This window comes from Saccostrea echinata, unplaced genomic scaffold (assembly GCF_033153115.1).
Source record: "Saccostrea echinata isolate AGI-Se365-2 ecotype Australia unplaced genomic scaffold, CSIRO_AGI_Sech_v1 ptg000001l, whole genome shotgun sequence".
NCBI lineage: Eukaryota > Metazoa > Mollusca > Bivalvia > Ostreida > Ostreidae > Saccostrea > Saccostrea echinata.
The window spans coordinates 21,846,591-21,897,421 of NW_026889750.1; the positions used below are offsets into that span (position 1 = coordinate 21,846,591).

Here is a 50,831-nt window from a genome sequence, read left to right on the forward strand (position 1 = left end):
TTTAAAAAAAAGATAATGAAAAATAACTTAGTAGATAACATGAGGAAAAACACAATTTATTCTGTGCTAAATATAAAATCAACAATACATGTTACATTAATCGAAAATAATTTATGAGTACTTAAATTGAAAAAATTGAATTTCAATACTAATTATAAATGTCCTTGAAAAAGTTACCTCATTATAAAAATCTGATGCGTGAATGCTTTAAACTCGGCACACACCTAGACATGCGCATTCAGGTCACTGCCACAATTTGTGACGTGGTTCATAAATGTATCTTCCTTTGGATTTCCATAAAAATTGGCTATCCTGTCCATTTCATCCTTTAAAATTAGAAAATCTTGTATGATTGAAATATTAATAGAACTAAATTAATTATTTTCACACTTATACAGGAAAAAAATAACTTTAGCACATCAAATGCTTACATCTCCAAATCCAGGGATTTCTTGTATATTCTCTGGTAAATTCCTAGGGTCTAGTACTACTAGTGCTTGAAGAACTGGTGTGTATATAAAGGCATCTTCCACTGCAGCAATCAATGAATAAATGAGACATCTGTAGCAAAATGAAAGGTAGATTAAGAAAGAATGGCACAGTGACTTAAATTTAACATACTAATTCACCACTCATTGTATTAGTACCATCAAATGCTGTGAATCTAACTTTGTCCAGATCTACAACTTTTGCGAAAAAGAATTGTTGAATTGCCTCTAAAAGACTCTGAGCATCTGTTTTGCTGTTTTTTTTCACTTTGATGAGACCTAGGTAGCGATCTTCAAACTTCCCTTCAGAGGGCCATTTGCCCAAGAGGGCAAACTGGGTTCGATTTCCCTCGTCGATGCTTTCATCTGCTAGTAAAGCAAAAGAAGGAGCATTCCTCAATAATTCCAACTCTTCCACTACATCACTTAAAGCCCTCTAAATCTTTGACACTGATTTTGATGACAGATAAGTGATTTTTGGGTAATTTTCTAGATATTTTTCTGCGGATTTCTTGGCACACAACCTGACCAACAAAACGCACAAAAGCTCACTTCTTCCGATCCCGATCGAATTTTAAACGGAAATAATTTGAGGGGAAAAATTGGGTAGAATTTTGGAGGAGAAGGGAGGGTTTTGGGAATGGGGCCGAAATTCGGCCCTACACGGGGCAGTGGAAAATCCCTGATTGATATTCAATACATATGAATTAATAAATTTGCAAAAAACAAAACAAAACGGAAACGCCCGAACCAGAGTTCACACTTACTCCTCTAGGAATACACTAGGTATAAGGTGGTGTCTGTAAAGTTAACCATATTCAGATTTCATTTGCGAAGTAATTATTGCAAATAACAGTCTACTTTCATTTTCAATAAAAAGCCCTGAAATAGCAAAAAAAAGAGAGTACGATGGTGGTTAAGTTTGGCGGATCTAAGTTACTGACATTTTTAATGAAACTGACTGAAATGAAAAGTAAGTTGTGCTTATAGATTTACAATTAAATTGTGCATATTTACAATTGAAAACCTCATGGCAGCAAAGTAAAAATTTTATATAGTAACAAACTTGCTATAATGGAAAATGTTAATTAATGATTATAGTTATTTGTTTAAATATATAAAGTAAGAGTGGTGCGTTTTAATTTTTCACACTTAGTAAAGCTTTTAAAAATGGGTGCCTTGATCAATACATAGTCTTTTGTATTAAGTACCTATAGCTATTAGGTATGCACGTATGTATACATATGGATTGAAAAGCTAATTTTTATTTTTTAAACAAAAAATGTTGACAAATTTAGTTAAATGTGCACATTTGCTTCCTTTATCCTTGATGTAAATGGAAACAGAGCATCCAAAGTATTATAGGTAATAATAAATACTATATAAAGAAAGTTTCTAATATGTAAGGTTTCAAAAATTGAGGGAGGGGGGGCAACTTTCCAGTTTTGTCCGTCTTCTGTACATTTTCATGTATTCTTTTCGCTTCCGCTTTATCTCTTTTTTTTCTCGTGCTATTTCTTGTTCTTTTTTTCTGTCATAATATGCCGTTGTTTTTATAAGCACTTGCAGTCTTAATATAGATTTTCGTAGATTTGGTGTTCTTTCTGTATTAATGTTACTTTTATCTTCTAAGTTTTTGTTCTCTCCTTTTTTCATGTATTTTAATTAATTTTTAATTGTGTCGATGACGGGGTTGTATTCGTTTCATTGAAATGGCAAGTGCGCAAAAAGTTATTTTTGACATTACATTATACTTTAAGGGCCAAAAAACGTTTTAAAATGAATGACTTACAAATCGGACTAGACATCGATTTTTTTGTCCCTTTTCTGCACAAAGATCCATTTAGCTTAATTTTTTTAATCATAGATTTTTTCACCTTGCAAATTTTGAAATTAAGATTGTATCTATGAAATACAGAGATAACGAACAGTATTCAAGCTCAAAATCCATTAAAACAATACAAATCGGGAGCAGAGCAACGGACCTCTAAAAACTTCAGAGGTGGGATCAGGTGCCATGGAGGAGTGAGCATCCCCTGCCGATTGGTCACACCCGCTGTGTGCTCCATATCATGATTAGGAACTAACGGGAAAATCCGTAGACAATTCAGTGTGTAAATAATGGCCTAGCAATTAGTATGAAAAATTTCTGTCAGCATATGACTTAATGGTAGATTGTATTTGCTGATAAAGTCATTGTACCGACCATAGAACTTACGAAATGATGACTTTGAACGAGACTGTTGTTATTCTTGTTTCATCAACTTGTTTGTCAATAACTTACCTCGTTTTAGAGATTGCTCTTGCGTATCGAATCAACTGAGAGATATACACCCCATATGCAAGTGATGAAGGTATATTGCTGCATAAGTAAGGGAAGTTGACCAATAAAAAGTTAAAGTCATCACGTTTATCATAAAGCTTTGTTGTTAGATTACCATTAACGTCTTTTTCTAGTAAAATATCCAAATATGAAACATGTGTCAGACTCTGTGATAACTCTTATTTCAAGCTCACTGGGATATATCGTGTCGACATATGAATGGAAATAACTATTGTCAATTGGTAATACGTCGTCGATATATCGTAATGTCGAGTTGAAGGCCACAGCAAGGGATTTCTTTTTCTCATTTATAAGATTTTGAATAAATTTTGCTTCATATGAATACAAAAATAGGTTTGCTAACAACGGGGTGCAATTGGTACCCATGGGAATTCCAACGGATTGTTGCAAGATCTGGACTCCAAAAACCACATAGATATTGTCAATCAGAAACTCAGACATCTTTTTAATATCAACTTTAGAGTACTTGTGTGTACAATCAGAATGTCTTTTAACAAAATAATTTTGTAAATGACCAATGGCAACGGAAGTAAATTTACGGGTTCCATTTTTATTGAAAAAGCAGCTGTCAAAAAAAAAAAGAAGTAATGCTTATATCCAAGGTACAATCTCGTAAACTATCAAAATGAGCTTGACTTGTACCATAACAACTTACTAGACATCGAAAGCACTTGACCAATTTCATAAAATATGTCCTTATGTCTTTTTAAAAAAATCATTTGTCTACTTGAACATTTCATATCATCACCTTAATTTTATATTTAAAAAAACGATAGGTATCCAAAATCACAATGAACTTATCCATTTTGTCTTTTTTGTCGTAAAATCACAACATGTTACGAAATTTTACCTCTCAGAAGCCGCTTTTTTGTTATTTGGAAGTGAATTTTATACATCATCACAGGTACGTCATAGAAGCTACATGTACATGTATGTGCTAATTGGCGGGAAAATAGGACAGACAAAGTGCAAAAATGACGAAAAACTATAAGTGCTCGTCTTTTAGTGTTACAAATTACGCAATGAAGACATTATAACAAAGAAGTATGTTGAAAAACACTGCTAGTAACTCTTTGAATGATAAAACCACGCCCTCCAGCTTGATAGAACGTAGAAACTCAATTTCTTGACTAGTTAGCGCGAGCCATTGAATATGCAAGCAGAGCTAGCGCTATTGATATTCATAACGTCACCTTCATTGAATAACGACGTAAATTATTTCTTTCTTAAATGTACAACTTAAAATGACCTATAGCTTTATTGTTTAGAGAATTCACTAGTCAACAAGAAATGCTTCCAAAAGGCAAAAATTTCTATTGAAAGAATACAATATAATATTTGTAGTGTTGTTCCCATGAAAAAGGTTACAATATAGCATTGGCGGATCTAGAGTGATAGGTTAGAAACCCCCTGGAATTTTCCGATTTATTAAATTTCTATGGAAAATTAATGACCTTGGACCAATTCCTTTGAAGAACACGGATCCCTTAAAAAACGGTAAAGTAGAGTCATGTATTAGAAAAAATGTAACGATAAAATGGCCTTGGAAATCTCTCAGCTTAGGAAACAAAGACCCCAATCTATCAGAAGAAATTGACAAGTTATTTTTTTTTATTTACATATAGTTTTTTTTTGCTTGTCAAAAAATTTCCGTGTCTGACATTTGTTACAGTTGATGTGGAACCCCCTCCCCCAGGAAATAATAATTCTTCTGTATTGAAATTACGATTGTTCATTGTGACAACATTCTTTATGTAAACAAATCCACCAAATGTATTAAGATTTTTATTCAATATACACATGATAAAAGCAACAAATACATGTATACTGTGAATATAAGCAAAGTTTAAAGAAATTAGCTATATTGCTACAAAATGATTTTATTCGCAATATAAGACTTTTTAAACGAATGGATTAAACCTTGATGAGACTCATAAATCTTGCGTTCCGGTTTGCCATGGTTTCCAATCGCTTTCTGGGATATGAGAGTTGTACCGAATCTCAGGTATCTGTTGAATCCCTAGAGAAGGACGATATCAGGTTAAAAATTCACTTCATAGATAGTGATAACATGTTTTATTAAGGCAACATGTGATGCATTCAAAAGCTAACTTAAAAACAGAACTGTGATTGCCTCACTTAGGGCTGTAATAGGAAAGTGACAACTGTGCTTCATAAATTAATTTTACCACATGCGGAATGTGACATGGAAAAATCACTAATAAATAGAACTACTATCTAAGTCATTACGTCAATACAAAAGTGTTGCGTCTTTTTCTTATGGCCACCGCTTTATGTACAAAATTTGATATAGTTGTGACTTATTTAGTCATAACCAAAATACATTCATATATATAAAAAGACAGCCAAAGCTATTTAATATGACTTAAAAATGCATGTGTAATCCTCTTATACTACAGTACTTTCGTACATTTGGAAATACAATAAAAACTAAGTCAGAAATCGCATCACAACAAAAGTGCTCAATGATATAGATCTGGGCATACTTAAAGTATAGAAATACAAACCAATATGACCCCAATGTGTATAGCCTACCTCTCATAGTTATACTTATGTACAAAATTTGGATTTTTTAAATTGCAATGATATTTTGCATCGCAACGAAAGTTTTCATTATAAACTCGTACATTCGGAAATACATAGAGACAGGCAAAGCGATATGACTCAAAATGTATATGTGTCTTCTTCTTTTATTAAAGTATAATTTCTGTATAAAGTTTTGAAACATTTCATATAAAACTGTTTTTGTTATCGCGTCACAAAAGTGTATCAGGCCCGTAGCAAACGTTTTCAAAGAAAAGGGGGGATGGCAATCTGACAAGCAAAACAAAAATCTAAACTGACCAAAAAGTGAAGGGGCCAACTTCCCAAAATAATTTGATAAGCAATTTTTTTCCCCCAAAAAAACCTAGTTTACCGTCCAAATCCTGGAACTTGCCAGTGCACCACCTTGCAGCGAAAAAAAGAGGTGGGGGAGGAAGCATCTAAAGGATAATTACACTGTAACTAAAGCAAAATACTATACTCCGGAAAAAGCCCCCCCCCCCCCCGCGTTCTACGGGCCTGTTCATGGACAGAAAGTCGGACGGGCGGACAATGTGATTCCTGAGGAGCTCCCGCATTTCATACAGGGCCATAATTTAAAAAAAATAAACAACATTGTGATTTAGACTTATTTGTTGATATATTAGAAAACCAGAAGTTTCTAGACGTCAGCTCTAATGAATTGTACCTAGTATAACAGAGAAAAAGAATGTCGATCAACTTAGACTTGAAACTATGGCAGCACCATTAAAAGTAACGGTGTGTCAATCAAACATGTCCCGAAAGTCGTAGTATTAATGATGAAGAAAATTTCTTAACACGTTTTTAATATATTCGGTGTGAATTTCTCTAGCATCATCTAATCTACATTACCTGAGGATACCTATATATTAATATGTCTAATCATGACCTTTGTAAATCTTTGATCCCTTAATTCTATACTGGCTCTTCTGTGCTCTTGGGTATCATGAATTGAAGAAACTGAAATTACACCAGGTCAGAAAGCTTTTAAATAAAGCGTTTTTGAAGCCCAGTGGTTCTATATATTTTTAGACAGGCACTGTTACGCAATTTCGGACTTTTCCAAAATGCTCTGAAATTGGTTTAAATTTTGGCAATTAAATTGTATATGTTCAAAGATAAACGAAAAGAGACGATTACAGGCCGGAACAATAGATGATAGACATACATTTCTTTGTGTCTCAGGTCACCTTAAACTGTTTCACACTCAAAATGAACTTTAGAGTACAACAGAGCTTCTACTTTTCACCATTCTTAAGTAAGCAACAAAAGGAACAAGAAAACATTGATGTAACCATCAATTGTCGCCCGGGAAATAAATAAAGTAAACAATGGGAATGAGTCTTGATCATCAAACCGCTTCGATACACTGTAAAAAATGTGTTTAGATGAGAGACACATTTCTAAGCACATTCTTGTCACACTTTTTTTTATGCGTTTAAATTTTAAACATGTTGAATTTCAATACGCGTAATGAAAAGTGTTTTAAACCTAAATACATACATGTTTAGAGGTTAAACACAATTCTAAACACTTAGATTCGCGTTTAGAAGCTAAACATATCAATGTTTTAAACAAGGATCTGCAAGAAAACCAAACATATAACGTTAAGAGGTGTGTCCGTTTTAAGTTTTATTTACTTCTAAACATCATATTAAAATGATAAAAAGAGGCCTAACACACAGTAAAGTGTTCTCACACAGTCACGGAATCATTGTTCGGTGGAATTCCTTTTACTTGTGAATGGTTTCCATTGTTTGTTACAGTCTTTTAGAAGTTTTGACATATAAAACTAACTGGCATCTAAAGAGTTAGTAACATCCAAGTTGTTGAATTGTGATGAATTGTCCGCATTTTGTACCAGCAGCACAATACAAAGTAAATATACATGTAAAAGACTCCAGCTATGGTGTGCTTCTTGCAGTGTGATGCAATACGGATCACTATTTCAAATCCGTCGTGATGTAAACAAACCAGTAGAGTATCTGGATAATCTTGAAGGTATTTTTACGGCAGTATAACTCGCATCCATTATCAGAAATGAATTTTGTTCTTTCTCTCGGCTATCCAATTAAGTTAACCTGTAAGAAAGGACGTACGTTGCATTTAAGTAAAAGTATGTGCTCCTCACTGAACATGCTGAAGTTTTACATTAATTACTAAGCATATAATAAAAATGTTTAAATAAATATTATTGCAACTATAGATTCAATATTTACTCTCATTAATGAATACATGGATATAACACCGAAAAACATCCTTGGTATAAAATGCAATGTTATTTACTTTGCTCATCATGTTTATTTAATATAAAAACAAAAGTATACATACACTACAGCAATAACAATGAGCCTTTCACATGTTTTTTCACTATTTCTGCGGTGGTTGGCACTCAATTTCTCTTCAGCTTTCTTGAAAACATCGTTTACTGTTTTGTTGTGATTTTCTTTGTTTCGACAACCGCGCTTATTAACGTTCAAATATGTATCATTTCCGGGAAGATAACTCTGCACTTGACCGAATTTAAAACAAAAAACATGTTCAATATCTAAACGCGTATAGATTTTAAATACATTTAGACATAAGTGTTTTGTTGTTAAACACAATATCAAACACGTTTAGATCTAAACACGTAATAGAAGTGTTTATTTCCTAAGCACATTTTTTACAGTGTATGTGTGAAAAAGGCATGCGTCTAAATGATGGAGACAATAGTCGAGAATATTTTGAAAACTTATAATCGGATGAAAATCGAACAAAAACGATACCTTTTTAAACTTTATCAATTTCTCAAGTGAATGTTGGCTGCATAAAATATAATTTGAAACCAGACACATGCATCACCTATTTTCAAAAATGTCTTTCACTTTAAGAATATAAAACACGAACTGTGTAAAGTACATTTTTACGTTTTTATGCGACAAGTAAAATTCGATGTTCTAAAAAAAGGGACCTGTCGTTTTTTCGATAGTAAATGATAAGGAACTTTATATATTAAATATGAAAAACATATATATTTTTACAGATTCACTTTATGGAAGTAAACATATTGTGTATCTCGTACTATATAAAGGGAAAGAACATTCTGATTAACAATCTTTTTAATGTTTAGAAAACCTTTAATTCTGAATAACTTCTCCCACCTCAATCCCCATATACCAACACTTAAACTTATATGTATAGAGCAGCCCGGTTCTCCGGGCTGCAATGAGACACTAGTTACCACAGAATTAAATCCCTCTGACTTCTTTCCACCACTAATATGGATTTAAACTGGAGGTAACAAAGCCTACATTTACTTACTTCTAGTATTATAATGGGATAACCTGTAACTCTGTCTTGGTCGAAATGAAGGTCTTCTACTGTAGAAAGAAGAATAGAGTTAATATTTCATATTTTTTAAGTTGAAACCAAATTTGTCAAGTTATGTTATCGGAATAGAGTATATCACACCTTATCTGACATTTGTAAATACATTAGATATAACTGTATATGCATTAACACATTTTCGTTGGATATTTCAACGAAGTCGGGCAATAATGCGGCGCACCAAATAAATAATCATGCAGTACTGTGTTGAGCGTGGTATGACTCTTGTTCAAATGGGAAAAGAGGTGGAAATGATGAAATAACACAAACACGTGTCTCAGACACTGGTTTACACCTAGTAAATAAGGTTCTTCAAGGTTGGTAGGATTGCTTATCCGATGGATAAGACGATTGGCAGGCTAACAAAAATGACGACGAACTTGAAAGTCAGGATCTGGACGTCATACATTGAGACCGCGAGCAGTTAGGTTTTTGATCGGTGTTGGAAAATTTCCTATTAAAAAGAATTTATTTCGCGATTGATGTGTAACTTTAGTATGTATAATATAGGTTATTCTAAAGCTAACAGAAAATCAAATACAGCACAGTGTCGAATTTACACTTCAAATTTTGAAAGACGCATTATTCTTATCAAGTTCACAAACACAACTAGCTGTTTTTGAAGTGGTCAAAGTTGCTTGCGCCGACAACAGCTTTTTCGTAAACATTATTTAATCGAAACAAATATTACATGTATTTATAGAGATATTTAATTGAAATTTTTCATGATGTGTTTCCAAAAATGTTGCTTATATATGGTGCATGCCAATTTTTTTAAATTTGAGTGAAACAATACGAGTGAAATAAAAGATATTGTAAATGTTCGTGTTTTTTTTGGGGGGGGGGGAGGGGGGGGGGCAATGTGACTTTATGATTTGCTTCATTAAATGATAAAAAAAAATTCAATACTAATTTAAAACTCTCTTAAATAAGACGCATTTTGCTTAATAGTAAATCGTACTATTAAAAAATAGTAATAAAATTTATTTTAGACGGTTGAAATAAATTATTGTTCACCATTTGGGAAGTTTTATCACTTTTTTGGAAAACTGTCAAAACTCGATAGTAATTCTTATGTATGACTGTAATTGTACATGTATGACATTCATTGTAATAACACAGTTACATAAGTGGCTGGCATCGGGAAATATTCGCTATCAAACGATTAATTTAAAAGTAATGCTTGCTGATTTTTCCGTCGACAAATAAAAGTTTACAGAATATTTCACCTCAAATATTCTGTTAATTTTAATAAAATACATTCAAAGGTCAATAAAGTTGATAAATAATCCCTCCTTACTCAAATAATTGGATGAGATGCATTTATCTCGTAAACATAGATCTGTTGTTTGTACCAATAAAGGATCCGCCGAAATATGGCTGAAATATTGCCGACTCGGCGTTAAACATGCAGTAATCAATCAATCTACCAATAAGGGATATGTTTTTAATAGTAAAAAAAAATCTAGTGGTTAACCTTGACTTTTGGCACCATTTCCCTATCCTGGCGTAATCACCAAAGCGAAAAGATTGGTACACCATTAGACCAACAATTCCTATAAAGATGACCACAGCTGCAGACATCCACGCGACATTTCGGGGGTCTTCGGCAAAGGTCACACGTCGATCAGTAGTTGTAGTGGGGGCTGCAGTAGTCGACTGGGGTATCACAATAGTTATTGTGGCTGTGTCTGCATTAGAATAAGGGGTAACTGTACAATTATTTATCATTGTAAATTTAGACATTTTGTTGACATTTAATGAAGAAAAGTAAATTTTCTTAACTCTTACTAAACCTTCATTTATAATCTGTGTCTTGTAGGAAGGCCTGTGTTTTGGAAAATATCCTCTCCCCCGTATTCTGATATCATCCTCATGTTAGATTTCGTAACAGTCATATTAAATCCTCTATAAAAGCAGAGATCAGTAAGCGACCTTTTTCTACATTGCATTAAATAATTGATACTTCTGTTGCCTACCATTTAATCCCCCCGAGTCTGTGACAATAGCTGTTACACTCAATGTCTGTCCATTTGAAAAGGTTGTCAGTTGAGCATTAACGTAGAAGTCTCCATTTGACTGTACACCAAAATATTGGTTCCCAAGAGATATTTGATCCAGGGTGTATGATAATGTTCCTAAATATAACACAAGACAAATTTTATGTTGATATATAGCACTCTTTCTCTGGAAACAATGCTATAATGACAAGATTATGTTGCCTTTATATATCTGTATTGTTCTTCAAGTCAAAAATGTAATGTAAAAATTAGATCAAAAGGGTGCTCAAAAGATCTAGTCACTCAGATACTATTTTTATGTAAGTGTATTCTTGTGTTTGTTAAATAAATAAAAAAGGTTTAATAAAGCATGTTGAGGGAAAGTTTACCGAAAGCTCCTATGTCTGCATCTGTGGCAAGTATGGAACCAAGGACGGTTCCTACACCCACGTTTGGTTGGGCAAAGAATGTGTAGGATGATTGGCTGAAAGTTGGTGTGTTGTCATTGATATTGTTCAGTGTAACTTGTAACACTGACGTTGCTGTTAGTTGACCGTCTGTCACAGTGACATTACATGTGACCACTGAAGCGGTTCCGCTGATATCAAGATCATATTCTGTTGCTAATGTGACAGCAGCTGTATTTGTGTTCATGTTAAACTCTGGACAGTTAATGCTGTACTTTTGAGTAGCTCCTGTATCTGGATCTGTGACGTCAAAAACAGGTGTTCCTACACTACTTCCGGCCTAGAATCAGTGATTATGTAATGATGAATTCACTGACAAAAATTTTAAAAACTTAACTGTTAAATTACTGTCAAATTAACTTGAATTAATGTTAACTCTTACAGATCCTTCTGGCCCGGTAAGGTAATATAGATTTTTCCCAAAAATCGGAGCCTCGTTTAAGTCCAAAATGGTAATAGTAAGATTGGACGTTGCCGAGTCCGTACCATCAGAAATTTGAATATTAACGTCAATGGACGCTGCTGCGAGACTCTCGTAGTTGATGTTTGTTGTAAAGGATGTTGAAATTAAACCCGCTGTAAATTATACATGTAAATGGTCTGATAAAGTTACCAAAGCATATAAAACAAGCTGCACCAATATTACAAACATATGCACTTTATGGTGCATATAACATATCTCCAGTTTGTTTTAATACGTAATACATGTAGATTTTTAATTGCAATTACGCCAATAAATGTAAAAGTATTCCAACAAATGCTATTTTGAAAAGAGGAACCAGTCACATTACTTGGACTTGAAAAATAATGAGTAACTATACGATTTCTGTGAGGTTAAATCTTTCACTGCTCGCTCAGTCCGAGGTTTTATATGTCGTATATAGCCATATACAGTGATGTATCTCCTTTAACTGTTTCCTTGACAAAGTCCAGGTGAAACTTTTATTCCGAAGGAAATAGCGAGTTCATTCATATATTTTTAATTATTATTTCTGTTGTAATATGAAAGAAGATGGGCGTATTTGGCGTGTGTTCTGCAGAAATCTTGTACGAAGCATTTTTAGTTTAAATTCCACGATTTGTTCAGCTGACCACAGCTGGACAGACTACAAAGCTACGCACATAAAACACGTTACATTTACATTGAAATACCTGGTCAAATAAGATAAAAGGTAATAGTTTAATGCAGTTATATGTATATTAAAGTTTCAGTAGGTTGAAGGAATGCTTTAGCTCTCGGTGCAACTGAACAATAATTCATCTGTTTTTAAATTTTTAACTAGATATCATTGAGATGGTGGCCATCTCAAAGGGCCCCGCTTTCAGCAACGAACATGAAAATGTAAGGTAGCTGAAAAGGGTTTATTTTGAAGAAGAACATCTGTGTACTATTACGGGATGTGTTGTTTGAGTCCAGAGAGCTTCTATATGTATTCCTTGTTATTATAAAAAAAAATGGCACGAAAATCACGAGTGCTTCATACCCTCTATCAAAAAACGGCACAAAAATCACGAATGTTGCATATCCTCTACCAAAATCAATTGGTAAAGTTTGAGGCTGACTGGACTTAAGGGAAAGAAATTATGCACAGAACAAAGATTTTAAACAGAGAGGTTATTTTTGGCCTTGACCTAGAAACTTCGTTCAAGGTCACTGCACTTCCATTGACCAGTGGCACTCTGTGAGTGAAGTATGAGCCACATTGGACCAAGGGGAAAGAAGATACGCTCTGGACAAGGATTTTTCGTATAATTCTGCTATGACCTTAACCTTAGACCTAGAAACATGGTTAAAGGTCACTGCACACCCTTTACACAAAGACACTCTGTGGGTGAAATAGCCAGATTGGGCCAAGGAGAGAGAAGATATGCTCCGGACAAGAGATCTCGAACGGACAGACGGACGGACAGACTGATCACTATAGGGCGCCCGCAGAGCGGGGCCCTAATAAATCAGTACACAGAGTTAAACTGTCAAACGACTTGGTTTTTAGCTCTACTGGTCAGATAAAGATTTTTCCTGTATATTTCAATGTAAAACTTTGATAGTCCATTGTGGCCCCGCCCTACCCCCGGGGGTCATGATTTGAACAAGCTTGAATCTACACTATCTGAGGATGCTTCCATATAAATATGACTTATCATGGCTTTGCTGTTCTTGAGAAGAAGATTTTTAAAGGTTTTTCCTATGTATTTCTTTGAAAAAACTTGATCCTCCATTGTGGCCCCGCCCTACCCCGGGGGTCATGAATTGAAAAAAAACTTGAATATACACTACCTGAGGATGCTTCCACATGAGATTCATCTTTCCTGGCCCTGTGGTTCTTGAGAAAAAGATTTTTAAAAGATGCTATTAATTTTTCACCAATTCTTTATTATCTCCCCTTGAAAGAGGGCGTAGCCCTTCATTTGAACAAATTTGAATCCCCCTCACCCATGGATGCTTTGGTTGAAATTGGCCCAGTGGTTCTGGAGAAAAAGATGAAATTGGGAAAAGTTTACAACGACGACGACAACGACAGACAACGGACAAATTTCGATCAGTAAAGCTCACTTGAGCCTTAGGCTCAGGTGAGCTAAAATGTTTCAATGGTTTATATGAAATAAAATGCACATAAGTAAAGTTTTAAAAACATGAGAGATGACCCAAATATAGCAAATTTTTGGTTTTGTTTTGTTTCGTTTTTTTTTTTTTTTTTTTTTTTTTTTTTTTTGAAAATCAAAACAAAATGTCAGGAAAATATTTCCCTTTCCATTTTAAAGGAACCTGATACTTGAAAGGAATGCTCGATTTTTATGTGGCAGATCAATGAAATTTTTACTTTTGAAGGCGCCCAGATTCCCGCCAAATGCCAATCAAACGGCTCTCGTTCTTTTAAGAAAACTTATGTAACAAGATTATCCCATCGCTATATACTGACATATTCCGGTGAAATCTATTTTCTGTATGAATTGCCATAAAAGTTTTTAAAATTAATTCTTTCTCCTATCTTGGCCAAACTTGCATTGATCTAAGGATGCGTATAACGTGTATCACTTACACTGGAAATGCTGTATGTCTTTGTAATATTGATTTTTCTTCCCTTTAAGCGTATATCTGCTACCAGTGATTAACCACAGTTATTTACAGACACAAGACACACTTCGATCTCAAAAGTTCAATCGAGCGTTTGGATAGACAAGCGAGTTTCTTGACTTTAACTGGAGAGAGAAGGGAGGGGGAATAATGTATAGTTTGTTCCATATGAGTGCTTCCATCTCACATTTTAATTAAGATACGTAATTTTTTTGTCTTCAAAGAAAATATGACTAATCATGAAATTTTATAATATCCAAACTATTTTCTTCAGACCGGATGCGTACAACTTTGAAACCATGAAGTATCATGTGGTTTTGAAGTTTACGGAAATCGACAATGTTAATTACAGGCATTGCTGTCAAGCGCGCGAGGGAGTTGTTATTTCCAGATTCCGAACCTGTGCAACGTCATTGTTTTATTCAAATGATGGCAAGAAAGGGAAAATCACGATCCATTTAGAAGTGGCAGGCAGTTTTGTAATGTTAAATCCCCGTAGAATTTGCATTGCTGCTGTATAGCGCTTTTGTACATTGAACTTAAGGGATTGTTTCTTTTGAAAAATGATCTATTAATTGAATCTTTTTAAGGGTCAATGTATTTCGTATTTTGAAATAAAATTATATATATATATATATATATATATATATATATATATATATATATATATACAATGTATATATATATATATATATATATATAAAACATTGGTACCATGGGACACACTATAAATGTAGGCTATCTCAGGAAAAATAAGAACATATTGACATTTAACTTAAGTATTCTTTTATCATATCTATTACATCGACCTTCATACGAAATTCGTACTTGCAGCGTTAGTAGTAAAGATGTTTCCGCCGGCAGCCGGGGAGTAGGTAGTTGTAAATACATGTGTGTCTGTCGCATCTATATCACTGTACGACACCTGGAATACTGAGGCTCCTAGTGCAGAGTTTTCAGACACGGTTATAGCAGATGCCAATGGTAGATTTGTTATACTAGGCGCAGTGTTAATCCCTGGAATTAATAATTTTCGGCTTGCTAGGTTTGATGAAACCAGGTTTACAACTGTATCAAGAATCATACGTATTTAAATGTACATTACGTGTAATATAAGAGGTTAAATTACACTTTTTTGAATGACGTGTTGAAAAACTTGAAATTCCGGAAAAGTGAAGAAAAATAAATGAACAATTACTCTTTAAAAATAAGAGTTTACTCACATAAAAAAGCAGAAACAAACTATTTTTAATATCAAAAATAATGACTAAGCTCAATTTTTGTATTGTTCGAACACTTTTTTCTTACTTTGAAAACAGAGTTTAATTCATCAAAATTGTAGAGCCTTAAGCTTGTGAGATATTACTGGGAAACGTGTACATAACCTACTCTAATAGTTTAAATAGAAATTTAAAACAAACCTGCATGATTTTTTTACCTGTCACAACAATTGTCAAAGTTTTCGGACCAACCAGTGATCTTCCGTCATAGACATAAATATACAGATCGTATCCCGCCTGCGTATATCCTATGAGATTATTTGTTGATCTCACATCTCCAGCTAGAAAATACTTTAGAGTAACAGAAAGGTTCCTAATTTAAAAGAAGTTGGTAATTTTAATGTGGTAAGTATGATACCTACAGTGATAAATCGCAAATGGACAAGTAGGCAAAGAGCATGTCATATTGTAATAAAGTTGATCCCCTTCAATATCTGATGAGGTTACTGTGTAAACACTGGTGCCTGTTGTGGTTGTTGCTGTTACATTAACAGAGGCTAAGGAAAATATATCGCCTTAGAAATTAGAATGTTTTCATGTAGCACATCAATTAATTCGATTAGAATTTTTAAATCTAGAAAATAACCAGATAATAAGTTGAATTTACAAAGGCGGATCCAGGGCCGGCGCACCGGGATTGCGCCCCCCCCCCCCCTTTTGAATTTTTTGTATATAAAACTTATATGTCCATTATCCTAAAATCAAGGAAAAAACATCTCTTATTTGTATGAATTTATCAGCTTCAGGGGGCTTCGCCGCCGGACCCCTACCAGGGCTTTGTCCTATACCCACTTGGGGCTTCAATACAGCCCCCAGACCCCCTTGCCTACTACTGCGCCCCCCCCTCCCCCCGTTACGAAATTCCTGGATCCGCCACTGATTTACTCTCCAGGCAACACAATGGACTACACAATTACAATTTACACATGCTGTGCTTCATGAGAAGATTATGTACCTTGTAAGTTAGTGAACACTGGTGGATTATTTTGCGTGATGTAAACATTTAAGGTTCCCGTCACTGTGTCTTTGGTGTCCGTGCAAGCAATGGTTATGTCGTATGCATTCACAGAGTCGTAAGACAAGGAAGGATTAGCTTGTAAGTACACACTATACACTACAAACAGTAAAATTGTAGAAACTATACTAGGATATAGATATATATATATACGAGGGTTGTTAGAAAAGTTCGCGGACAAGTTCTATTGTGAGCGCGCTATTTCCATGAAACCGGTTAAACTCTCCAGATAAAAACTTTACCTATTTTCCAATAAATATACAAAGATTTATTGTTTTCCGGTGATCCTTAAAAAATATACAGCTATATTATTTTGATAAAGCATGCTTCACGGAACATGCTACTTTTTCGCACGTATACATTACATAGACTTTTTATTGAAATTAAAAATTGCACAGTTGTAGCGCAGAAAGAATTATGATATTTTACCTGTCGCTACAGTATTAATAAAACGTCACTTGCCGAAATTTTGAATTAAATTGGAGGTTGAATGACTGTTTTATAGCCATTTACAAATAGTCAACGCGTAAAAACAAAGCCAAGAATGGGAACGTCATTGAACGTCATGGAGCACCGAGCTACTAAAAAATTATGTTTGCAGACAGGAAAATGTCTAAAAATAGACTAAAATGCTTCTAGATGTTGCTGAAAATTTCCTACATGTACAAAGGACAAAAGTATTCAAATGGTAGTAGCTTTTTAAGAATGGAAGGATTAACATTTTTAATGACCAACTCCATCGATACCTCAATACCCCACTTATCGCATGGACGTTGCCGCCTATGGATTTTGCATTGTTTCCATATCTGATCTCTTAACTGCGTGGACATTTATTTTAAGATCTCACTAATATCCGAAACAGCACAAAAGACTTTATAGAAGAAAAGTAACATGTCTTGATATAGATATTTAATTTTTAAGTAGAAAAAGACGAGAAAAGTCGGAAGAAAAGAAAGATATTTAGAACTATGAAAAAGCTTAATGGGTTTGAAATCTGTTTGTCACGTCACTTAACGTCAAGTGATTGCTCCGTGAATCCTATGACCGCATAGTAAAAATTGTTGTAAATTTTCAACATTTTAGTAAATGGACCTGATTTTTTTTTACATACTATTAAACAAAAGATAGGAATTTAATCAGACATAAGTCATACTTCACAGTACACAATAGATTTTCCGAAAATCAATGTGTCCGCGAACTTTTTTAACAACCCTCGTATATACATGTATATATAGAGAGAGAGAGATGTAAACATCTAAGCATGTAAATTTCCCCCCTTCAATTTGTTCTTAGGATATTTTTTATGTTTCACGTGTGAGGCAGCAGCACATTGACGTAAAAAAAAAAAATCGGTCTTATCAGTCGTGATTTTTTGAAGCAGTTTATAAGACGTCTACCATGGAAATGACAGAAAAGTGCATTATTATTGAATCTCATATGCTGAAAAATGCAAAACATTTCGTCTTAAAATAACAAAACAATAAGCAAAGATTCTGATCATCTATGTAGAAAAGCTGAATAAGTGACTTGGCTATTTTGATAAAGGTTATCCTTAGCTTTATCAATTGTAATATATAGATCTCCAAGAAACATGGCAATATTGTTAATAATATAATAACAACTTCTTTCCACAACAAGCAGTATGTTTACTTTTTCTTACAAGAGCCACTGGAAATCCTTGCGGAAAAGATGGTAGTTGCTGGACTGACAGATTGAATGTTGCATGTGACTGTATCGTACTGTGATGGGTCTGTGGCGTTTACGACACACAACTCCTTCTCTGCTGTCTGACTCTCACTGACATCAACATTGAAAGGTAGATTATGTATTTCTGGAGGCTGTAACAACATTTTCATAAAAATCCTGTCACTTGAGAAGCGCAGTGGTTAGAGCGTTTGCTCTAGAATCGCGGAGAAAGGAGATGATCTTTATGTCGCGGGTTCGCATCCCACTGCGGGACGCTGAGTGCGGTCCGTATAAACTGAGGTCCCGCGTCGCAGTAGGTGCTGGCACGAAAAAGATCCCTCATTGCTCGAAGGTCGTAAGTGCCGAATACAGGTCTAAATATGCATACCCTCCAAGGGACGTTATCAAACAAACAATCCTATATGTAGAAAGATCCAATTACAATCTTCTTTGGTTGAATGATTATATTTTCTATTTTAAAAAAATGAATTAAAAGCCAAGGGAGCTTTGATTTGGATTTTGAAGGATGTTTCCAACATGCATGTAATATCTTAGTTGACAAAGAAAATTGTTGTGAATTTCATAAACTTAATGATTTTTTGTTTACATAAGGACTAGAAAATGTTCATGATCTATAAAACACGCTTGGACGAATCCATCTCTTTATCTGACATGAAACACGTACTTTTTTTAACGACCCCGACTATGTTGTTTTGAGGTGTTTCATGGTAAACATGGAAAGGGGTTGTTTGTTGTTTAACTTGCTTCGTTCCAGACGAACTTGAGTGGGCACAATTTGCATCATGGTTTTTAAAGAGCTATTTCTCTAGGAACTATAATAATAAAATGTTATTTACGCTGATTAATCTCCAGCATGTTATGATGCATAGAATGTAGTTAATCTCCAAACAGAGAACAGTATAGCTCGTTTATTACGAAGACGGAAATAGCGAATTTACGGATATAGATTTTTTGGGATTGGTAAAATTTTAAGGTTATAACGAACTCATGGTATAACGAATTTACGAAAAAAACGAACTAATTTTGTGTCCCACTGATGCTAAAGATAACGAAATGTACACTTTTAATAGCGAATTTGTAAGATCTTAAAAGTTGAAATATTGAGCTAACATTATTTTATGTTAAGTATTAAATTTGAAATTCATCTGAAAATTTTCGTACCCTAAAGTAAGTTTTCAATAACAATATTAATCTTAATAATTATAATGATAATAAAAAATAAAAATGTTGATATTTATATATTTCATAAATATTGCAGAAAATTAAGATGCTTGTGTCAAATTTTCTTATTCTTGGACAAATTAATATTCTCAGCGTAATTTGTGTGTAAGTTATTGTATACAGGGTTATTTTCGCCTCGTGTTATTTTCGCCTTTGCACAGTTGAAAACAATTTTGCCCCGTTTTAAATTCGCCCAGTCGCAGTTCAGTTTACGAAATTATAATGTGTTCTTTGAATTTGCTCCGTTTTAAATTTGCACACCTGAGAGTAGACGAAAGAGGCGAAAATAAAACGGGGGCAAAGGTTTCCTCGTATCTAGTATTCATAAGTGTACTCGTATAAATGTTTTAAGAATTATATTATTATTGTATATTGAACAATACAACTCTGGCTGATTTTAAGGAGAAAACCTAGTCTAACAGCATCAAACATTCCCTTATTTCTAATAACCGTTTGATGTTATAGAAAACAATTTCTTGTAGTCTTCTTTTTTACCTTGTTAGTAACAACGATTGTCAACGTTCCTGTGTCGGAGTTTCCACAGCCGTCAGTCACTTGGAAGTTAAGATTTGTAGTTCCTACTGGAAGCTGGGTGGTACTCGAGACTTGTACTAAATAAATCCCCCAAAAATTAATAATTTCAAGATCGGACATAGGTGTTATGAAAGATTTCTTAATCTAGTATGTCAATAAATGCTGAAGTAAATAGGAAACATTTTATTATCAGGCAAAGAATATAGCATCTAATTTCCTTTTCTGAAAACTGGCCGCAGTCGACATTTATTACAAAGAAAACCTTTCAAATGTCTTAAAGAAAGATATTTCTTAAAGTCTCTACTACATGTATGTGCTACCCAAATAGCATGACTACGTTGGGCCAACATTGGTAAATGGTTGTATGGTTGGCGTTGGGTGGACAGCGTTGGGCCAACGTTGGACCAATGTAACCATGTCAACCTTCTTGATCATGTTGGGATTCCTATGTTGGCCCAACGTTGGTCCAACGTAACCAACTTCTATATTCGCTCAACTTTCAAAGGGAGTTAGGATTCTAATGTTGGCCCAACGTTTGTAATACACCCTTACTGAAAATGTCTAATCAAGTTGGTAGTAGTACGTCGGCCCAGCGTTGGCCCGATGTTAGCATGTATAAGTGTTTCAAGATGGGATATTTATATTGGGCCAATGTTGGCCCAATTATTGTACTGCCAACTAAATGATGGTGTCCATGTAATCTGATGAGCGTTACGTTGGGCCAACGTTGGTTCCAAGTTCTTAAATCGTTATGTTCCCAATGTTGCCCCATTGAACTGTTGTGTTGCAAGCTTATTTGATTGCAAAACATTAATTTAGATGCACATTCTGAAATAATAGAGGGCATTCGCTGTCCTTGCTTTTAATTGGATGACTGCATCTGTTTAGATCTGATATTTTCACCATTCTTATCTTTGAGCTAAAGTGATCACAGCACCAAAAAGTTTTTTGTTCTGTTTTTTTTTTAATGGGTGCATGATTATTAATTAGTTTTAAAATCCTTAGTTCTAAATTATGAATTATTTCATGAGCGTTGTATTCATGAGAATAAGAGAAGACTGAATAACATTCCCAAGAACAGGATGTGAATGAAGCCTACATATACATAAATCAAGATAACACAGCTTTATAATTAAATTGAAACAAAAGTTAGGCGTTCGCTAAAGCTTGGAGAGTCGCGGCGATTAAAACACCAAACTGTTGGGTGAGCTGTCAGATTCAATTGCTCACAGGTGGGTGATAGACTCAAAATGCAGAGCAAGTAAGAAGGGAGATTTATAAACTATGGATTATACCATTGTTACAGCTGCATCTTAGAAGCGATGTAAGAATAATTATTCTTATTAATTCAAGTTTACTGTTAAAATTGTTCGGAATTCATCCTTTTCTTGTTTATGCTCACAAGCACTATATAAGTTAATGTAAATATGAATTATATATGTGTATACAGTTGGCACATACATGTACTTTAAACTTTTATTTACAGTAACTTCTAGTGCTCATTAAGAAATACAATAATAATTAAGTAAAATAAAAAACATCTTTCAACTTGTCTCCATCTATTGTCTATTGCATACACGATTATGATTTTAACCAGGATATTAAAGTTTATAGATCAACATGTACTAGTAGTATTTTACATCGTTGTCTTTAAAAGACTTAATTACATGATTTATATATTGGAGTCTGTACGTATTTGCTTTGTTTCCAATACCAATTATTTGTATTTTCAATCAGAGACTGTAAGGAAAACAAATGTTGTAGCGGTAACTGACAATGAAACTGAAGAACATAAAGGACTATATGAAGTATGTATGCCTAAGATCAAGATGGAGGCCTGGGGAGGCGACAAAGGGGGGAAAAAGAAAGAGCGGGAAACAAAACAAAAGGACAGTGATAGAGGAAGTGAGCCAGGATTAAGAACTTTAAATAATATTTTTTTCATACATTTCCACCACTATCTATTTTAAAAGTAATTTTGTAAATTCTGATTGAATTGATATATATCTATAAAATAATTTTACAGTGAATCACTTGTAATGTTTTCTTTGAACGTGTAAGCATTATGAATGCAGGTTGAAGTGTGTATTATTTTTTTTTTAAACAATTATGAGAAAGGTCTATATAAAGAATTATTTATAAATGTATTTTCAAGAAGTATTCATTCAATTTATTTAAACAGATGTAAGTTTCATCCAACAATTGGCCAACAGAAAGAAGCTTAAGGCCAATAAACCGTAAATATCGGACCAATCATTCAATAAAGGCTCAACGTTGGGCAAACCTAACTAACCGATTGCAAATGTTGTTTCTATGTCGGCTGTTAGTTGACTTACTATAATAACTACGTTGGCCCAACAATATGCCATCTGACATTTCAACAAAGGCCCAACATTGGGCCAACCTAACCAACCAGTTGTTAAGGTTGGCTGTTAGTTGGCTTACAATTATACCTACGTTGGCCCAACAATATGCCATCATGTTGGACCAACGTTGGGCCGATTAGCAAAATGACCGTGGGCCAACGTAGGACTACCAACAATGGGCAAACGTTGGAAAAAAAATTGGGCCAACGTTGGCCCAACAATGTCTTGCTATCTGGGTAGTCATAATAATAACGTACGAGTATTTGCATTGAACGCAAAGTTCGAGTTGATAGTTGTCATCGTTGTAGAAAGAGGATCTAGTGAATCAGCATCAGATACTACCAAAGTAAATAAAGTCCCTACTGGTGTGTCATCGGTAAAGGATACGGTTGTATCGAGGTTTGTAATTGATGGGTTATTACCTGTATAAAAGGAAGACAACATTGTATTAAGTTAAAATAACAATTCAAATGAGATGAATATGAACTTCAAATAAACACCAGAGTGTAGCAAAATGAAGTGTTATTGTTGTATTGCATAAAAGAACATGTTCATTAATTTTGTCTTACAACTGACTAATGTGAAAATAGATTTAAAATTAAAATGTCTTGTGCGATTTATGAATAAAGCAAAACAAGTGCCATTCTCTATCTGCAGTTGACACTTGGTGCATAATCAATGGAGGTACAAATGTACGTATTCCAAGTGCTAACTTTATATTGTAATGTACGATTTTTATTAATGTTGATACGTAAATAATCTAAAGGTACTGTGAGCACTGAGCTCACAAAATACCCTTCACTTCAATATGAATATAATAGTAAAGTCCATTTTTCGCTATGGGAAACTCCAAAAATATGTCTGATCGATACGTAAAATAAAAGGACCACAATGGAATAAAGATTCGTTAATGAAAGTTTCGTTAAATTTCATTCAGTGGTATAGGAACAGTTGCAGATAAGAGATCAGCAATCCCAATATTAAAGAAAGAGTGGCAGTGCGAAAGTTTTAGTAAGGGAAACCCCAAATATCTATCTGATCGAAACGAAAATAAAAAGGTGCACAATGGCACTAAGTAATAAAGATTCCGTGGAGCTCTCATTACATTTAATTCAGAGGTATACGTATACGAGGAGTTGTAAATAAGAGATACATACTATCGAGATTACAGACGTATGTATGGACACCCCCACTCTATAGACCTCCAGCTTTTAAAACAGGGGGTTTAAAAAGAGAATCTTTGCTTCTAATATGATATTAATTGCTGACATCAGGTAATGAAGGGTATTGTACTGATTGGTAAAAACAAACTCGAAAGAAAAACTTTTTTTTTACTGCCCGAGTTATTTTGATGTTATTTTAACATGAATTTTAAAGATTTTAATCTCATTTAACAAATTGATATCCTCCGCTTCTTTATGAGTATAATTTTGGAAGGAGCACCCTTTCTCATCAAAACTATGCATTTGGTTCGTTTGTTTAGTACCAAGGAGCAAAGACGAAGGTTTATCAAAGAAAAATGCATTTTTACTATAAAATAAAATAAAATACTGCTAAAATACTACTTCAAAATAAAACACTGCTGAAATCCAGGGGCAAAGAAGATTTTTAAAGAATGTATGCATTTTCATTATATGATAATTGGAGTCAAAACCTAACTCCAGAGCCCCTGCCCCCTTGGGCCATGATTTTCACAATTTTGGTAGAGGGCTCAATGCTTATTACAATCTTGTCAACAGGTTGATTGTTTGATGTCCAGGTTGAGAAGACAATTGTTAAAGATAGCACTATTAGATTTTTTTAAATGCATTCCTACCCATAACGTCTCATGGGGCAGAGACCATGAAATTCACAGTTTGTTGTACCCCGTTACCCATTGATGCTATTTACCAAAATTGGTTGAAATAGGTTAAGTGGGTCAACAGGAGAAGCTGAAAATTTCAGAAACGGACGCACAATATAAAATGAAAACAATTAGATTACCTAAGTGATTCAGATGACCTAATAGTTTCTGGAAGAAAGAGGACAATAGCATTTACCATTTGTAAGATCAGCCCTTAAGCCATACTTTCTTTTCGTGCCCTGCGATACAGAATTCCAGGAAAATGATCCTCCTACCGGCAGTGCGCCTACAGATGTTGTTATGCGATATTCATTTGAACTACCCTCTTGTTTATATGACACTATTGGTGAGGCTGGATGATATCTGAAATCAATTTTTTTTTCATTCTTTACAATTATAGACAATGAAAAAAGTTCTTGCATTGTACATAACTAAATTGTATAAGAATTATAATTACTTTGTATATTTGTATATATATTTGTATATTTATTAGAAGTCTATAGAAATCAGCTAGTTCGAAAAAAAAAATCCATGTCAAAAAAACTGTCAAGTTAATTCTTCACCTTAATAAACATTTTAATCAGAGTTTGTAATCATCGTCACTGTTATTTTTAAGCTTTTAAAATTTACCATTTAAGACACGAATCCATTTTCTTAATCAAATTATTATTACATATATTGTGTAATTCATATTTTGGAACAAAAAATCTTTAGAAAAGTCATGTACCAAAATATGCGCGCCGTGTGCTCCTTGAAATCACTGTGCCACGCGGGCGACAAAAGTATTTGTGTGTACCATCAGAATGTTTTTGCAATAGCTGAATATTTTATTGGGGGGGGGGGGTGTTGGTTTACGTAGAATCTGCATTTCGACATAAAGCCTTTTCTTCTTCGTTTTCAAAAAAAGAAAAAGATCGAGAAAGCAAACGATCTTTTGCGTGGGGGGGGGGTGGGGGGTGGGGGGGGGGTGTTATTATACTTAAATTTAGTACCTGCCTTTTCTTAATATTTTTAGTACTGTGGTGTTTATGTCTCTTTAACTTTTTCAATTCTTATTAGTATGCTCTGTATACGATCAATTTTATAACCGAGGCAGGCCACTGACAAATAAGATGATATTACAAGTGTTACATTTCAACAACCTCCCTTACAGTAAACATATCGTAAATTCTATGGTCGTTATAATGACCTTGTTAGCAAATAAAACCTATCAGTGGGTCGTGATTTGACTGACATATTTCATCCCGATTGTAAGGCCTTTGTTTTTATTCTGAATTTGATTTGAATCCATTTCGGATTATTCCATCTACCTGATCAATACAAGGGGCCCACAGCGGGTGTGACCGATGGAGAGAGGATTCTTATTCCTCCTAGGTACCGTTCCCGACTCGGGTATTGCGGCCCATTATTTTGAAATTACGGATGGGTTTAATATATATGTAAGATGGCATCAATATCGCGCTTAATGCTTAAATATATATAGCAATTCCTAACCATATTTTGTTCATTACTTGTTTTCAACAATAATATAATCTATTGGATCAATAAAAAAATAACATCTCCTTTCCTCACGTGCACTGTTTTACAGAACCACGAATAGATCGGCCGCTGCCGATAATTAAAGGAACCGATATGAAATACTTACACGCCAACATAGTCGCCACTCTGAACCTGTATTCTATCAGTTGTTGCAAGTGAAACGTAAATTTCATTGTCTGTAGCTACAAATAATAAAGAAGATGATATTAATTTAGTATGATGATTGTGACAAAATCACTGATAATACGAAAATTATTCTACTTGAAGCTGAACACGATTCGTAAAAGGAATTGTCCGCCATATTCTTTTATTCAAACTTTATATATGATGGCCCCTATATAATCCATTCACTTATCACTGTTCAGCGTAATCAGTTGTCACCTGTGTAGACGGACGTATGCTACACAGCTATTGGAATACACTCGGTATCCGTGCTTCTTCCACGGCAGGAGAGAGATACCAAAGAAGGTTACAACAGTTGCAAGGGTCAGTGCACTATACAAACAAGAGGCCCAAGGGCCACATCGCTCACCTGAGCACATTGGCTAGGCAAAAGTACAAATCAGTTCAGTATTGAAAAAATTACCGGGGGGGGGGGGGGGCTTGAATTTTAAACTACCTGATGATGCTTCCATGTCAATATAACAAATTGCTTTGTTGTACTTGAGAAGATTTAAAAAAAAAAATTCCCATATATTCCTTTGTAAAAATTTGATCCCCCATTCTGGCTCCTCCCTATCCAAGGGATCATCATTTAAACAAACTTGAATCTACACTACCTGAGGATAATTCCATATCAATATGACTAAACATAGCTTTTCTGTTCTTGAGAGAAAATATTTTTTTCTATATATTCTTATGTAAAACTTTTGATCCCCTATTGGGCCCCACCCAACCCCCCAGGGGTCATGATTTGATCAAACTTGAATCTACACTATCTGAGGATGCTTCCATATAAATGACTCATCATGGCTTTGCTGTTCTTGAGAAGAAGATTTTTAAAGATTTTTCCTATATATTTCTATGTAAAACTTTGATCCTCCATTGTGGCCCCGCCCTACCCCAGGAGTCATGATTTGAACAAACTTGAATCTACACTACCTGAGGATGCTTCCATATAAATATGACTCATCATGGCTTTTCTGTTCTTGAGAAGAAGATTTTTAAAGGTACGTTTTTCCTATATATTTCTATGTAGAACTTTGATCCTCAATTGTGGCCCCGCCCTACCCCCGGGGGTCATGATTTGAACAAACTTGAATCTACACTACCTGAGGATGCTTCCATGTAAATACGACTCATCGTGGCTCTGCTGTTCTTGAGAAGATTTTTAAAGGTTTTTTCTATATATTTCTATGTAAAACTTTGATCCACCATTGTGGCCCCGCCCTACCCCCGGGGGTCATGATTTGATCAAACTTGAATCTACACTACCTGAGGATGCTTCCATGTCAATATGACTCATCTTGGCTCTGCTGTTCTTGAGAAGAAGATTTTTAAAGGTTTTTCCTATATATTTCTATGTAAAACTTTGATCCTCCATTGTGGCCCCGCCCTACCCCCGGGGGTCATGATTTGGACAAACTTGAATCTGCACTACCTGAGGATGCTTCCCTGTAAATATGACTCATCATGGCTCTGCTGTTCTTGAGAAGAAGATTTTTAAAGGTTTTTCCTATATATTTCTATGTAAAACTTTGATCCTCCATTGTGGCCCCGCCCTACCCCCGGGGGTCATGATTTGAACAAACTTGAATCTACACTACCTGAGGATGCTGACATATAAATATAACTCATCATGGCTCTGCTGTTCTTTAGAAGATTTTTAAAGATTTTCCCTATATATTTCTATGTAGAACTTTGATCCTCCATTGTGGCACCGCCCTACCCCCGGGGATCATGATTTGAACAAACTTGAATCTACACTACCTGAGGATGCTTCCACATGAGTTTCATCTTCCCTGGCCCTGTGGTTCTTGAGAAGAAGATTTTTAAAAGATGCTATTAATTTTTCACTAATTCTTTATTATCTCCCCTTGAAAGAGGGTGTGGCCCTTCATTTGAACAAACTTGAATTCCCTTCACCCAAGGATGCTTTGTGGCAAGTTTGGTTGAAATTGGCCCAGTGGTTCTGGAGAAGAAGTCGAAAATGTGAAAAGTTTACAGACAGACGGACGGACAGACGGACTACAGACAAAATGTGATCAGAAAAGCTCACTTGAGCTTTCAGCTCAGGTGAGCTAACAAACACAAATACACGTAAACTGCAAAAAAATGTAAACATTGGTAATAAGATACCAGGTAACCAGCACGAACATGCGTCCTGCATTCCACGCAGGTGCCCGTGACAAGAAAACAGTCAGGTGTGACGAATGCGAAGGTATACCGTAGTGCTGATATCGGAGATAGTCTGTAATAGTAATGGCGTAAGCCTATTTACGAGTCTTGTTCAGCTTTATTTAATAATTACTTAGCCCCCGTTCACACATAGACGCCGCTTCTAGTACGATCAAAGCGTGGCCGAAAACGTGGCCGATCGTGACAAATCGCAGGAGAAACGAAGTGGAGTCTTTATAAGCGCAGTAAGATCGCGGTAGGGTCTTCATGATCGGAGAGCTCTACGTTCTCCCCACGCTTATTTTGAACATGCTCAAAACAAGCGTAGCGGGATCGTGGCAAACAAGAATCGGGGTAAAGTCGTAAAAAGAGCGTAGTAGAAGCACCGTAATCGTATAAGCAGCGCGGAAGCATCGTGGAGAGATCTTCGTGATCGTGGTAAAAGCGCAGTAAAAGCGTAGTACAGTCGGGAACTTATCAAGTATACGCTCCTACAACGCTCCCACTACGTTCTTACTATGTTCCCATTACGATCTTTCTACGTTCCTGACGATCCTACGAAGACCTTCAATGACCTTACGCCGATCATACCACGACCTATCAGGCAGCAGTTTGTTTTTATAGCGCTGATATTTGACCAAGCATCATCTGTCAACTGCATGTAAAGGGTTACACTATACTTGACAATCATTTGCAGTTGAGACTTCGAACTTTTCACATCTTGTTACAGTTACAATTGAAAATGCCCCGTAAACCCCATGGTAAAGTTTGGACAGAAATGAAAAACATGTTTCAAACCCAAGATATATATACATCATCGCCAAAGTCGTACTAGAAGCATAATACAATCGTAATATGATCGGCACCACCGTAGCGATATCGTCGTACAGTCATCTAGGTCTGCGTAGCGTCGTAGTATGATCTTGAATGTCGTAGCGGCAGCGTAGGGTAAACGCAGTAAACGCGGCCGCTGGTCGGCAACGGTCTGCGTGACATCGTAGTAGAAGCGTGTTAGCAGCGCGTTTGACGTAGGGGCATCGTAGTACGGTCGTAATGAAGACCATAATTTGCCAAATTGCTCGATTTAGACGCCGATCGGCTCCGATCCGCCCCGATCCAAAACTTTTTCAGATCGTGGCTTGATCGGGATGATCGTCGTAAAGTCGCAGCTCTGTGTGAACGGGGGGTTAAGAAGAATGTCTGATAACTAATTACGTAGGAAGTAATGTAACCTAAATGCAAGTTAAACAAAAAATTATAGATATTAATTAAACGCTTGTATATAGAGGTTTTGTTATCAAGTCAGAAAGTACCAAAAAAAAAAAAAAAAAAAAAAAAAACGAAAACAAAAACAACCCCCCCCCAAACAAAACAACAACAACAAAACCCCAAATGATTACAAAGTCGACCTTGTAATTAAAAAAAATGCGAATCACTAGACACATCTAACTCCTTTACTTTCAAAACTCCAGCAATTTTAGTCTTCTAGTGAAACAACTCATGGAAGGCAAATAATTTCAGTAATTTAATTCATATGTTTTCGTTTCATATACATTAATTAATTTGTTTCTTTTCATACTGGACAAAAACAAAGGACAATTGCATGTGAATTGCCGACATTGTTTTTTCTTCAGTAACCAGAGTCAGGTATAGAGCCTAAGGACTTGGATCTTCCTTTAGGCATATCTATAGTTAAACTTAATTGTCACCAACTTATATATTGTGCAAATTTTTTTTTATATCGGATAAAATTATAAGGGAGGACAATTTTTTCCTTACATGTAACAGTGTATTGGTTTTCTCCCACTAGTGTCCATGTTGCACCCGCTGGTCGCCACACTTGCAGATAAACTGTTCCCGTATTTGTTTTAGCATAGAATTCCCAGCCTTTTACAAATCCGCAACATGAAATCTCCATGTCACTGCGGTCCAGAAGGATACTTACACCTGTATAATAATTAATAAATGAAGCTTAATTACTTAGGTTTTTAGATTGTCATTGACAGAAACAAAACTAAAGGAGAAAAGTCGATACTTGTTCAATACTATTAAATCTGAAATGCTTTCTTGGAAAATATAAACTTAAAGTCTCTGAAGTGATTACGTACTGTCTTAAGCTCAGCAAGATTACCGAGTGCACAGAAAACAAATGAAATTCTACATTAATTCTATGCATGCATGCACTAGTGTTTGTTCTGTAGGTCTCAGCGAGAAACTCGTACATGCAAACACGCGGAAGAAAGTGTGATAAATGAATGATTAATTTATTCTCCATGTTTTAAATAGGCATCTCTATACTCGATATAAGTAGACAATGCTACGAATTTACAATAATTATTTGCCTACAAACATAAAGACTATGTTAAATATAGTGTAAGTCACAGTTCTTAATATGATTGCCCTTACCATTAGACGTATCAATATTATCTTTCTTTTTCTTTGGATCGCCTTCACCAACAGTATCGCCATCTTTACATTTGGCCCCTACGAATGGAAATATGATCAAATGTTATATGAGCAATGTGTTCAATTGTTATTGGGAAAGCATCCCATCCTCAGCTATAACTTTCCGGCCAATGCTATTCCATAGAAAGGGAAAATTAAATGGAAAAATTGTTAGGTGTTCACATTGATCATACTCCAGTGATCTGTTTGGAAAACTCGTACATTTGTACTAGATTATTCACCCTAGTATGAAAATAATTTTACAAAAAATCGTTGTAAAAATATACATGTAAGAAACTATTTGATGACGTTTTATATTACCATCAATCTTTATATATATGGATTAATTTAAATGAAAACATGATGCACCTTCAAAGACTTTATATTACAAATTATGTTGATTAACTTATATATATATATATATATATATATATATATATATATATATATATATATATATATATATATATATATATATATATATATATTCTGCCCCTAAAATGAAATTTGATATGACTGTTTTTAACATATTTCTTAAGCGACATAACATTATTTCACGACAAAAATTATATTTTTCATATATCTGTGGAATGCTATCTGTGGAATTCCTACAAACATACTGTCGTTTGTTAAAATAGCTGTACTTCAAATTAAACTACATGTGTGCATATTTCTTAAAATCGCAATTTTACAAATGTATGGATATGTCATTTAAAAAAAAGAAATTCGATTTACTTGAATGTTGAAAATGACTGTCTCAAAAGAAAACATTATTATCGACACATACGACCACGTTAGTAAGCAAAGATTCCTGTATAATTATTTATATACTTAAGTATACATTCAGTACACGTACCAGAGAATAAAGGAAGCTAACGTAAGAAACCTAATTTAAATTCTATTCATTCCCATAAAATATTTCCTATATCGGTGTTCTGGTTCTGCTCAAGAAAGTGCATTAATCCTATAGGTACAATGTAACTCAGTTGTCAATGACACCAGATTGAAATTGGGTTGAATTAATTTCCATTCCGTATGGGATTGGAGGTTATTAACATTTAGGTCACCGATATGTTGCTGTTGGTTTTTTGTCCGTCTTTGACCATGAAATAGTGGGACCACAAACAATGTTTTTCCTCTAACCCCCCCCCCCCATTACATGTTTTATGTGATCCCTGCAAGTTGGATGGACAGATGGACATGTAAAATCCATTATGAAGACTTGGACCTTCTCACTGAATTATAGTTTAAGTGGAAGTATATAATAAAAATAGAATATTTTAACTTACTTTGTTTAAAAAAAAAACCAGAATCTGTTGTTTTGTTTGTTTTAGCAAAAGTCCCTATTTCGTTAAATTACTAAAAATATTACACATTGCTTCATACAGACACAATGTACATTATATAGATATATATATATATATATATATATATATATATATATATATATATATATATATATATATATATATATATATATATAATGACGTTAAGGCGTCATGGTAAATATGTCTGCAGAGCTGAAGTTGTTCATAACATGATGTTCAGTGAAACAAAGTTGTTTATTATTTATATTTGCATTTTGTGTTGTCAAGAATATCAGAGGAAATCATGACTGGTTTAGTGCACTACTGCCTGTTTCCTTTGAAAAAAAAAATGAATCAGCAGACCCGATTTATTCATCTTATTTCCAATTTATCACATACAATAAACACGGTAGAGGCTTACAAATCCCCGTTATCTGCTTACACGCCGCACAGTTTTCCAATTCTCATAATATTTTGTTTTGATTCAGTTAATATATTAATATGAAAAAAGTTAACGATTTTATACTGCTTTTAAATTATAAGCATATTTTTTTTTAAATCATTTTAAGATCTTGAAATAGATACAGAGATTTCGCTTTGTCTGAACTTCACAGAAACCCGGGCATGAAGAATTATCGTTCTCCGCAACTACATGTATATGCCAAAAAAATACAAACTTATCAATAAAAGATGAATCAGCTCTGTTTTGATCTAATTTAAAGAAAGTTTTATTATACAGTTAACATGATTAAATAGCTACATTGATCAAAATTGATTTTAAAAATTTTTAAATAAACCTCAACTAGCAATTTTAATCATTTTGAAAATTCTTTCTTTTCTAGAACTATAATTTATTCCCTTTGCACAATAATATATATATATATATATATATATATATATATATATATATATATATATATATATATATATATATATATATATATATATCTTGAGACAAAAAGGTTTGTCTTCCTTACCTCTTTTACATAAATTAAAAATGATTAACAACAAATAAAATGGAACTTGTAGATCCAGCCTAGGTTTCCTTTTTCTTAGTTTTGTTCAAGAAAGCCGGAGAGATGTAAATATTGAACATCTTTAGAACATCTAGTATATTAGTATTAGTAGTTTGACTTATAAAAACTTGCACAATAATGTTTATTAATCAAATTAGTTAGGAACATACCTTTACTAAAATATAGCAAAAAAAAAACAATAGCAATTCAAACTTGGTCAATTTATGCAGCGATCTTGCTACATGCATGAAGCGACTACATTAATTATATCCAAGATTAGATGAGTTGAAGTTATTGCGATGCTACTGACGTGTCCTTACCTGGAGCTAAAAATCTATTATTTTTATATATTTTTTTTTTACTTTTGTAATTAATTTACATTTTATAGAAAGCTGCCCATTCACATGTCATAATTTAAAGAATTAAAAGACAATAAACCAATTGCATTGTTCCGTTAGAATTTGATAGCCTTAGATTTATTTATTGATACTAGAAAAAACAATTAAGCTTTTATAGAAGCGATTGGGTTACTTTAAAACTTCATCTTAAATACTTTATCCGGGGGATTTTGCTCAGATGAAGCACAGGGTTAACAAAGCGCCATACCTGTAGTTTTCTTGATTTCTTAAATAGACAGCTTTGGTAAAAGAATAAAATTAATGTTAACCAGCTTAATATCAATCCTTGATAGATTTTTGTAAGTACAGCTTTCTTAAAATCACGAGGAATGGTCATTATAAGTCAATAAGGAAAAAAAATTCAATTAAATGGTGTCAACTAACCTTTCGAAAATGGCATGTATGACGTATAAATTATGCTGAAAACAAGCAAAGACAGTCTAAATTTGTACATCCTTCCAGTAAAAAATCTATTAGAACATATATTGGAATCTGCACGCAGTGGTCACGCTAGATATATCACCAGAACAATAAAATTGCAACTTTTTAAGAATATGTCTTGGATTAATTAAAGTCCAGATGAACCTTGAACATGAAGGCACTTGAACTTTTAAAATGTAAGATGTCAAAACTGAATTTCTAAATATTAAATGGGGTATCAACATTTAAACAAAAATCAGTGTAAATGGTTTGATAAAGGTGTAAAGTTGGCTAAACAAGTAAATATTTTATCAGATTGATCATAAGAAATTATCAGGAATGTGTGCCGGAAATAACTTTATTTGTTGCAGACAAAGCTGTTTATTTAAATCTCCCCTGTAAACGCCCAATCAAAGGATGTTCGACCTATTGCTCGCTTGTGTTTAAATAATCAATTTATTTGCCAACGTCTTTCATAACTATGGCCATGTTTGTAACAATGCTGTTTTTTCTTCTTCTTCTTCTTCTTATTTTTGATCTCGTTACACGTGAGAAGTGAAGTTATGTACATATTCATAACCTTCTCTCATTGATATCGGTATACAAAAATTGTTAAATGTTCGAGGAATAGGGTTGAAATTGTTGGCTAAAAGTCAAGCTACTTGTACTGCATTATAGATATATCAAGGTCGTCTAAAACATGTACATGTACATGTGGATATTGCACAGACCACATAATAATCTCGTTAAAAGTATTAGGTAGACTGTTTAAGGTGTCGTTTACATTATTTTGTCATTTACGAAATTTGAGATTTTCACTTTAACAAAATGGTAGGAAGGCCAGAGGCGTAGCTTGACTTAAAATTCTTGTGAGGCAAAACTATTGTGGCTAGGGGTCTGGATGTTGCCTTAGGCTCCCAGCAAGTTCGGGCGGAACCCTGGTGGGGTGGGGTAGGGGTTCAGGGGGTGAAGCCCCTTGATGGAAAATGAATTTTGGGGTTTTAGAAAGCAAAAATCACACCTGTCCTGGACTGAAATTTCATATAAAATTTTATCGGTTTCGTTATTGAAGACTTCATCGTGTATATAATACTATATATTCAAAAGTATTTAATAGAGGAACCTAAAGAAAAAACAAAAATTAAATTATGGAAAGGGGGTGGTGCTGAAAAATCTAGTGAGGCAGTTGCCTCATTGCCACAATGGAAGCTACGCCCTTGAAGGCTACAAAAAGTAACAACATTAATCAAACAAATTATAAAATGGGCTTTAAATTTAACAATCGTCCGTCATCTTCCAATGAATATAAATAGATATTAGCGCAATCAATATTAAGCGGTCTTAACTGTATCACAATTAAACTTGAACAGTATGTCTTTTTCTAAATTTTGTGAGAATCTTTTGAGGATACATTGTTTAATAGTTATTACATGAAACTTAAGGGTTACAAGATAATATTTTCAATTTCAAAGTTTAAATGGTTTGCATACAGTTCTTGTTTATTTTATCTAATACATTAACAAGCACCATCTGATTCTTCTAACTAGTAAACAAGAGTCCCAATGACATAGTATCGCTCTTCTTACAAATTGTACAACCCTGTCACTTCTATTCTAAGCCGACCGTCACAGTAGCTCATTCGGTAGAGCGCTCGCTTCCTTGATCGGAAGGCCGTGGGTTCGAGCCATGGCCGCGACTGACCTAAGTCGATGAAAAATAGGAGCAACTGCCAAACTTTGAAGTGAAAGTTGTGGGTTCTTCGGATGGGACCTTAAAAACCGAGGCCCTGTGTCACGGCAAGCGTTGGCACGAGAAAGATCCCCCACCACTCAATGGCCCTGAGTGCCGATAAAAGTCAAAATTTGAAGCCCTTCAATTCACCGGTATAAGGTGACGTCTCTATAGTTCTGCAAAGTACAATTCACACTGTGTTCCAGCAAACTACTGACTTCACCGAACTGATTGCCCAGATGGTCCACTTCATTGACCATGAACACCTTCATGATATTTTCAGTTTGAATGATGTTTGGTAGAAGTCCTTCATATGATTCCGCATTCCTTCCGTGAGTGTAATTTCTTTGCCTTGGACGACACTGAAGGGGTGATTTCCTCACTGCAGGGGTCCATATCTGATCTCAGTTTTAGCTGGGTTGAATCGGGCACTCGTAACCATATACATACACCACTCATAAACCTAAAACACAATAATATAATCCTGTTAATTTTGTACATTTTTTATTTCTTTTTATTTATATTTTTGAATAGAAATGTCAGTGCATTTTATTTTCTATCCTATGAATATCATGCAAATCATTATTTACTTTGTGAAAGTATATACCCCTTTCCAAAAAGTGAGGATTTCCCCAAATTTCATGCTTAAACTATGAAAAAAATAAATTACATGTAGGTTGAAAAATTCTGAAACTTGTCTTAGCACTTGCAGCATAAGTCTCCATAACAGTGGCCTCTTCTGCACCTTTCTTCAGGCACTGCCTTGTAATCCAGCCATTGGCTCTTTCGTAGGGAAAGAGCCATCTTCCATACAAAGGGCCAAAGGTAGCAAATCCATCCACAATATGATAAAGCAAGTATGTGACTACGTGTAGGTTCTGTCAGTGGTAAAAACAAATCTTTTAATTAATGTAAACAAATTTTGCATAATAAATACATTTAAACTAAAACTATTAAATGAGTTATTATAATATTACTAGTAGCTATTTATTTCTTACAGCTTTCATCATTATTTTAATTTTTTTAAAGAAAAGTACATAAGGCCAAAATAAAAAAAAAAAACCTTTGTTTCCCCTAACGAGACCGACCCAATTAAATCGTGTTGACTGAAAAGATCTTTTAAAATAAAATAATTAAAATATTTTTTAATTAAATGTTTATCAACTTTTACAAATTACAATTCTATCAAAATCCGTTTTTATCAGAACGGCCGACATTGTTCTACTGTGATTTTTAAGCGTTTGTTGGAAACAAAATGGCGCGCAGAACATGTGGTCAGAGGGTTAGTTCGTGTTATAAAACAAAGGCGACAAATCAATATTATGCCTTTAGCTTATTAGAATCCGACACTCTTAAAACATTTCATTAATAAAATATACCATGATTAATTAAGTGTGCTTCGATGGTATTTACAAACCTGACTTTTAAAATTAAGGTACGTAGTACATGGTAAGCCCGCCTCATGAGCAGACAAGAGGCCTAAGTTGTGAACGCATCAATCAATTTCACTGTATTTTTTTTATTTAATTTGAGTTTTGATCTGATAAACAGTTCATCGATGTTCCTATGTTTACTACATGTATATGGGACCATAGGAGTCTGAATATTTCATCCTGATGAATGTAATTCAGACGTCCTTTCTTCATGCATGCCTTTTAATCATGGGTTAAACTTCGTGTCTATGACATTGTGCATGGCATTTTTTAAATATTTTTAGATATGGTTTGGTTCAATTCAATATTGTTTACCTACTCTTTCCAAATAGATTAATTTTGAAATCATGATACAGCTTCCTGAGACGTTCAGTGTATTTTTCTTCAAAAAATTGGGCCCTTGAAGATTGGTTATTTCTTTGTTTTAAATCCCTTAGAGATCTTTTGGGACGACAACATTTGAATATTTACCCAGTGAAGGGCTCCAAATTTAGACTTGTACTCAGCACTTTTGGTCCATTGAGCAGTAAGGGATCTTTAACGTGTCAGCATCTACTGAGACAGTGGACCTAAGCTTTTTTCGGTCCCATTAAAAGGACCAGTCTTAAGGTCAAGATCTAGTAAATGAAAGGTGCCTACAGATTTCTCAAATTTGAGAAGTAAATTCCTTTAATGGTGCTTTATAACTTTAGCTTGGTCAGATAAGGTGTTTCGGGCATAATTTGTAGATGAACAAGACGAAAAATCATATTTTAAACTGTCATTTTCAATGGAAAATTAAGAAAACTGGTCATGAATACGGGAGTTTTTTTCCATATCAGACAAAGAAATGCATCCAGATTGCCTACAGTCTCTCAGAAAACGGTAATTTGTATGTTCTTGGCCTCTTCTTTAAAATAATGTTAAATTGAATATAGGTATCGGGATTACTTTTCACATGATTTCAAATTGAATTCTATGAAAGTACTTTATTTTCTACAAAATTCTACTAGAGCCATAAAGTACGGGAAAAAGAAAGTTAAAATTGATTATGACGTCATAATGGATCTAGTACCAAAAAGTTAGTCTGAAGTCATTTACTAGATCTTGACCTTAACATCCCTCATTTAGATTACAACCTGCGACTTAAAATTAGATCCTTAATTCAGGACTCCAAAACGAAATGCTCTAGAACCACTGCACAACTCAAGGCCCTTGCGTATCAGAGAATTTTTTCTTTTAAAATATATGATTTCAATAAATTTACACTGGCGTGAGATATTTCCCAAGTTCAATTGAATAATAGTCGTTAATTAACCCTGAATGTTGCTTTTAAACGACATTTGTATGATATTCTGTTTATAAATCGTTTATTTGTACTTTTCATATTTCTAAAGGTATTATAACATTAAATTTCAGAATGTATTTTCAAAGCTGCTCTCAGAAATATTTACCTACCTACCTACCCAACTTCAGATTTTAAAGGAAACGAAGATATTTCGAATGATGGCCTAATTGCACTTTTATCTTTTTTCGTACATTGTTGACTCATTAGCACAGCACAGATATAAAAGATACAACATTCTATTCTGTAACTAAACCTTGGGTACTAAACAAGAATGGATATCCCATATACAAAATTAATTTTTTTAAAGTGTTTGTTAAAACTTTCTGGGAAAAGTGAATTTATCCACAATTTGTAATACCTGCATGGAGAAAGTCACACTCAAACAAAACCAGTCCAGTGTAAACGTCTAAATATCTTCTTTGGTCAGCTGTGGTGAGACTATTCTCTTGATGAGGTTCAACATGATTAACAGAGTTTCCTCTTACTGCTTCGGCAAAACTCTCTTATGCACCAGGAAAGGGCCCCACTGGTAACAGACTGTAACAAAAACCCATGGATCAATACGCAAGTTCCGAGTTATCCGCTCTCTAGTAAAGGAGGCGTATTTAATACCGTTGACTACGCATCGGTGAGTACAATCTCCAAAGACGCTTCGAATAAAAATGGCCGATATAAGACTAAACAACGACATTAAAAATATGCTAAAACCCGATCTTAGAGCAATCATGTAAGCCAGAGGCATCACTGTGACCAACTATAATGTCACACAGCTTCGAGAACTTGCCATCAAAGCTTTTGAGATGAAGCTACCGGTATTATATCAGTAGGACGATATCGCTGAGTCACCGAAGAAACAATTACCGTGAAAGACCGAGTGATAACTTGTGTATGACGTAAGTTTACATAGTTGGACATATAATTTACAATGCATACCAGACATTGTTTGTGCAGATATATATCTTTGCTCATTTGTTGTCAAACGCTCATATTGGTCTCCCAAAATATAAATAAAACAAGACAATAGTAATTTTTCTATCATCTACATGTTTCAATTTAAAATAGTAAAATAGATTACTTAATATTGTAATAATTTGTACAAATAAATTTCTTGTCTATATAGTACAGACTGTAATGAATTATAATTAACCAATTATGTAATAGGCAGATTTTTCAACCGCATCCAATGATCGAAAGTTAAATTTATGTTATATAATGTCTTTGGGATGATGGAGGCTGTAAGCATGTGGTCGCACTGCTCTTCAGTCTGGTGGAATGGAGTGACAGGCACTCAGACAAAAATACAGCTACATGCACAGATGTCAAGTGTTTGTGGGAGAGGCCGAGACGAGAGATGTCAGTAAATCAGCCGACACTGTAAGTAGGGTATACCCATACCCACACATTTTTCACCCCATTGACGAGAATGTACATGTAATTACAAATGACAATTTTGAGATGGACATTTTTGAACTTGACACACAGATAATGGAAGTATTAGATAATGATTTTACAAATAGTACTGATGCTGAACCTCTGTCTGTTCCACTACTGGCTTCTCCATACAAAGTAAAAGACTGTAGCATGCGCTTTGTTAAATTTATGCAAGACAGTGTACAAAATGTAGATTGTAATGAGATCAAAATTTTAAATGAGGGTCAAAGTGAGAATTTTAACTGGTACAAGTATAGAGTAGGTAGGGCAACTGCATCAATTGTTCATGATGATGTCAAGTACAAAGGAGACAGTAACAATAACTAACAGAAAAGTCACATGTTTCAAGTCCTGCTATTTTATATAGGAAAGAGAGGAGTCATTAGCTCGAGAATTGTTTGACATTCAGTGTAAAGTGAGCATGAAAAACATACTTTAAAAGTTCCAGGTCTTTTAGTTAACCCTGAATTTCCGAACATTGCTGCAAGCCCTTGTCAGAAAACATAAGTAGAAACCAAATGTCATTATAAGTACAGGTTTTTTCACTTTGGATGAAATTTGTAAGGAAAATTATCACATTTTTTTTATTCCAGTAATGAAATGAGGCTTGAACACTCCTCACCATGGTATTTTCAAATTCAGTGTCAGCTAACTGTTGCAGATTTAATACATTGTGATTTTTTTTTTATGTACTTAGAGGGTCAAGCAGCTTGTAAACATAAAATATATGTGGAAAGAATTAATTTTAATGCAAAATAAATAATTGACAAATACCTGCCAAGCATGCAATTTACATACATGTCAGATGAGTACTAAAAATATATTCAATCAACATGAAACATGTATAATTTTCATTATGATTTAAATTTCAAACTTTTTAAATATTTTCTTTAGAAATTTACAAACAATATAACATATTGCATTATTGCAAAGATGAGTGTACTGGTAAAAATAACCAGTAAATACATGTGAAGTGCTGTCATTGATTTCATTTTCTTACTAAGTTTTGGCATTAGGTTACATAAACAAGAGGCCCAAGGGAAACATCGCTCACCTGAGCACATTGGCTAGGAAAAAGCACAAATCAGTTCAGTGTTGAAAAGTTTAGAAGGGGGGGGGGCTTGAATTTTAAACCTTCCATATCAATATAACAAATGGTTTTGTTGTTCTTGAGCAGAAAATTTTTAAAGATTTTTCCTCTACACATTCCGCATCCTATCCCAGGGGAACATTATTTGAATAAACTTGAATCTATACTACCTAAGGATGCTTCTTTTTCAAAATTAGTAATCATAGCTTTGCTATTCTTGCGAAGAAGATTTTAAAAGTTTTTCCCTATATATTCTTATGTAAAACTTTGATCCACCATTGTGGCCCCTCCCTACACCCGAGGGTCATGATTTGAATAAATTTGAATCTACACTACCTGAGAATGCTTTCATATAAATATGTCTAAACAAGGCTTTGTTGTTCATGAAAAGAAGATTTTTTTCTATATATTCTTAATATGTAAAACTTTGATCCCCCATTGCGGCACCTCCCTACCCTCGGGGGTCATGACTAATGATGGCTTTGCTGTTCTTGAGAAGATTTTAAGGCCATCATTAAAAATATCTTTGTTTCCCCTAACCCGACCCTAAAATCTCAAGCTGGGTAGGTAGGTAGGCAAAATTTTTTTTTTTTTTTTGACAGCAGCTTTGAAAATACATTCTTAAAATTTAATGGAATGATATCTTTATAAATAAGTTAAGTACAAAAGAAAGTGATTTGTAAACAGCTAGAATACCATACAAATGCAGTTTAAACTCAACATTTTAGGTAAATTAATTCACAACTATTATTCAATGAACCATTTCATACCAGAGTAAATTTGTTAAAAATCGAATACATCTGTTTAAAAGATTCTCGGGTACGCAAAGACTGGACACCAGAGTATTTTTTTTATATCTACTATCAGCTTCCATTGCTTTGTACTTTTTTCAAGGGCTTCGAATTGTGCAGAGGTTCTAGAGCATTTCGTTTTAGAGTCTCGAAGTAAGGAGCTATTTCTAAGTTGCAGGTTCAAATCCCAATGCGTGACGTTGAGACCAGTTCTTCGAATGGCACAGTAAAAACTTAGGTCCAGTTACGCATTAGATACTAGCACGGGAAAAACAATCCTCATTGCTCATGGCCTTAAGTGCCGCGTACACGTCTAAATTTGGAGTCCTTCACCAGACAAATGTTTAAATAAATGTTGTTTTCTCAACAATTATCAGAGATTCAAATCAAAGAAACAACCAATCTTCCAGGGCCTTATTAAAGAAAAATACACGGACGTCTCAGGAAGCTTGTATCATAATTTCAATTCTAAAAATGATATCATGTCATACACAATGTCAACGTTAAGAAGTTTAACCCATGATTAAAAGGCAGGAATAAAGGACATTTGAATTCTATTCATTAAGATGAAATATGCAGACTTATTTACAACTCCTATGGTCCCATATAGTAAACATTGGAATATTGATGAGCTCTGCATAAGATCAAAACTCAAATTAAATAAAATGCAATGAAACTGATTGGTGTTTTCACAAGGTGGGCCCCTTGTCTGCTCATGAGGGGTATCATGAGGATAGTCTATGGGCCTAAGCATGCTCTCTACGTACCTTAATTATACGACAGGCTTGTAAATACAACCCAAACACTTTCAATTAGTCATTGGATATTATATTTTGTAAACAAAGTGTTTCAAGAGTGCAGGATTCTAATATGCTAAAGACATAAGGTTGATCCGTTGCCTTTCTTTTAAAACACGAACTAACCCTCTATGACCATATGTTGTAGGCGCTATTTAGTTTCCAATAAACGCTTGAAAATCACAGAACAAAATCATTCGATCTGATTAAAAACAGATTTGATGGAATTTTATTTTATAGAAGTTGATAAACATAAAAAAAAAAGTATCTGAATAATCTTAGGAAAAAAACTTTCCAGTCGGCGCGTTTTAATTGGGTCGGTCGCGTTAGGGGAAACAAAGGTATTTTTTATTTTGGCCTAAAAGATTTTTTCCAATGTACTCCTGTGTAAAACTTTGATCCCCCTAGTGGCCCAACCCTACCCCTGGGGGTCATAATTTGAACAAACTTGAATCTACTTTATCCGAGGATGCTTTCATATCAATATGACTAAACAGGGTTTTGTTGTTCTTGAGAAGAAGATTGATAAAAGATTTTTTCCTATAAATTCTAATGTATAACTTTGATCCCCCATTGTAATCCCATCCTAACTCTGGGGGTCATGATTTTAACAAACCTGAATCTACAGTAGGTAAAGGAGGTTTCCATTTAATTCAATACTAATGGCAATTTGGTCATAAAATCTTTGTTGAATACAAGGAAGAGTTCAATGGTAATTGATTAATAATTTTAATACCAGTGTTAAATAGTTAATTATTCTTAATTCCAGCTCTTTTTATAAAAAAAAAAGGGGGGGGGGGGTTAGACGATGTTTTCCATTGAAATCAGGCTTGAAAGCATCAGCATATTTTAAAATTTTCTCGAATAGGGATAAATGTTCTTTAAATCTTTTCTTATGTTTCATGCGTATAAAATTAAACATTTGTAATTGATTAAATACAACGTTTAAGATGTAAACCCCTTCGAAATTGGTGAAAAAGTGAGCATTTTTGTCGTTTTTTGTCTGTAAACATATGTTGAGTAATTATAACACTCCATATTACCTGTCAAAAAGAATTTTTGTTTCACGGGGAGGGGGGGGGGGATGTTTTAAAAATATTTTCCATTTTCCGTTGATTTCTATAGTGAAAAACACAGGTTCTACCAAATTTATAGAGTTATCTCTCTTTGTTTTCCCAAATAAGTAATGTTTTATAAAATTTAATATAAATATCCATAAAAATATGAAAAATCATTCAAATATGTTAACTTTTGAAAATTGACTTCGAGGTAGGCGGGAGAACAATACTATCGTTCACAGTTCTTTATATATTAATCAACGAGAATCTAGGTCACCATTTGAGAGACGCTAATCATGTAGCGTCGGGAATGCCACGCTTTACAGAAAGTTTAAGAATAACTGAGATTTGTACTAAATATTAGGTCTCTACATAATTTAAGGTGTGAAAATCTAATTTTTAACACCCCCCCTTCCAAAAAAAAATGTGTCGATAAATTTACGAAAATATGCACATTCATTTCTTTTATCCTTGAACCGTGTTGATGGAAAGGGAAACAGAGCACCCTGGAAGTACAGTACATATAACATAATACATCAGTTATCAAAATAAAGTTGCGAACATGTAAAGAGAAAACGTCAATTAATCAGTGAAATTGAGATTTTAAAGTTAAAAAACGGGGAGGGGGGTATATTTACTTCTGCTCCTTAACCAAGTGCGGGATTCTGAACAAAGTATTTCTTCCTGCTATAGGCCTGTAATCAACTCTCAGTATAAACTATGATTTTTCGTCACCATTGGTAAAAATTCAATTCCCGCGCTTGCGCGGTATTTTTTAAATGTCAGAACACAGTAGTATTTACGTATTGCTATTTATAGACATTACATTGGAGTTTTTATGCACAGTATTTTAGATGCAATTCGGATTCTGTAATTTGATGACATTTATGAAATCACATCCAATCACTATAATGCGATTTCGCTTGGGATGGGCAGTTAATGTCATATTTACTTATAAATGAGATTAGACTATACCGACAAAAACTTTGATTACATTTTTTTTATCTGCAGCTCGACCTGTCAGACAGTTGGCTAGTGAAAGTTTTGGCTAGCTGAAATAATTTATATTCCTACATATCCGGACAATTTTGAGCGTGAACCAAAGCGTCCGAATAAACGAGGCTTCACTGTATTCCATATCCTTATTCAAAGCTTTTAAAAGGTGTAACAATATAATTTCAACATATATAAAGTACACATGTATTGAAATTCTTTTTATCAGTATGTTGATATTCACTAACTGTAGTTGAATTTAGTCCAATGACCTGTAACTGGTGATAAATTGATTTTACATTCACATTTCAGGTCTGTTGCAACAATAATAATATTATATTTACTATGTAAAAAATGGAAAAAAGTGGGATGTAAATGCAAAGCTATCACGCAGCTCTGTTAAGGCTGCATAAAGGGGGCGGGGCCTAATTTATTCGGGAAAAGCTTACTGTGACATCACACAAATATAGCAATTCCTCATAATAACAGAAAATGAAATAATTTGCGAATCTAAGCTACATAAGAGTAATGAACTACATCGAAACTTCCCACTGCATTCATTTTTGTCGCTAGCTAAATCCCACACAGCAAGATATAAACAAGTCACTGATCGCAATGAACCTGTCGACATGACGTCATCATGGTAAAGTTTGGCGCATTTTATGTGCAGTGAGACGCGGATCAAGTAATTTTTTCACAGTGAAAAATGCATTTTATTATTAAACAGAATATTATTTGAAAATCTTAGGTAGACTATTAAGACAGATCTGAAACGTTTGTTTAGTGCCATTATTTAAAAAATATTGAGAGAATGTATTGAATTAATTCTACCGTGTTTTTGTCTACAGGGTGTGCATCTTTCACGCCGAGGTGCCTCATTAAATCGGCTTTTCGCAAGGGCATACACTTAATAGATCTTGACCATTTTTTGAATACACATAATGGACATATTCCTTAACTTGAAAAGTGCTGCTGCTTTCCTGAAATCGATAGCATAACTTAATAAATACATAAAATACTTGGTAAAGGTCACACATATTTCGACATTAGCAAGATAACTTGAAATTTAAACTAATAAAATGCGAATTCTATTTAAAGCAGCAGCACTTTCCATAAACTACAAGTTATGTAGAAACAATCTATTACTTTAATTTTTAATTTTAACTAGGGTATGCCCTTGCGATATTGAAATTTGTGACCTACATACAGTACACATTATATGCATTTATCACGTGACTATCAAATAACGTGACCAAACCAAATTCAGTACAGAGCGGGGTATACAATGTTATTTCAAAGAATGTTAAAGTCATAAGATAATATAGTACCTTTACAAAATTAAAATTCAGTTTAAAAAGGTATGTATTTATGCACGTTTATATTCTGTTGATTTCTTCGAAGTACGCCTTAACAGTGCTGCGCAGCAGGTAACATGTTTCATATACACATCATGTATATCAAAAATAATTACGTACTTTAATTTTTGTCTGGTCACTTTAGAAATTAATTTTAGCTCATTGTTGTACATGTAGATGTTTTTCTACTGTAATTGTTCAAAGGTTTTATAAGTGCCACTTGTTTTGCATAAACTTGAACGAATGGAAGCAGTTTTCAATATAAAGTACATTGCTTTCAAAGGTATGATTGCAATATTTGATAATATATAACATTAATTAATATTAATAAACATATTGCTTTAAAATATTTAATTCAATCCAAGGAAAAAAACGATAAGTTTTTTTTAACTCACAGAAGCCGGGGGCTAAAGTTAGCTTGCCGATCTGAGTTTGTCCATCTATCTTTCTGTTAACTTCTCTGAACCACTGGACTTGATAGATTTTACAAAATACGAGAATTCTACTACTCTGTAGAACAGCAAGGTCATATTAGTCATACCTGAGTATTGATATTGAATCATGCCAATGTTATGTACATCAATTCAAGTATGGATGTCTTTACCCCTTGGGGTTAGATTTGGGCACAATATGTTTTTTGTTATTTCCGAGAACAAAAAGGAAAAAAAGTGACTCAGAAGAGTATTGTTGGTCAAGAGTCTTGTTTAAAATAGGATGTTTTTTGTTTTTACATTTGAATTTGTATTTACAACAATTGTGCATATGGGCATCGGTGTCACACAAGTCATCAGTATCCTTTCTGAGATTAATATACCTGAGTTGAATGTTATCCATGCCATGTTGGATTGATTAATGTTTCACGCCGAATCGGCACTATTTCAGCCATATACCGGCGATAAAAAGTTATGTCATGTGACCAGTTTTGAAAGTTTTGGGTTTCTCTGGCGGCCCCCAGTGAGCCTACTCTTTTTCGAAAACCAGAAAAACGATCTTTTGCGTGCCAAGGGGGTTGTAATCCTTGACACGGGGCACCATTTAAAGTCCCATCCGACGGACCTTAAAATTAAAAATTTATACAAGCAGCTAAATTATTAACCACAAGCAATCGTTATTTAAAATGTATTCATTTAAATCTTACTGTAAAAATCAGTTTCTTGTAAGTACTTTAAAATTGTAAAAGGGTTAGTGTTTTTAAAAAGATCATGCATTGTATGCACATTATTAAAGAGTCTACTACGTATAGGCGAGAAATCGGAACATTCTAATAGTATATGTTGTATAGTTATTGCACAGTCACACGAGATACATTCAGGTTGATGTTCCCTGTTAAGTAAATATGAATGAGTAAACCTTGAATGTCCGATTCGTAATCTTGATATAATGACTTCGTCCTGACGTTTCAGGCCGAAATCAGATAATTGATTGACTTTGTTCTGTATTGTATAGAGTTTATTATCATCGCAAAAATCCCAAAATATTTGATAGGATGATTATGGGCATTGAAGTCTCCCATGAGAAGAAAGGGGGCAGGAAGTTGTTGAATTAATTCCGTTAATTCTTGAGACTGTAAATGATAATTTGGAGGGATATATACAGAACAAAGTGTAATTGTTTTATCAAGAGTAAGACGTATGGCTATTGCTTGTAAATTTGTTTTTAAATTTATCTGACTATGAATATATTTGTTATGTATTGCCAAAGAAGAACCACCAGAGGCTCTTTCAGTTGGAGCAAAATGGTTATACATAATATAGTTTTTAACACTTATCTTATCGGTTTCTTTTAGATGTGTTTCTTGAAGACATATTGCTACTGGGCAATGGTCCCTAATAAGTAAAGATAATTCGTTAAAATTAACTCTAAAACCTCGACAATTCCACTGAATAATTGTAGGATGATTCATTTTTATTTATTGTGGGTGATAGGGGATATCCTCCCATTATTCTTTTTGGGGAAAGGTTTCGGTCTTTGAAGAAGATGAATGTGATGTTGTAAAATCCATTTCTTCAAGGGCCCCGAATTTATTATGTAAAGCAACGGGGTCTGTTGTACCCTTTGGTATCCGATCACTCAACTGTTTTTTGGAATTTTTGGAAGGAGAAGTGTTCTGTCTCCCAGATGGTCTAGAAGTAGCTGCAGGCCTGGATACAGCCGCAGCTACAGGTTTTGGCGCAGCCGCAGCTGCAGGGCCCGCAGAAGCAGGCACCGTTTTCGTTTTACCTTTGTCATTAGATGACAAAGACACTTTTGAAGAAGAGGTCTGTTGGAGAATATCATTCTCGCAGACCTGTGTGGACATATCCTTCAATGAGGATGTTTTCAAAACTGTTGCATATGTCAATTTAGGTGTCGGAACACTATACATGTTAACTAGTTTTTTTGCCTCTGGATAAGGTATTCGTTTTTCTACTTTAACTTTCTGTATTTCTTTTTCTTTTTTCCACAATGGGCATTGTTTTGAAGACGCCATGTGTTCTCCCTTGCAGTTTTTACACATTCTGACAAGTTTTGCCGTCATGCCCCTCCTCACCACACCTGAAGCATGTTTCCGAGCCTTTACAATTCATTTGCCCATGCCCAAATCGCTGGCATTTAAAGCAACGCAAAGGGTTGGGTACAAATGTTTCAATTTTCATTTGGTACAGTCCCACTTTTATATTAGTTGGGAGAGTCGGCATAGCAAATGTCAAAAGGTAAGTGTTTGTAGGTTCAATCATTTCATTACGCTTTTTTGTGAACCGTTTAACAGAGATCACTCCCTGGGATTCCAATTCATGTTGGATTTCCTGTTCAGGAATACCATCCAGGTCGTGATCCCTGTCAAACAAGATACCTTTACTCTGGTTTAGTCCACTGTGAACTTTTCCGAGTACCGGGATATCTGCCAACATTTTAAGAGCCAACAATGAAACTGAATGTTGTTTCTTGCTTACTTCAATAAGTAGAGCTCCAGATTTCAACTTTTTCACAGATTTGGGCGTACCAATAATTCCTTGTATGCCTTTTTGTATGATAAAAGGCGATATTTTTGTTAAAGGCTTTTTTTGCTGATCTGATAACTGTGCTTCAAGTGTGATGAAGCGGGGCCAGTGTTCCGCAACAGTTTTTAATTGCTCATCATTGAAGGAGTCTAAATCTGATGGGTAAGAACGTTTTTTAGAAGAAGCCATGGTTACACGAAGGAAGTTCAGAATCCTTGCTCCCCGCCCGCCTCGGAGCGCCAACAAGGGCGATATCTAGTCAAACGGACATCCAGTAAGACCGACACCAAGAGGATACAAAGAAACTATACTCAGACATGATATGCCTGATTGACCCTAAGCCACCGCTTAATTTAAATATCAATATGGAAACGTCGGCGTATTGGTAAGTTGCAAAAAATGTGAACAATTGTTGAATAGGACATTGCAAAAACATCAATACTAAAGGCATATAGATATTATTAGCTCGGCGTGACCAGCCGATTGATCAAGTCGGGCCAATGTGGAGTGTTGGTCAGACAGGTGCATTACACCCAGCACCCGCAGACCTCAGCCACCAGGATCCCCTTCTCCACCAACACGGGTCGCAACCCACGGCCAACAGGTTGCCCCATTTAGTCGCCTTTCACGACATGCAAGGGGGTGCCAGGGACCTATTCTTATCACCCCGGGTCCCCACGGGGGTGCCACGTTGGACAATACACAGAAAGAAAATTTCAGAGCAGAATGTTGCTGCAGAGTCTATGCCTAACGCTTTGCAGAAGGAACTGGGAACAATGAATGGGCGTCTATACAATATCAATTCAATTTAACGCAGTTCCACCCTTGAAATTCGTCACAAGAAGTCTCTAACGAGACTGTAGCTCTACTGGTTTGTACTTATAACAAAGGAAGAGAAAAGTAGCATTTGGACTCGAAACTTTGCAAGCAATAAATAGAATAATCATCCTTCGTTTAGTCTCTTTTTGTGACAAGATTTATTTCAGACTAAATCTGTGGGAGGAGAAGCCTTTTGAGAGAATTTTAGCGAACTTTCTATTTTTAGTAACAATAGCAATACCATTCATCAGACCAAAACTGTAGGAAGAGTATATATAAAATATTATGTATCTTAGTGTACCCTACTTGTGTGCCATGTTATATTGAAATCAGACCAAAGCTGTAGGTGAAATAGCATTTTGAAAGTATTTCACAGAAATTTTTATTTTTAGTAACCATGCCAACACCGTTCATCAAAATCAAAAACCGATATAAAAGATTATGTATCTTAGTGTAGTCTACTTGTGTGGAAAGTTATATTGGAATCAGACTGAATCTGTAGAAATAGTAGCATTTTGAATGCATTTCACAGAAATTTCTATTTTTAGTAACCATGGCAACATCGACCATCGAAATCAAAAACCGATATACAGAATTATGTATCTTAGTGTAGTCTACTTGAGTGCCAATATACATTGAAATCAGACCTAAACTGTTGGAGGAGTAGCATTCTGAAAGTATTTCACAGACATTTCTATTTTTAGTCACCATGGCAACACCATTCATTGAACACAGAATTATGTATCTTAGTGTAGTCTACTTGTGTGCTAAGTTATATTGGAATCGAACAAAAACTGTAGGAGGGGTAGGGTTTTGAAAATTTTTTTTACAGACAGACGGACGGACGACGGACACATCACTATCGCATAAGCTTTGTCGCCCGCGTGGCGCAGTGGTTAGAGTGTCTGCTCTAGAGTCGCGAAGTAAGGAGTTGATCCTTACGTCGCGGGTTCGAATCCACTGTGGGACGTGGAGACCGGTCCTTCGGATGAGACCGTATAAACCGAGGTCCCGTGTCGCAGTAGGTGCTGGCACGAAAAAGATCCCTCACTGCCTAATGGCCGTAAGTGCCGAGTATAGGACAAAATTTGCAGCTCTTCACCGGCAAGTGGTGGCGTCTCCATATGAGTGAAAAATTCTCGAGAGGGACGTTAAACAACATACAATCAATCTCCTGGTCTTTGACCAGTAGAGCTAACAAAAAATCGAGTTAGAATTGTATTACGTCACAATGGTCAGATTCGTAATCGCGACCGATTTTTGGGGG

At 34.6% G+C, this 50,831-nt stretch overlaps 1 protein-coding gene and 1 long non-coding RNA gene across 2 annotated transcripts; one reads left to right on the top strand and one right to left on the bottom strand.

Annotated features, from left to right (window-relative positions):
- Positions 1-4,763: 4,763 nt before the first annotated feature.
- Positions 4,764-36,293, bottom strand: LOC133181228 (protocadherin Fat 4-like). The gene is made up of 20 exons (XM_061315767.1): positions 36,235-36,293; positions 35,841-35,952; positions 35,677-35,755; positions 30,579-30,656; positions 29,952-30,119; positions 25,942-26,017; positions 24,493-24,659; positions 22,711-22,875; positions 20,049-20,164; positions 18,286-18,463; positions 16,566-16,724; positions 15,973-16,107; positions 15,769-15,891; positions 15,159-15,347; positions 11,637-11,830; positions 11,177-11,534; positions 10,767-10,925; positions 10,265-10,478; positions 8,722-8,780; positions 4,764-4,852 (listed from the first exon to the last, which is right to left on the bottom strand). The coding sequence occupies exons 1-20, from the start codon at positions 36,291-36,293 to the stop codon at positions 4,764-4,766; spliced, it is 2,877 nt and encodes a 958-aa protein (XP_061171751.1).
- Positions 21,091-22,117, top strand: LOC133199352 (uncharacterized). The gene is made up of 2 exons (XR_009722793.1): positions 21,091-21,411; positions 21,825-22,117. It is a non-coding gene; the product is annotated as an uncharacterized LOC133199352 (long non-coding RNA).
- Positions 36,294-50,831: the final 14,538 nt, after the last annotated feature.

Excerpts from the sequence above, each read along its gene's own strand:
- LOC133181228 (XM_061315767.1), bottom strand. The coding sequence starts at position 36,293 with ATGGCTCTTTCCCTACGAAAGAGCCAATGGCTGGATTACAAGGCAGTG. Across the intron at positions 15,892-15,972 it reads TCCATTTGCGATTTATCACT|CTGGAGATGTGAGATCAACA; the intron begins GTAGGTATCATA and ends AGTATTTTCTAG. Across the intron at positions 11,831-15,158 it reads CTTTACTACTAACGCTGCAA|CGGGTTTAATTTCAACATCC; the intron begins GTACGAATTTCG and ends TATAATTTACAG.